The sequence below is a fragment of the Chenopodium quinoa genome, unplaced genomic scaffold (genome assembly GCF_001683475.1).
Source record: "Chenopodium quinoa cultivar QQ74 unplaced genomic scaffold, ASM168347v1, whole genome shotgun sequence".
Lineage (NCBI taxonomy): Eukaryota > Viridiplantae > Streptophyta > Magnoliopsida > Caryophyllales > Amaranthaceae > Chenopodium > Chenopodium quinoa.
This window is the reverse complement of record NW_018743252.1, coordinates 11,301,187-11,373,275: the sequence shown is the minus strand read 5'-3', so window position 1 is coordinate 11,373,275 and position 72,089 is coordinate 11,301,187. Positions and strand designations below refer to the sequence as shown.

At 35.2% G+C, this 72,089-nt stretch overlaps 5 protein-coding genes and 1 long non-coding RNA gene across 8 annotated transcripts; 5 read left to right on the top strand and 1 right to left on the bottom strand.

Moving 5' to 3' along the window:
* Positions 1-16,175: 16,175 nt before the first annotated feature.
* On the top strand, positions 16,176-17,782 carry LOC110734963. The gene is made up of 4 exons (XM_021915080.1): positions 16,176-16,431; positions 16,523-16,578; positions 16,685-16,784; positions 16,875-17,782. Exons 1-4 carry the CDS (start codon positions 16,176-16,178, stop codon positions 17,780-17,782), a joined length of 1,320 nt encoding a protein of 439 aa, XP_021770772.1.
* Positions 17,783-17,968: 186 nt separating this feature from the next.
* On the top strand, positions 17,969-19,124 carry LOC110734962. The gene is made up of 2 exons (XM_021915079.1): positions 17,969-18,183; positions 18,290-19,124. The coding sequence occupies exons 1-2, from the start codon at positions 17,969-17,971 to the stop codon at positions 19,122-19,124; spliced, it is 1,050 nt and encodes a 349-aa protein (XP_021770771.1).
* Positions 19,125-20,263: 1,139 nt separating this feature from the next.
* Positions 20,264-22,690, top strand: LOC110734961 (replication protein A 70 kDa DNA-binding subunit B-like). The gene is made up of 7 exons (XM_021915078.1): positions 20,264-20,381; positions 21,417-21,526; positions 21,670-21,946; positions 22,064-22,157; positions 22,276-22,400; positions 22,499-22,577; positions 22,651-22,690. Exons 1-7 carry the CDS (start codon positions 20,264-20,266, stop codon positions 22,688-22,690), a joined length of 843 nt encoding a protein of 280 aa, XP_021770770.1.
* Positions 22,691-32,656: 9,966 nt separating this feature from the next.
* Positions 32,657-38,375, top strand: LOC110735253 (zinc finger CCCH domain-containing protein 46-like). 3 transcript variants are annotated; one of them, XM_021915440.1, is made up of 10 exons: positions 32,658-33,198; positions 33,509-34,783; positions 34,893-35,069; positions 35,276-35,461; positions 35,550-35,641; positions 35,755-36,012; positions 36,160-36,331; positions 36,662-36,841; positions 37,217-37,297; positions 37,416-38,375. In XM_021915440.1, the coding sequence occupies exons 2-9, from the start codon at positions 33,612-33,614 to the stop codon at positions 37,248-37,250; spliced, it is 2,271 nt and encodes a 756-aa protein (XP_021771132.1). In that variant the 5' UTR covers positions 32,658-33,198; positions 33,509-33,611; the 3' UTR covers positions 37,251-37,297; positions 37,416-38,375. The 3 variants fall into 3 exon arrangements, with proteins under 3 accessions (XP_021771133.1, XP_021771132.1, XP_021771131.1); XM_021915439.1 differs by having other exon boundaries at positions 32,660-33,198; positions 36,620-36,841; XM_021915441.1 differs by lacking the exon at positions 36,662-36,841 and having other exon boundaries at positions 32,657-33,198.
* A 10,407-nt stretch (positions 38,376-48,782) lies between these two features.
* LOC110735250 (ABC transporter B family member 15-like) lies at positions 48,783-55,354 on the bottom strand. The gene is made up of 6 exons (XM_021915438.1): positions 54,659-55,354; positions 53,937-54,115; positions 53,202-53,659; positions 52,090-52,630; positions 50,776-51,687; positions 48,783-50,441 (listed from the first exon to the last, which is right to left on the bottom strand). Exons 3-6 carry the CDS (start codon positions 53,534-53,536, stop codon positions 49,059-49,061), a joined length of 3,171 nt encoding a protein of 1,056 aa, XP_021771130.1. The 5' UTR covers positions 53,537-53,659; positions 53,937-54,115; positions 54,659-55,354; the 3' UTR covers positions 48,783-49,058.
* A 2,059-nt stretch (positions 55,355-57,413) lies between these two features.
* Positions 57,414-62,847, top strand: LOC110735252. Its single transcript, XR_002514035.1, has 2 exons — positions 57,414-59,783; positions 62,532-62,847. It is a non-coding gene; the product is annotated as an uncharacterized LOC110735252 (long non-coding RNA).
* The last annotated feature ends 9,242 nt before the right edge of the window (positions 62,848-72,089 follow it).

Sequence of the window (72,089 nt, the reverse complement as noted above, 5' to 3'; positions counted from 1 at the left end):
ATTAAACCTTTCACGTCTAGGGCGAAGACAACTTCGAATATGGCTAGATGTATCTAGATATAATGAATGCGGAATTTTGTATTTGAAAAGCAAGTTTAGAAAAAGAAAGAGATGGAGAGATGGATTAGCGAATGTGAGAATTGATGATTACGAATGAAAACTGGTTGTAGGTGAATATAATTGAAAACTCATTGTTGATCAAAACGGAATTTTTAATACGTTATTTATAGAGAAATCAGCCAAAAAGATAAAATTATCAAAACAGAGCATTGGCGCACGTGAAACAGAGCTGGCGCCAACGTTGGCTGATTGGCGCCAGGCTTAGCGCCAGGCGCCAATGCTAGCGCTAGGCGCCAATGCCTGGCGTTAGGCGCTAACCCTGTTTTGACGCGTTTTCTAAAATCAGATAAAAATTACCGTACATGAGGATAAAATCGTATTTTCCTCAAAAATGCTCTTTGATTTTAATTAAAAACTCTGAAAAGTCAACAAAAGTCAATTTATCAATGCTAATTGAATTAGGAATGAAAAGAACCTTTTAGAAGAATCTAGAAGACTAAAACCATTCCTAATTGCATTAGGAATGATAAATCATATTAGGCCCTCCCCTAGATCATTGGACCGCATATAAGGCTCAAACCGGGCCCAGTTTGGTAAATTGGCCATAACTTCCTCAATACTCATCGGAATTGGGCTTATAATATATCGTTGGAAAGATCTTGTCAAGCCCCATCCAACTACACTATTATTGGACCTATATCATGGACCAACCAAACTGGATTGGATGTTTTCTTAAAATAAGTTTTCAAAAATAGAGAGAAGAGAAAAGAAATTAAAACTTTCCACAACACTAAACTTTCCACACTTTCGATTCATTCGATTATGATTCCACGTGAAAGGTACTCATCACTGGGTTTGGTTTTGGGGAGACACAAATGGGTGTCTACAGTTGCATTAATAATCAACCAATTTAGCTTAATAATAGCTTAGAGCGAATTGAATCTTTATTTGCATGCCTTTGAGATCGCAGGAATTACTTTTCACTATAAGAATCGAGTAGAGGCCAAACGGGCCAATGTGACTCCATGACTCACTTCGTACCATCATCCCTGATCCTTCTTTCGTGGTTCAGAACCATATGGAGTTAGTAATCTCATGGATTATGAATGGGGTGTAACCCTCACGAGTCAATCGTTGTTGCCTATCGTTGTCCCTTATTCGTGGTTGCCTTTTATGATCTGTGAACGGTTTACAAGTTCCTTAAAAACTTGTTGGCGGCTCCCTACTTTGCTTTGTCCCTAATCGTATTATATCAATTCCCACTTCCTACGAGTGCCAAGCATATTCACACATGCTTTTAACGTAGGTGCACTTTGAGCGACGCCTACACTCCGAAACTGATCATACGTTGCACTAAAAAACACTCCAAAATGCTGAAATAGAAGCGTGAAAAAGTCGCTGGGAAAATGAGCTCGAAACTTGTTGTAAATGGTCGCGGAATAACCACCCCAAAACTGGATCACAGCTGACCAGAAAACCGCTTCAAAACCGAGTAAAAAAACTGCACCCGAATAGAACCTAAACGGACCACCAAACTGAATCCACAACGGATCACTAAACTGCACCCAAACTTATCAAAAAACAGCCCCTAAAATGCACAAAAACTGCCAAATCCAGACCACAAACAGCACCATAAACTAACGTTAAGCGTCCTATTAAAAACCCGATTTTGTTACCTCATAAAGGACGCAGGAAAACCTGATTTAAATCGCCTTACAAATGGCAGAAAAAACCAGAAATCGGACACGAAAAAACGCACGAGAAGCAGCCTGAAATGCACCCCAAACTGCACCAGAATTCCGCCGGAATCCGCCTGTATTTCGCCTGGAAATGAGTCGCCGCCTCTGAATGTCCTTAATCCAACGGTACTTCGCCGTGAAAAACTGATGGAAAATAACGTGGAAGCAACCTACCGTTTATTATTATTATTATTATTATTATTATTGTTGTTGTTGTTGTTGTTGTTGTTGTTGTTGTTGTTGTTGTTGTTGCTGTTGATGTTGCTATTGTTGCTGTTGCTGTTGTTGTTGTTGCAGTTGTTGTTGTTGTTGTTGTTACTCGACAACTGGATTCGTACTTGACCCACTTTCAATTGGACGCATTAGTCACTACCTGTCCAGGAACAAAGTCAGAAAGCCCAGAATGTGTCAATGGAGAAGACCCTTTCAAGTCAACACACACATCGCGACCATGATCCCGGGAATAAAGTAACACATCTGCACGTCTGAGATCCCCGTCGTTCCCTCCAGATAACTCAATGTCCACCTCCTTTATATATGAAATCCCTGACCGATAAACTACTGTAGGGAATATTTCAAGCATTAATTATCCCTAACTTGAACCCCACTGTGATCATACACTAAAGTACGGTGGCATCCAAAGGGAAGGAAGTTAGAGCAAAAGAGTCGCCAACAAGTTTTAGGAACTTGTAAACCGTTCACGAGGTGAAGGTTACACCTCTTAACGATCCAGGAGATCGTCAACTCCAATAGATCTGGAACCATGATTGGTAGTTCGGGGATGAAGGTACAAATCCAACCTAAAAGAGATTGAAACTGCCCTAATAATAGGCCTCTACTTTATTCTGATCGTATTCATGTGCGCTTTCTGACTAACATGTAATCAATAGAATTAACCCTAAACCTGTTTATCTATGTTAGATGAACATTAATGCACAAATAAAACTATTATTGGCGATCACTTGAATTATAATCAAATTAACCCTAAACAAGATTATTAATTATCTTATTAAGCGTGATTACAAGTACAAATTCCCTTTAAACATGCATAAAAGACGTGATCAAGCAATAACAATAAATCATCAAGCAACAATAATTATAATAATAATTATAAGAATTATAATATTCATGTTAAAGCATAATAATAGCAAGATCCTAGGCATGATACTAACAAGATTAATAACAAACCCTAGCATGTCACTAAACGTTAAAGATCAAAGCTTTAACCCTAACATGATACTAACATGAATATTAGGAAAAGAATAGGAAGCATCGCAGAAATCACAATTGTCATATTTGATGTTAGAAATTATAGTTGTTACCCTAAACATGATACTAGGAAAATCAAAACACCCTAACATGATACTAGGAATTAAAATAATAACCTAGACATGATTTCTATATCATAATATCAATAAATCAATTAAAGCACTTACTTGGATGCCTTCTATCTCTTTCTAATAACAAAATACACACATTAGTAACTTCAAGAAAAATATAAAATCAAACAATTAAATTAAATAATTGAAATAGAGATTAGGGACCAAACCCTCAGAAATATCAAACCCTTCACGTCTAGGGCGAAGGCAACTTCGAACTTGGCTAGGTGTTTCTAGATCTTGTGAATGTGGAATTTTGCATGAGAAAAGCTATTTTAGAAAAGAGAAAGAGAAAAAAATCAAGAGATTCTTGAAGAGAGAGAGAATTGAAAATTAATTCTTGTTGATGAGAAGAATTGTTGATGATCGAAAACAGAATTTTAGGAGGCTATTTATAGAGAAAATCAGCCGGATGTGATAAAAAACGAATCAGAGTTTCGAAAAGAATAAAACACTATTAGCGCTAGACGCCAGACATTAGCGTCAGACGCCAAGCATTAGCGCCAGACACTAGACCTAGCGCCAGACGCCAATCCTAGCACCAGGCGCTGGTCTTGTCGTCAGGCGCTAGAAAACAGTTTCCACACGTTTTCTTAATTTGATAAAATTTAGCCATACAGAAGGGCAAAACAGTTTCCACACGCTAGAAAACAGTTGCCTATCGTTGTCCCTTATTCGTGGTTGCCTTTTATGATCTGTGAACGGTTTACAAGTTCCTTAAAAACTTGTTGGCGGCTCCCTACTTTGCTTTGTCCCTAATCGTATTATATCAATTCCCACTTCCTACGAGTGCCAAGCATATTCACACATGCTTTTAACGTATGTGCACTTTGAGCGACGCCTACACTCCGAAACTGATCATACGTTGCACTAAAAAACACTCCAAAATGCTGAGATAGAAGCGTGAAAAAGTCGCTGGGAAAATGAGCTCGAAACTTGTTGTAAATGGTCGCGGAATAACCACCCCAAAACTGGATCACAGCTGACCAGAAAACCGCTTCAAAACCGAGTAAAAAAACTGCACCCGAATAGAACCTAAACGGACCACCATACTGAATCCACAACGGATCACTAAACTGCACCCAAACTTATCAAAAAAACAGCCCCTAAAATGCACAAAAACTGCCAAATCCAGACCACAAACAGCACCATAAACTAACGTTAAGCGTCCTATTAAAAACCCGATTTTGTTACCTCATAAAGGACGCAGGAAAACCTGATTTAAATCGCCTAACAAATGGCAGAAAAAACCAGAAATCGGACACGAAAAAACGCACGAGAAGCAGCCTGAAATGCACCCCAAACTGCACCAGAATTCCGCCGGAATCCGCCTGTATTTCGCCTGGAAATGAGTCGCCGCCTCTGAATGTCCTTAATCCAACGGTACTTCGCCGTGAAAAACTGATGGAAAATAACGTGGAAGCAACCTACCGTTTATTATTATTATTATTATTATTATTGTTGTTGTTGTTGTTGTTGTTGTTGTTGTTGTTGTTGTTGTTGTTGTTGTTGTTGTTGTTGTTGTTGCTGTTGATGTTGCTATTGTTGCTGTTGCTGTTGTTGTTGTTGCAGTTGTTGTTGTTGTTGTTGTTACTCGACAACTGGATTCGTACTTGACCCACTTTCAATTGGACGCATTAGTCACTACCTGTCCAGGAACAAAGTCAGAAAGCCCAGAATGTGTCAATGGAGAAGACCCTTTCAAGTCAACACACACATCGCGACCATGATCCCGGGAATAAAGTAACACATCTGCACGTCTGAGATCCCCGTCGTTCCCTCCAGATAACTCAATGTCCACCTCCTTTATATATGAAATCCCTGACCGATAAACTACTGTAGGGAATATTTCAAGCATTAATTATCCCTAACTTGAACCCCACTGTGATCATACACTAAAGTACGGTGGCATCCAAAGGGAAGGAAGTTAGAGCAAAAGAGTCGCCAACAAGTTTTAGGAACTTGTAAATCGTTCACGAGGTGAAGGTTACACCTCTTAACGATCCAGGAGATCGTCAACTCCAATAGATCTGGAACCATGATTGGTAGTTCGGGGATGAAGGTACAAATCCAACCTAAAAGAGATTGAAACTGCCCTAATAATAGGCCTCTACTTTATTCTGATCGTATTCATGTGCGCTTTCTGACTAACATGTAATCAATAGAATTAACCCTAAACCTGTTTATCTATGTTAGATGAACATTAATGCACAAATAAAACTATTATTGGCGATCACTTGAATTATAATCAAATTAACCCTAAACAAGATTATTAATTATCTTATTAAGCGTGATTACAAGTACAAATTCCCTTTAAACATGCATAAAAGACGTGATCAAGCAATAACAATAAATCATCAAGCAACAATAATTATAATAATAATTATAAGAATTATAATATTCATGTTAAAGCATAATAATAGCAAGATCCTAGGCATGATACTAACAAGATTAATAACAAACCCTAGCATGTCACTAAACGTTAAAGATCAAAGCTTTAACCCTAACATGATACTAACATGAATATTAGGAAAAGAATAGGAAGCATCGCAGAAATCACAATTGTCATATTTGATGTTAGAAATTATAGTTGTTACCCTAAACATGATACTAGGAAAATCAAAACACCCTAACATGATACTAGGAATTAAAATAATAACCTAGACATGATTTCTATATCATAATATCAATAAATCAATTAAAGCACTTACTTGGATGCCTTCTATCTCTTTCTAATAACAAAATACACACATTAGTAACTTCAAGAAAAATATAAAATCAAACAATTAAATTAAATAATTGAAATAGAGATTAGGGACCAAACCCTCAGAAATATCAAACCCTTCACGTCTAGGGCGAAGGCAACTTCGAACTTGGCTAGGTGTTTCTAGATCTTGTGAATGTGGAATTTTGCATGAGAAAAGCTATTTTAGAAAAGAGAAAGAGAAAAAAATCAAGAGATTCTTGAAGAGAGAGAGAATTGAAAATTAATTCTTGTTGATGAGAAGAATTGTTGATGATCGAAAACAGAATTTTAGGAGGCTATTTATAGAGAAAATCAGCCGGATGTGATAAAAAACGAATCAGAGTTTCGAAAAGAATAAAACACTATTAGCGCTAGACGCCAGACATTAGCGTCAGACGCCAAGCATTAGCGCCAGACACTAGACCTAGCGCCAGACGCCAATCCTAGCACCAGGCGCTGGTCTTGTCGTCAGGCGCTAGAAAACAGTTTCCACACGTTTTCTTAATTTGATAAAATTTAGCCATACAGAAGGGCAAAACAGTTTCCACACGCTAGAAAACAGTTGCCTATCGTTGTCCCTTATTCGTGGTTGCCTTTTATGATCTGTGAACGGTTTACAAGTTCCTTAAAAACTTGTTGGCGGCTCCCTACTTTGCTTTGTCCCTAATCGTATTATATCAATTCCCACTTCCTACGAGTGCCAAGCATATTCACACATGCTTTTAACGTAGGTGCACTTTGAGCGACGCCTACACTCCGAAACTGATCATACGTTGCACTAAAAAACACTCCAAAATGCTGAGATAGAAGCGTGAAAAAGTCGCTGGGAAAATGAGCTCGAAACTTGTTGTAAATGGTCGCGGAATAACCACCCCAAAACTGGATCACAGCTGACCAGAAAACCGCTTCAAAACCGAGTAAAAAAACTGCACCCGAATAGAACCTAAACGGACCACCAAACTGAATCCACAACGGATCACTAAACTGCACCCAAACTTATCAAAAAACAGCCCCTAAAATGCACAAAAACTGCCAAATCCAGACCACAAACAGCACCATAAACTAACGTTAAGCGTCCTATTAAAAACCCGATTTTGTTACCTCATAAAGGACGCAGGAAAACCTGATTTAAATCGCCTAACAAATGGCAGAAAAAACCAGAAATCGGACACGAAAAAACGCACGAGAAGCAGCCTGAAATGCACCCCAAACTGCACCAGAATTCCGCCGGAATCCGCCTGTATTTCGCCTGGAAATGAGTCGCCGCCTCTGAATGTCCTTAATCCAACGGTACTTCGCCGTGAAAAACTGATGGAAAATAACGTGGAAGCAACCTACCGTTTATTATTATTATTATTATTATTATTGTTGTTGTTGTTGTTGTTGTTGTTGTTGTTGTTGTTGTTGTTGTTGTTGTTGTTGTTGTTGCTGTTGATGTTGCTATTGTTGCTGTTGCTGTTGTTGTTGTTGCAGTTGTTGTTGTTGTTGTTGTTACTCGACAACTGGATTCGTACTTGACCCACTTTCAATTGGACGCATTAGTCACTACCTGTCCAGGAACAAAGTCAGAAAGCCCAGAATGTGTCAATGGAGAAGACCCTTTCAAGTCAACACACACATCGCGACCATGATCCCGGGAATAAAGTAACACATCTGCACGTCTGAGATCCCCGTCGTTCCCTCCAGATAACTCAATGTCCACCTCCTTTATATATGAAATCCCTGACCGATAAACTACTGTAGGGAATATTTCAAGCATTAATTATCCCTAACTTGAACCCCACTGTGATCATACACTAAAGTACGGTGGCATCCAAAGGGAAGGAAGTTAGAGCAAAAGAGTCGCCAACAAGTTTTAGGAACTTGTAAACCGTTCACGAGGTGAAGGTTACACCTCTTAACGATCCAGGAGATCGTCAACTCCAATAGATCTGGAACCATGATTGGTAGTTCGGGGATGAAGGTACAAATCCAACCTAAAAGAGATTGAAACTGCCCTAATAATAGGCCTCTACTTTATTCTGATCGTATTCATGTGCGCTTTCTGACTAACATGTAATCAATAGAATTAACCCTAAACCTGTTTATCTATGTTAGATGAACATTAATGCACAAATAAAACTATTATTGGCGATCACTTGAATTATAATCAAATTAACCCTAAACAAGATTATTAATTATCTTATTAAGCGTGATTACAAGTACAAATTCCCTTTAAACATGCATAAAAGACGTGATCAAGCAATAACAATAAATCATCAAGCAACAATAATTATAATAATAATTATAAGAATTATAATATTCATGTTAAAGCATAATAATAGCAAGATCCTAGGCATGATACTAACAAGATTAATAACAAACCCTAGCATGTCACTAAACGTTAAAGATCAAAGCTTTAACCCTAACATGATACTAACATGAATATTAGGAAAAGAATAGGAAGCATCGCAGAAATCACAATTGTCATATTTGATGTTAGAAATTATAGTTGTTACCCTAAACATGATACTAGGAAAATCAAAACACCCTAACATGATACTAGGAATTAAAATAATAACCTAGACATGATTTCTATATCATAATATCAATAAATCAATTAAAGCACTTACTTGGATGCCTTCTATCTCTTTCTAATAACAAAATACACACATTAGTAACTTCAAGAAAAATATAAAATCAAACAATTAAATTAAATAATTGAAATAGAGATTAGGGACCAAACCCTCAGAAATATCAAACCCTTCACGTCTAGGGCGAAGGCAACTTCGAACTTGGCTAGGTGTTTCTAGATCTTGTGAATGTGGAATTTTGCATGAGAAAAGCTATTTTAGAAAAGAGAAAGAGAAAAAAATCAAGAGATTCTTGAAGAGAGAGAGAATTGAAAATTAATTCTTGTTGATGAGAAGAATTGTTGATGATCGAAAACAGAATTTTAGGAGGCTATTTATAGAGAAAATCAGCCGGATGTGATAAAAAACGAATCAGAGTTTCGAAAAGAATAAAACACTATTAGCGCTAGACGCCAGACATTAGCGTCAGACGCCAAGCATTAGCGCCAGAAACTAGACCTAGCGCCAGACGCCAATCCTAGCACCAGGCGCTGGTCTTGTCGTCAGGCGCTAGAAAACAGTTTCCACACGTTTTCTTAATTTGATAAAATTTAGCCATACAGAAGGGCAAAATCGTATTTTCCTTACTTCTTTTATTCTGATTAAAACTCTAAAAAGTCAACTAAAGTCAATTTATCAATGCTAATTAAATTAGGAATGAAAAGAACCTTCTAGAAGAATCTAGAAGACTATAATCAATTCTTATTGCATTAGGAATGATAAATCAATATTACGCCCTCCTCTAGATCATTGGAACGCACATAAATATCAAACCGGGCCCAGTTTAGTAATTTGGCCATAACTTCCTCATTATTCATCGGAATTGGGCTTATAATATATCGTTGGAAAGCTCTTTTCGAACCCGACCCAACTACATTATTATTAGACCCTTGCCATGGACCAAACCAAACTGTATTGGATGTTTTCTAAAAACTATCTGCAACACTAGACTTTCCACACTTTTACCTCATTCGATTATGATTCGACGTGAAAGGTACTCATCACTGGGTTTGGTTTTGGGGAGACACAAATGGGTGTCTACAACTACATCGACAAGGGTATCCCGAACAACATTATGCCGATGTTTAATGCTACAATACCAGCACAAGACACCGCGTGATCACCGAAAATATCCCCAGCAAAAACTGTTGATCAAGCAGAGCACGTCATCGAGATAGAGAACAAAGGAACACCCAACTAGTAGCACAGCACACAACGATAATTTTTGGCGTTCATCGTCTGACCCAACCCCGAAATAGGGACCGCCCGAAGCCAAGCAGAGGTGTGATCGCCCTGTTGTGATTTTCATAAGGCAGATTGTCGAGGAGTTAAAGAATAAGCGGATTCTGCAGAAGCGGTAAACTTTGTGAGATATACATCTACCAATTTCTTCATGAGTTTAGGGGCAGCGACATCACTAGGATTACTCAAAATTTCAGACTCCGCCATTCCATTAAACAGACTCAACGTATCCTCAAAAGCACGTCCAATACCAACAATGCCAGCATGTCATAGAAGTTGTATCTGCAGCCCAGCAGACTGCAACCGAGAAGCAAGAAAAGCATAATGACGAACATCACCTGCGGAATAAACACTCATCCCTCCAAACGCAAATGGTAAGGTAAGCCGCCACTGCCAATCGCCAAATCCAGGCCCCGAAGCAGTAACAATACGCTCCAAGGAAAATCGAAGAGCCCCATCAAAAGTGCGCTGAGCCGCCTCAAAAGTACTAGGACATATTATTATTATTATTATTATTATTATTATTATTATTGTTATTATTATTATTATTATTATTATTATTATTATTATTATTATTATATCTCAACAACTGATAAAGTTATACAACCTATAGAAAATTAGTGGGAAGTCTGATAGGCGTGTCGCGTACCTAACAAAAATAAACCTAACTAGACCACTACTATGTAGACGGGCAAGCAAGGGTCGGATCCCAAGAGACTATGGTTCAACTAATTAAATAGACGCAAGCAATTACTAAGCAAGTAAACAATTCAAATAAGTGAGAATCAATAACTAAAGAACTAATTAAAACGATTAAATCTAAGTAATATGACAAATCAATGCTAAAAACATCCAAGATCAAGCATCACCACGAATACAATTAATGCAATAGTCATTCTACCCCTAATACATAACTCAATTGATTAATGAGGAAAAGTAATCCATGAATAATACCAATGGTCTCTCCCGAGTTATCAATGGATTCTCTAATCACAATCAAGCCTACTTCCGTGGAATCATGTAAATTAAAGACTTTGAGCACATAACTCTAACTTCCTAATCATCCATTCAACTATTCCCGTGATGAACTTCAAACCCTTAATTGATTTATTCAAATCCGTCAAAACCCAACTCCCGTTGTGATTAAAACAATGGATTATTAAAAATACTATTATCCCTAATCTAGCATTGGCATGAGCACAATCAATTAAGCATATCAATTGCAATTATCATTAGAGAATTTAAAGAATTAATTCATGCATTAATCATATTCGGCTTCCGCTAGATCTTGGAATAAAGGACTAGTCACACATATTAACGGAAGCAAAAACAATATTCAATGCAGAAAACATGATTAATAAGCAATTAAAAGTAAAAAAAGAATTAAAGATGCATACCAATTGCTTGAATGAAGAAAAGTACCAATTGTTGATGAACAAAGATAAAAACTTGAAAGTGCAAATTAATCTAGATATAGAGATAATATTAGGGTTCTAATGAATGTTAAAAGCTGCTAAAAAGTAATAATTAAGTATATTAAGTCGGGTTTTACAAAGGGTATTTATATCCCTTAGTTAAGAAATCCTGAAAAAAATAGGAAAACAGGGTCTTCGACACTCTGCCTGGTCGGGCGCGACAGACAAACTCGCCTAAATGCTTCTTCACGTAGCCTCCTTGTGTAGTACCTCGTCTGCCCGGGCTGCCCGGGCAATGCTGCCCGATCCGAGCGGATAGATTTCAAACTCTTCATACTTTCTCTCCTGTGGCTTCTCTTCTGTCCTTCTTCGCCCTGGCTTCCAGGGCAATGTTGCCCTCCAGGGCGGACACGGGTAAAATTCTCTCCATATTAATAAGCTCTCATGGCTATCCAAAACAAGTCCAAATCATCCGAAAATCTTCATGTGCCTACAAAATCAATTAAATATACAAGCCACACTAGAGAAGAGAATATTAGCGAGAAGTAGCTCCGTAGAGCTCAAAAACCATACGAAAATAGCTATAAAATGAGGTTAAAACATGGTATAGAACGTGTACATCAAAGTCGATATACAATATGGGCCCCCACTCCTCTAGTTATAGAAAAGTCTATCTTAGTAAAAATATGACCTGCAACACGAGCCGCAATGCCTGAGTTGTCGAGAATTTCTGATCCCGCTTTAGCAACGCAACAGTCTCCTTGTCTAATTCTCCAAGTGAAGAGAAGGAGAAGGGAAGGAATCCACATCCAATCGCTCGAAAACTAGATTCAATTTGACCTGTTTTCGATGAGCTGCATCAGCTATAACCCCTCCAGGAACAAAGTCAGATCGATCAGATTGTGTCAAAGGATAAGACCCTATCAAATCAACACAGAGATCATGACCACAATCCCAAGAATAAAGTGACACATCTATAGGTCTAAGAGCCTGTCGTTCCCTCCAAACAACTCAATGTCAATCTCTTTCTTGCTGAAATCCCTAATCGATAACAAACATCAATAAAAATATCCCGAACAACATTGTGCCGATGTTTAATACCCACCATACTAGCACACGACACCGCGTGATCACCGAATATATCCATGTGAAAACCCTTAAAAGCAGAGCACGACATCAATACAGAGAACAATGGAACACCCAAGCAGTAGCATAACACACATCTTTGCGTTCATCACCTGACCTAACCATAAAATAAAAACCGCCCGAAGCCAAGCGGAGGTGTGATCTCCCTGCTGTAATTTCCACGATGTTGATTGTCGGTGAGATAAAGAGGAGGTGAATTTGTAGAAGTGGTAACCTTTGTGGAGTATATATCTACCAATTTTTTCATGATTTTAAGGGCAGCAACCTCACTAGGATTACTCAAAATGTCAGACTTAACCGTTCCATTAAACAGACTCAATGCATCCGCAAAGGCTCGACCAAAGCCAACAACGCCAGCATGCCATGGAAGCTTTTTCTGCAACCCAACAGACCGTAATCGAGAGGTAAGAAAAGCATAATGACGAAGCAATTAAGCATTACTAATTCAGCTCACTTCCAATTAAGTGGATCAATTCAACTTAAAAGAATGGGATCTCGGTTTTATTGCTCACTAGCTTTGTGTACGAAGTGATATTACGAAGTAATCATCAATCAATCAATCAATAACTATATACTAAAAGACACACCAGCAATGACACGTGTTATCTCCTGATGTGTCCTTAGTGTGTTTTTTTTTATTATAAAATTGTATTAAAGAAATAAATCTTATACAAAATAACTCCAAAATCTTGTACAATATAATTACTTAAAATAAAAAAGATTTAGCATATCTTTAACTCAATTAATAATTAACATACTTTCGATCATTTTCTACTATCATTTTATATCTAACATATCTTTCATAACCTTTTGATTAAAATTTGTCAACTATATTTTTTAGATTTTTTTTTCTTCATAAAAAACTAATCTAATATATAATTCTACAGTAACTTTTCACGAGAGTGCTCCAAATCCCCATTCCTAAACTCCCATTCACTCCCGTTTTTTCCACTTAATCTCTACAAACAGTCTACTCTACTGAGTATTAGATTTGAATTTCAAAAACCAAAAAAAAAAAAAAAAACAAAAAAAAAAACAAAAAAAGAGAGAAAAAAAAGGAAAAACATCGTGGTAGGCAGTTATCTTCACTCCACCACACTACTCCATAACTACACACACTACAACAGATTAATAGAGTATGGATTATATAATACATACTTTGCAATACTCATTTCACTCACACACAAAAAAAAAATATCACTCACACACAAAAAAAAAAAATCAGAAATCTGATTTTTTGGGGTTTCAATCAGGTAACCAACATTTGGCTCACACAATTCCAGCGATCGTTTTCTGCGTCGTCTTTGCCGTTGCCTTCTTCCTTTTCGTGGATTCACTAATTCGTCTCCTTCTTCCCCAATTTCAAGGTAAACACAACTTTTGCTAGAAATTATCACAACTACATAGAGCATATATCAACAATATTGGAACAAATTATAATGAAATACCTCGAAGGAATGTAAAAAAAAGCACCGAATTTCGAGAAAAATCAAGCAAGAAAACCAGAAAAATCAAAGCCATGATTGAAAATAACACCTTGGTGTGAAAATCCACTCAAAATCGAGCACAAAATACCCAAAAATTCGATCACAAACCTGCCCAGATTTTCGACCCCTAAAACTGCAAAAATTCGAACCATAATGTAGTATAATGAACCAAAATTGCAGAATTTTAAGCTTGAAAGCAGAATTTCGAACCCACAACTGCAGAATATCTAATTAAGGGCTCCAATTCGAGCAGACGTTTGAAGGAAATAGCATGACCCAGAAATTCAAGAATCCAGTTTGAGTTTCTGTATCGTATTGAAATGAGTTATATCTAGAGATATTGGCTTTATAAAAGGAAATAGCATAAATAATATTTCTGGGTTATGAAAGAGTATGCCTTTATACGGAGTACTTTATACTGCATTTAATACAGCATTTCTAGAATGTGCCCATAAACATTATTAGTTATTTTTTAATGGATATAAAAAAATATAATATATATATCAAAAAATAAATAATATAAAGGCATATCTTTCATATAAGATAGTTTAATATGCGTTATCACATTAGATTATATCAAATTATATCTTTCATATAATATATGCCTTTAATGTAAGGAAATAGCATATTATCACATTAGTTATTATATTAAAGATGTATATTTCATAACATATTATATTTCCATTATTTTATATATGCCATTATATAACATATTCTAGAATGAGTTACTTCCTCTTTCATAACTTACATATTATATATTTTGAATCCATCTAATATAAAATCCAGAGAAATAATATAAAGTATAAATAAATGGGCAAAAACAAAAAGAGGAGATTGGCGTTGAGAAATTTGTGGCAGAGAGGAATTTTTTTTTTTTTTTTTTGTTTTTTTTGGTTTTTGCAGAAATTTGGATTTATTTACTGAGTAATTATATATTGCTATAGATATTTATATAATTAAAAGCAAAGATAAATATTGTATTTTATTTGCTTGATAAATATTGTATTTTGTTTGCTAGATATCAGTTTTGTTGCCTATGCATATTATTGTATTTTGTAAGCAAAGATAAATATTGTATTTATTATTGGGTTAAATTTTTTCAAATTTTGTTATGCATATTCTAGAGTGTAGTTTCAACATTAAATTCTTAATACTAACAATATTGTCTATCATTCAAAACCCCAACAAAGTGTCTCTGTACTTATAGACTCATAAGGGGTCTACCTTAATAATCTATGTAAGCGGTGATTTCTAATCATTATCGATTAGACATTACATAATGTCTTTTGTTACAATATTGTCTATCCTGATTGAGTGTATTACCCGTCAATCATTTACTGTAAGTTGGAAAGTGAATAAGGAATGTGCCATCATATTATGTAATCGTTTTTTTTTGTTAAAAAAATACAGAATAAATACTGCATAATATTTCTTCCAAAAAAAATCTAATATTATCGCTGCTAATCAATAGTTTTTACATTGAAATCAATTTTTACGTAAATTGCAATTGTTATCTTTTTCAAAAAAATAAAATCATTTCCTTTTTTTGCCACTTAAAATATTTTTGTTAAAAAAAACACACAAAATATATATTGCATTTTAAAAAAAAAAAATCATTTCCTCTTTTTTGCCAACTTAATTTTTTTGTACAAAAAAAACACAAAATAAATATTACTCCGAACTTTACTAATTTTGTACAAACATACTCTAAAAAATCAAACATTACAGACAATTATATGAACAACCTTTTTATACAAGTCTATAACAACATTTATTCTTAATTGAGGATTAGCAATAACAATGTTGATCCCTTGACCACGATTGTACTACTATTTCATTCTGTAAAGTAGAATTCAATAATAGGTTTGAGCATTTTTTAAAATGAAAGTTTGAGCATTTTTTTAAATGAAATGGAAATGAAGTTAATTAGAGTTACACGTGACTCATTATTTTTTGTAATGTACGTAGAAATGGAGTTGGTGTTTGAGATCGTTCATTAATTTAAATTATTGTTCCATTTTTTTACAGTATATAAAACACTCCGTTGACTGCATTTCACCTTTATCTTAAATTTCTACACCCTACGGGTATGAACAATTTATTTTTCTTTAATTTTGATAATGTGAATGAGCATGTATATTTAGGTAATTTCAGGATTTTATCTGCTCATAGAAGGATATGCTATTAATTTGCCACTACACTACAGTACATACATATATTAATTTGCCACTACTAGGATTATAACATTGTAAATTGTTACAACTTACTTCTATTAATTGATGTTGTTCAAACTATAATATCGATTCTTATATATTTATCTCTTGATTATTGTATAACTAAGAGATTAGAATGGACATACATTCAAGTAATTATCGATTCAGAGAGAATTTGCAACACAAATATGCTAGATTAGCTGTTAGGCGAAGGTTACTATTCAAACGCACTACAAACCATGAAGATCCTATTTTCAAGCAACGTCGTTACTTATTGGAGAAAGAAGCACGATCCTTGCGACTATTAATGATGCAATTACGTCGATCAACACATCAATATCACGATGTGACACGTGAAGTGAAGCAATTTCCTAATGAGATCAATATGAATGGTACTTAATTATAAGAACCATTAATATTTACTTTATAATACTAATACCTTGCATACATGATTCTATTAAATTTTTAAAATTTTCATTCCAGAAAGCTCACCTAATGATTGGATGCAATTACGTCGATCTACACATCAATATCACGATGTGACACGTGAAGTGGAGCAATTTCCTAATGAGATCAATATAAATGGTACTTATAAGAACCATTAATATTTACTTTATAGTAGTAATACTAATACCTTGCATTCAGGATTCTATTAAATTTTTAAAAACTTTCATTCCAAAAAGCTCACCTAATGAGGGGATAGACAATGATGCTAGACCTGATGAGCAAATTTTCGGAAGGAGAGGTAACCACTTTGCCAAGCTGCTTAACGACACACATAAGTGATGTCGACAATGTTAATTGATATTCACTAAAATAAATAATTTTCATGCAGAAGTGACTCATCAATGTCGTCGTACCGATGGGTTTGATAGACGTTGGGAGTTTGGACCTAGAACGGTTGTGTGTCCTGATTGCAAGGCCCTTATGTGGATAGAAGAAAGGGTAAAGAGTAGCAATAAAACACACCCAAGGTTCAATCACTGTTGTCAAAGTGGGCAAGTTATATTGCCGCTTTTACCTTTGACACCGCCATTTTTAATGTCACTTTTGCCACATCAGCAATTCCGAAACAATATTAGAGCTTTCAACTCTATGTTAGCTTTCACCTCTATGGGCGGTCGGATTGATAACACTGTTAATGATGGTAGAGGCCCCTATGTCTATCGTATAAGTGGTAGTAATTACCATCGAATTGGAACTTTACTCCCTGAGCCGGGAACAGGTCCAAAGTTTGCACAATTGTACATCTATGATACTGACAATGAAACATCCAACCGACTACATCACATGGGGGGCGCGGAAGCTTCTTCCATAGATCCAGGAATTTTACAAGGACTAAAAATGATGCTTGATGATATAAATCCTTATGTCACAGTATTCAGAAATGTTGGCAATATGTTGCGCGATCAAGGTGAGCATCAAGATTTGAGAATTAAGCTTATTTGCGCAAGAGAAGGCAGACAATATATCCAACCAACCACAAGTGAAGTGGCTGCATTGATGGTAGGTGATGGAACTAAAGACATAGGAAATCGAGATATCATATTGCAAAAAATAGATGGTGGGTTACAAAGGATTGATGAAACTCATCCAAGTTATATGCCTTTACAATACCCACTACTGTTTCCATACGGTACAAGTCGAAGTACAGTGACAATACGACAATTCTACGCATTTAGGATACATGATAGGGAAGAAGAGGGTGACACCTTGATAGATTCCGGGCGCTTATTGCAATAATTTGATGTTGATGCATACGCTGAAATGGAACAATATCGATTATCATGGATGAGGAGAAATCAAGGCAGGCTTCGCTCTGATTTATACAGTGGACTCCAAGATGCAATCAGGGCTGGAGATGTCAATGCTACTGATGTAGGTCGATTATTCATATTACCATCATCCTTCACATGAAGCCCCCGTAATATGGCCCATCATTATCAAGATGCTATGGCAATTGTTCGCATTTTGGGTCCGCTTGATTTATTTATAACTTTCACTTGCAATCCAAACTGGCCTGAGATTGTAAATGAGATATCTACACGTGGAAGTCGTCGCACTGAAGATAGACCAGACATTGTAGCACGTGTTTTCAAGATCAAATTGAAACAAAGGCTTCGCGATTTGAAGGATAACAAGAAGTTTGGAAAAGTCATTGCTGGTGAGTTGTGTTGATTAATTATGTAATCGTACTATATTGTTTTGACATATTTAATTAATTAACATGGGACATGTCTCATGTGTCAGATTTTATGTCATTGAATTTCAAAAGCGCGGACTTCCACATGCGCATATTCTCATAACATTGGAACCAGAAGATAAACCTAAGTGTTCAGAGGATATCGATGTAATTATCTCTGCGGAAATCCCTGACAAGGATATAGATCCTTTGGCATTTGAAACAATTACCAAGAACATGCTCCATGGACCATGTGGGCCATGTTTAGTTGATGGAAAGTGTTCAAAAAATTTCCCGAAGAAATTTTGTACTGAAATCAGCTTTGATGATAATGGCTTTGTGCATTATAGACGTAGACAACATAGAGAGCCCATCATTGTTAATGGAAGGGAGGTAGATAATCGTTGGGTGGTACCATATAATAGAGATCTATGTGTTAAGTACAATGCACACATAAATGTTGAGCGTGTTGCTGTGAGAAGTGTGGTAAAGTATCTATACAAGTATGTTACTAAAGGTCAAGATCGAGCAACGGTTGTCATTGAAAACAATTCAACCACACGACATGGTCAAGAGGTACGAAAAGGAAACAGAGTGGATGAGATAAAACAGTACTTAGATTGTCGATATGTATCGGCCATTGAAGCATGCTGGAGAATATTTGAGTTTGATTTGCAACATCAATATCCTTCAATGGAACTACTTCAGTTTCATCTACCTGGTGAACAATTTGTAGTTTTCAATGATAATGATGATCTGCACAGAGTCCTTGAACGACCGAGATTGCAACAAACCATGTTAACTATGTGGTTTCAAGCTAATAAGGATTTTCCAGAAGCAAATCAATACACTTACCAAAATTTTCCTATGGGATTTACATGGAATCGTTCTACAAAAAGGTAGGCACAACGGCAAGAAAGACCTTGCATTGGTAGATTGCCTTTTGTTCATCCAAATTCTGGGGAACGATATTACTTACGGATGCTTTTAACTAAGGTTTGTGGAGCGGAATGTTTTGAAGATATACGAACTGTTGATGGTGCCATCCACCCTACCTTTAGATCTGCATGTCATGCCTCAGGGTTGCTTGACGACGATAATGAGTGGCATGAAACTCTGTCAGAAGCCTCTAACTGGGCATCGGGTTCACAGTTGAGAAACATGTTTTGCTCCATATTGATGTTTTCAGAAGTAAGTGATCCGAAACAGTTGTGGGAACAACATTGGGGTGAACTTACCGATGACCTCGAGAGAATGATGCAACGCCAAACTAGAAACCCTAACTTACGATTAACTCCCGAAGAGATGCAGAATCAAGGATTACAAGAGATTGAGCATATATTGAATAAACTTGGAAGGTCATTGACAGATTTCCCTGACATGCCACAACCTTCTTCGGAGTTAGCACGCAATGCCTTAAATCGGTTGATAAGAGATGAACTTGAATATGACACACATGATGAAGCCAACAGATTTGATACCTTAGTTAAAGGGTTAAACACGGATCAATATAGAGTATATGCTGCAATACTCGATGCTCATTCTCGAGATGTAGGTGGCTTTTTTTTGTCTACGACAGTGGTGGGACAGGAAAGACATACCTGTGGAACACTATGATTGCGAAATTCAGATCTGAAAGAAAGATCGTGCTCTCTGTGGCTTCATTGGGAATTACTGCTTTATTATTGCCTAGGGGTAAAACCGCACATTCGACTTTCAAGATTCCTTTTGATCCTAATCAACATTCCGTTTGTAACTTCAAAAAAGACTCAACTCGTGCTGATTTGATCCGTGAAGCATCATTAATTGTATGGGATGAGGCTCCAATGACACATCGATTAGAATTTGAGGCGGTAGATCGACATTTCAAGGATATTTATAGTGACTATAGAGTTTTCGGAGGTAAATTGGTTGTTCTTGGTAGAGACTTCAGACATATACTTCCTGTGGTGCCAGATGAAGGACGAGAATCTATTGTTGCAGCTACCTTGCATCGAGCGTCCTTTTGGAGAGACTGCTAAGTTATGTGTCTAATGATAAACATGCGTTTATGGCGAAGTGACGTTCCCTCTGATACCCTTGAACAAATTCGAGAATTTGCTTATTGGATAATTAAAGTTGGAGGAGGAGTTATAGCAGGAGTGCCCATTACAGAGGAAGGTGAACCAAATTGGATTGAAATACCACGTGATTTTTTGATAACTAATGATTAACATGGTTTGCAAAATCTCATTAACTTTGTCTATCCAAACTTGCCTTTAAATTACATGGATTGGGAGTACCTCAAGGATCGCGGAATTCTAGCACCAACAAACAACGATGTAGATGAGTTAAATTCGAAAATTTTATCAATGCTACCAGGAAATGTGCATAGCTACTATAGTTCGGATACTTTGGGTCATACAGGAGATGGTGGGATCCTTGATAACATGGAGCCTATGGAATTATTAAACTCATTAAATTTGTCGGGTCTTCCTAATCATTGCTTAGAGTTGAAAGTTGGTGCCCCGGTAATATTGATGCGAAATATGAACCAAACCATAGGGTTGTGCAATGGAACACGTCTTATAATCAAGAAATTGGGTTACAGAGTGATTGAGGCACAAGTGATCATAGGTCCAAGAGCTAAAGAATCAGTTCTAATTCCGCGAATTGATTTAACACCTTCCAACAAGAAGATAGATCTCCCTCTTAAAAGAAGGCAATTCCCATTAAAATTAGTCTTTGCCATGACAATAAATAAGAGCCAAGGACAGACGTTGAGCAAAGTTGGCATTTTTCTCCATAGGCCCGTGTTTAGTCATGGCCAATTATATGTTGCAATGTCACGAGTTACATCTCCCTCCGAGCTAAAAATCTTAGTACAAAATAAGAAGGATGTTTTACACAATTTGACTAAAAATATTGTGTATAAGGAAGTATTAAACAATGTAAATTAGCTATGTATGTAGTTTTGTTATAACATTTATTTAGTAACTCTTAGCAATGTTTGTTTTATTGTAATTTCAGAGCTATACTATTTTTTTTATGTATTAGATTTTCTTTGTCATGTTAATTCTTCTATTTTACTTTATTAAAGATTTATTTCATTATCGATACTATTTATGTAACCTTTATACATGTGCGAGGTTGGATCAATAATGATATATTATGTAAATTATTTTTTATGCCCACTTCAATGATATTAAAATGCAGGAAATGAACACAAGATACACACCATGTCGTTGTATTACCCTTACAACATTGAATGTGAATATGAGAGTGTGTTTATATTTGGATGGTCAATGAGCAAAGTAGAGCTAGAGGTACAAATTACGTCCATCGTTCGTGGAGCATGGTATTCATTGACTCAGAGGTTTGAACTATATTTTTACTTAGTGATTCCTTTTTTTTCAATATATATTCATTTATTTGACACTTATGTATGTATCAAATTTTCAATTTATAGGGGGACGAAGTTCAAATCACACTATTTAATGCTGACATTGATAAATATAAAGAGATCTTGAAACAAGGAAAGGTTTATTCAATTGCTCAGCTAGATCTTATGCCTCTATATACATCTTACAAATATTCCAATAACCAAATGAGGTTGAAATTTGGCAACAAGACCATGATAACAGAAATTCTTGATGATTGTGATGATATCCCAAGGTACAATTTCATGTTTATTGAATTTTGCCACATTCCACAGTACCTTCACATGCGCAATAGTCCTCTCATCGGTATGTGTCTTTTAGTAATTAAAATAAATAGTACTAATATTTATTGCATTTTTAAAATTATTTTTGAGTTCTGAAGGTTATATCCGATCTTTTTTTCTTGATGATGAATGTACACAGATGTTATTGGATTGGTTATATATGTGTCTGAATCATATAGAGTCTCGGGTGGGAGACAACAATTCAAAAGAGACGTGTTACTCTGCAACACAAAGTAAGAGCATATTACAAAAGTTACAATATGTTTATGTAATTATAACAACTTATGCAATGTTAAGTTTTTTTTTTCTTTTTTAAAAAAAAAAAATCTAATGATATATTTTGATTTACAGCATGGAAACAATGAGGCTAACTTTACGGGAAGGGTTTGCTTATGATCAAGGTCGTTTCTTATTCAATGAGCTTAATCAGGATCATGTGTTGGGTGCATCCATGGTATCAGTTGGCTCTTATTATGGTAAAATAAGTTTTTTAAAATTATATAACCATGGAAAGGTTATGGTGTCATTTTCATTATTATCATTACTTTGAATACTTTTACTAACCTTCCAATAGGTGCATGTTTTTCTACTGTTGGACGTACCAGACTTTTTATTGACCCTGATATTGATGAAACTGATGATCTACATGGCTGGTAAGCCTAAAAACATCATAATATACAATGTAAGTTTATATTGCATACTTATGTACTTATATAACTCATGTAGGTATGCGGATGATGGATATGTCCAAAAACAAATCAGCTAGAGTCAGATATTAGCCAATAGTATCTCTGAAATGGAAATGGTGTTTAATGCAAAAAGGATCAAGTTAAATCAGTTTTCAGCGGCTCATAATGTATGTATATCAATAATTATTGATTTCATTTTCTTATACATGAGGTATTTAATATTTGATGTGTGTTTCCAGGTAAAATACTTTCGAGTACTAGCAAAGGTGTTATCTATTGATTCTTCTATGCCTATTTGGTATGAATCATGTGCTCGACACTTAAGGAGAGCTGATATGTGCGTGGAGTGTGACCCTTCTTTTAGTAGGCCAAGGTATTTTCACTTTTTTTATTTTATTTAAAAATTATAATTATAACCTGCTTTACATATCACTATACCTAATTATATCATATCAATAATAACAGATATAGAATCAATGTAAAAATTGGTGACGCTACAAATACAATGTCTGTTAACACTGTTTGGCCAATATGCTGAGATGATTATAGGTTGTCCAATATCAAGTATTCAAGCGATGACAAATAATGTAAGTATATCCTTTAATCATATATATTAAGGAATTACTCACAGACATAATGGCTACATTTGTTATTTATGAACAGGAATTTGGAGACTACTTTCTAGAGGAGTATCTGAGTGAACGATTGATGAATATATTCACTTTCATACTACATGTTCCTGAGATAGGAAATAATGATATCATAGTTGCATTTGTTTTACAAGTAAGATGGGAGGAAGAATTCTATTATCTGAAACGAGAGATGCATGGACAATCTAATTGAAGACTTAGATTAATTTAGCATAATATTTCAAGACTTTAAATTTTTTTTTTTTATATGAATTCAACACTTGGTTTTTTTTTTATTATTTTTTTTATTTTATAATTTGTAATCAATTTTCATTTTTTTGGTTTTTGTTGTTATTATATTTGGTTTTATTAAATACCATTTGCATCTATATACTTTGTATTTTTTTAAATCCTATCCTTAATTATAACCCGTGCATTAGCACGGGCACATTCTAGTCTAATATATAATTGCAGAGTTTTTTTTTTCCAACTTTCATTCACAGCCCTCTAAATTCTCATCCTTGTAATTCTAGCCCTTCTATTTTTTTTTTTAAAAAAAAAACCAATATCCACCATTTTTACTCATAACTACCCATATTACTTAATTAAAATCTAGCCCTCTATTAAAAAATAATAATAATAATAATAATAATAATAATAACCACCCTTTAATAACTATCACTTCTACCATTTTTTTTCTCTTAAATATATATACTACATATATCCCGTGCATGAGCACAGGTACACTCTAGTTATAATAATAGTAAAAATTATTGAAAATTACTATGCATAGCACGGAAACTAACCTAGTGCAATTGTTTTTTTGGAGACCATCTTGCTAATGTAGGATCACTTAGGAATTTCATTTATGGCAAATACGGAGTAATTTTTTTTTTCCCCATTATTTATTTTTGGTGCCTTTTTTTTCCAATAATTAGATAGACAATACATCAAATCATCAATTGATATAATTTGCCTTTGGTGAACTGTCCATTTGATACTTGTATTTTATTGTACTCCGTTTATATAGTGCTTTGATTGAAATATATAAATTCATAATTTAATAATAATAATAATATAAAAATGACATCACTTCAATCTCTGATAATACGTGTATATATATATTATATACTTCGTACTTTGTATATGAGAGTAGTCCAAACTATGGAGTAAAGTAACTTGCTTTTTCCAATCGTTTATCATATTTTGTGCTAATTAGGTTCAATTGCCTCTAAATAGTGGTCCTACAAATCTTTTTATTTTTTTTTTAATTTATTTCTGCTTTTCAACTACTACCAATGTCAATTAATTAATTATTATAGCTAATTTATGATCAAATTCAATTGCATGATATCAAGTCATTTCAAATTTAAATTGATCCAACTTAATGATTTAGATAGTGAAACATGATTAGAAAACAAGATATTATTCCCTCAAAAAAAAAAAAAAAAACAAGATATTATTCAATTACCTTTCAACCTTTCAATACTCTTTGACTAGAAATATTTATTACCATTTCATTGTTTCAACAATTTTTGCTAAACTCTTTAAAAGAATTTCAATCACTATCTTATCCACTAAAAAATTCAACTTCTATTATAAAATAATAAAATTAACTATTAGACAAAATTATCCGTTTCAATTACTAATTTCATAATAGTTTCAATTTTATGAAATTACCCTTTATGAATAATTTTTTGGGTAATAGTGTATGTATCCCTTAGAGCACTATCACCAAACAAAAAAATGAATTCCATCCCCTCTCTCTCTCTCTCTCTCTCTCTCTCTCTCTCTCTCTCTCTCTCTCTCTCTCTCTCTCTCTCTCTCTCTCTCTCTCTCCTCCACATCAAATTTTTTAAAAAAGATTTTTTTTATCCCACTAAAAATAAACCCAAAATTTCCCTCACCACTCTCTTTTTACATTTTACCATACAAAATAATAAAAAACACAAAAACAATTAGAAACCATCAACTTAGGCCATGTGTGTAGAAGGAAATTGAGAAAAAAAACTCTCCAAAGAGATTGTTTCACAAAATCTCTAGAATTTTTTTGGGGAATTTCTTTGGTGGAGTATTATTTATGCAAAATAAAAAATTCTAGAAAAGATTTTCTTCTTTGTTGTAAGCGCTCTCAGAATATACATAATAGACTTCGTAAAATGGAATTAAATTGAGAATTCATGACAAAATTACGCGCAAATACGTGAAATAACCACGCTCAAGTGGTTAATTCACAATACTCAATATTTTCTTTTTTAATTTCTTATATATAGCCTTTAAGGGCTATGTTTATACATTTATAAACAATTTTGACATGTTTGATACTAATTAAAGAGACAATAATAACTTTTTAAAAAATCAGTCTAATGTATTACTCTGTACATCGAAAATAAACCATCTTGCTTATTTTTCCCATGCAGGCTAAAAGCCTATTCTCTTTAGCTTAATTTCGATTCAGTTCTCAGTTCAACTCCAATCTGTTTCAGTTTAATTCAGTTCTTAATTTCCTTCTCTCATAAACAATTCATTTAAACTCTATTCATTTAAGCAATTCATTTTTATCTATTTATTTATTTATTGTTTTGCAACCACAAGGATGGATGATGAGAATCGATCCCAAGATCTCTTGGAATCGACAAAAAAAAAAAAATTTAACCACTTGAGCTACACCTCACTCTTTTAAAGTTACAGGTATATATTAAAAATAAAGGAAATTTTCTTAACCCTTAATTTTTGCAAAGTTTCATTCAACTAAAAAAAGAGAAATAAGTAAATAACTTTATATCTATACTGTATATTAAAAGGCGTTTCTTAAGAAGTTTAGGTGCCACGAAGCACTCTCCTTAAGAACTTTAGGTGTCACGTCGTGGTGCTCTCTTTATCTAATCCGATTTTCACTCCATGTCTAAAAATATGGTTCATACAAGATTTGGACCTACAACCTAAAGTTTAAATTTAATGTGTTAGCCACTAAGCTATTACCATTATTACATGTCATTCAATAAAAATTAAATATTAATAAAAAAAATTATCATGAAAATAATGCAGTAACTCGAGACATTGCCCGTGTTCAACACTAGTTGTTTTTAAAACGACATTAATAATGATTTTCAATGATAAATATATTTTTTTAAAAAAATATCCATCCTAAATTTTTTAAAACAATTATGTTATTGCAATCGACTACAGATAGAACAAATATTGTGAACCGGACATGATTTATATCAATCTTCTACGGTATTTTTGGTGATCAGAGATAGCAAACATTTGTCCAATTGTTTATCACTTTTGGTAGAAATTTGATTTAAATATGTGTTCCAATTTAACGATGATGAGATGAATTAAAAACTATGATCCTGATTAAGAAGCAAATCAAGCAAAGACTACGAGCCTGTTTACATTTACTGAATTGAGCTGAACTGAACTGATTAGAACTTAATTGAATTGAAATGAACTGCATTGAACTGAACTAAAATGAATATTTTATAAGAAAAGGAAATTAGGAGCTGAAGTAACAAATTACTTTAAGTCATTGTTATTGCCTTAAATTTTATCTAAGGTGCTTGCTGAACAAGGTTAATCAATTAAAGTGTTATATATTTTTAGCAATGGGTTTTCTTTCAACATGTGAAATGTGTTACTCCTACCGTCCCTATTTTTTTTTACCCCAGCACGTGTAATAAAACATCTATATCTTTATGTTTATATACATAAAATTGTATAAACATAATATTAATAAAATATACGATGAAACAAATCTAACAAAATCACTCATAAGTCATAATTCTATTATCTTTTACAGATTTACGGTAATTTATGGTCAAAGTTTTTAAAATTTGACTTTAAAAATGACAATGGGGCAAAAAAAAAGAAATAGAGGCAGTAGAATTTAGCCTCTTTTTAATGAAATAACTAGTTTATTGACCCGGGCAATGCCCAGGATTTTTACATAAAATTGATCATTAATGTATGTTGTAATTTATGATTATATTTTCTTGTAATTAAATTTGTTGTTATTAGAGATATTCTAGATACTCTATGATATTATTGTGATATAATTTAGGAAATATATCTTATGAAAAGATATAGTAGAATATTGTAGGGCTTAGGGGTTTGTTACCCCTAGTGTTATATATATTTGTATTGGCCGTGAATATTAATGAGAAGAATACAGAGAATATTTACATAATTTCCCTCTGATTTAACATGGTATCAAGAGCCTTGTAAAGGTCTAATTTTTTCTTTTGTGTTCAATTTTCATAATTGGTACACGATTTTTTTTCCTTCAGAATTTGTGAGTCTGCTTCTTTGACAGTTTATTTTCCTACTTTCATTGAGTTGTGAGTGATGGCCGAAGGTGCAAGCGGTGGTGACGGCTCAGGTGGTGATGGAGGAAAAGTCAAGGTGGACATGACTTATCACCTAGGTTCAAGTGTTGAACCCGGGAACATAATAACTCCGCTACAACGAACTTCGGGGTGAGAATTATGATGAGTGGGCAAGGTCTATTCAAACCTCGTTGAAGGCGAAGCGCAAATATGGCTTCATTGATGGATCCGTCAAGAAACCGACGGATGATGACAAATTGGATGATTGGGTGGCTGTTCATGCGATGTTGGTTGCTTGGATTAAAAACACCTTGGACTCATCGGTACGAGCTACCATTGGAGAGTATGGTGACGCTGAACTTTTGTGGTCAAACCTTAAAAGTCGTTTTTTTTTATTAGTGGTACACGCATATGTCAACTATAACTGGCTTTGGGTGAGTGCAAGCAATCTGCATCAGAGAGTGTTGCGGCATACTTTGGCAGAATTTTAAAGATCTTTGATGAATTAAATACATACATTACCGTACCCACTTGTTCTTGTGGTGCGTGTAAATGTAATATAGTGGCTCAGGTGGAACGATTGCGCTAAGAAGATTTTGTTCATCACTTCTTGATCGGTCTCGATGATGCATATACTTCTCTAAGGGGTCAATTGCTAGCCCAAACCCTCTGCTTTCGGTGGATAAGTCGTACCAACAGTTAATTCAGGCAGTGGCTCGTGATGCTCCTATGGCCTTCAAGTTACAACATGAATCACCCTCCAAACCGCAGCGAACAAGTGACAATTTCGATAAATTTTGCAATCATTGCAATCGTGTTGGGCACGATGAATCAGGTTGTTTTCAAATTCATGGTTACCCTTCATGGTGAGGTAACCGTGGGCGTGGAGGTCGAGGCCGGGGTCGTGGTGATTCCGGAGGAAATAATGGAGGAGGACGCGGGGGTGGGCGTGGTAATGCGCCTCCTGCCCCTGTGCGTGCTAACAAAGCAGCCACGCAAACTGCTTCCCACAACACGCAGCAAGGTAGTGCTACGACAGCTGATGGAGTAGGCCTTGCGGGGGTCACACCGACCCAATTACAGCAGCTTTTAGATCATCTTTCTTCTATGAAACCTAAGCTTCATGGTAAGGATCAAATAGGTTGGATTGTTGACACCGGCGCATCCAATCATGTGACTTGCGACTTATCCCTTTTGACGAATGTTTGTGATGTACAACATTGTCCGGTAGGATTACCGGATGGGAAAAGTGCTAATGCCTCTAAAATCGGTTCCGTGACTTTGCAAGGGGGCTTGAAGATTAATAATGTTCTATATGTGCCTCAATTAAATTGCAATTTAATTTCTGCAACACAATTGTGTGATGAATCTAATTGTGCTCTGCAATTTACTAACAAACTTTGTGTTATACAGGACCTAACGACGAGGAAGGTGATTGGAGCGGGTGAACGAGTGGATGGACTATATTATTTCTGAGGTGTTCCAACGGTGAAGGCTTTGAAGCTAGATAATGGTCGATCGACAGAGTTGTGGCATCAACGTTTGGGGCATCCTTCGGGAAAGGTTTTACAACATCTTACTTTTATGAGTAGTTCTAGTAAGAGTCTTAAGAATAAAACATGTGATGTATGTCTTAGGGCAAAATATCATAGAAGTAGTTTCCTTGTTAGCACAAATAAAGCAAGTCGTTCTTTTGAACTTGTTCATGTTGAGTTATGGGGGCCATACAAGACTCCATCATCTTGTGGCTCACTTATTTTTTAACAATTGTTGATGATTTTTCAAGAGTGTGGACGTATTTATTACGTAAAAAAACTGAGGTTGAATTGATGTTTCTTAACTTTGTTGCTTTAATTAGACGTCAATTTGAACATGTGATTAAAATAGTTCGTAGTGATAATGGAACGAAATTTAATTCCTTGCGACCTTATTTCAATGCTAATGGGATAATATTTGAAACTTCTTGTGTGGGGATGCCTCAACAAAATGGTCGTGTTGAGCATAAACATCAACATATTCTTAATGTGGCTCGGGCTTTGAGATTTCAAGCAAATTTGCCTATTCGATTTTGGGGGGAGTGTGTGCAAGCGACTTGTCATTTGATAAACCGTACTCCATCTAGATTGCTTGATTTTAAGACTCCATATGAGACTTTATTTGATAAGAAACCATCATATGAGTATATTAAAGTTTTTGGGTGCTTGTGTTATGCCCATAATCAACGAAGCAAAGGAGACAAGTTTGCTAGTAGGAGTCGCAAATGTGTGTTCTTGGGGTACCCTTTTTGGTAAAAAGTGGTGGAGATTGTTTGAATTGGAGACAAAAGAAATTTTTATTTCCCGGGATGTACAATTTTTGGAGCATGAATTTCCTTTTCTTATGTCTTCTGCTGATGAAATTAAATCTGCCCCAAGTGTGAACTTTGATGATATGTGTGCAAGTGATGATGAACTTTGTAGTGTTGGTGATGAGGGAGTTGGGGGCCGTGAAAATATAGAGGAGAGAGCTGAAATTTATGATGCAGGGGCTGGAATTTGCACCTAGGCAGAATACACCGCGGGCTGCCCGCGGCATACTCCTCTCAGCCACGATCTGCCCGCGGCAGAGGCTGCCAGCAGCACTGAAGTACACGCTGGGTTGCCAGCGTCTGCTGGTATGGGGGGGGCATCCCGACAGTAGCTTAGTAGCTTCCCACTTCGAGCAGCAGCACCAAGCACAACCTCACATTGATAATCTTGAGCAAGGTGAAATTCCTTCGGAAATGGGTAAAGGCAAACGAGTGAAGATTCCTTCGGTCAAGTTCAAGGATTTTGTGACTCATACCATTCGGAATAATAGTCCACTCACATCAAATCGTTCATCTGCGACATCTTCCTCAGGTACCGTTTATCCAATAACACATTTTGTTGATTTTCATCGTTTTTCTGCAAAACATCGAACCTATATTGCAGCAATTACATGTGGAAGTGAGCCGAAAAATTTCAAAGAAGCTATGCGGCATAAGGGATGGCGAAAGGCCATTACCGATGAGATTAAAGTTCTAGAGGAACAAGGCACATGGGAGCTAGTAGACTTACCTCGAGGTAAGAAGGCTCTTGGGAGCAAATGGGTTTACAAAGAAAAGTATGATGAGCACGGCTAGACTAGTAATATTCGGCAATCATCAAGTTGAAGGTCTAGACTATAATGAGACATTTGCTCCGGTGGCAAAGATGGTGATGGTTCGTACTTTTCTTGCAGTTGCGGCAGTAAAGAATTGGGAAGTACATCAGATGGACGTTCACAACGCCTTCTTACATGGTGACTTGGAGGAAGAGGTTTACATGAAAATTCCCCCTGGCTTTGACAAAAATAATTCTGGTAAAGTGTGCAGGATGAAGAAGTCATTGTATGGCTTGAAGCAGGCTCCTCGTTGTTGGTTTGCAAAATTAACAACGGCTTTGAAAAATTATGGCTTTAAACAGTCATATTATGATTATTCCCTTTTTACTCTGACAAGAGAAAAAATGTAGCTGAATGTGCTTGTGTATGTTGATGATTTAATAGTTGCAGGAAATGATAAGTCTGCATTGTTGCAATTTAAAACATATTTAGGGAATTGTTTTAAAATGAAGGACTTGGGAGTTCTGAAATATTTTTTTAGGGCTAGAGATAGCCCGAAGCAAATAGGGAATTTTCATGTGTCAGAGAAAGTATGCAATGGACATCATTACAGAAGCAGGATTACTTGATGTGAAACCTGCAGATTTTCCCATGGAGCAAAACCACAGGCTAGCTCTGGCAGTTGGGGAATTATTTGGTGATATAGAGCGGTATAGACGTCTTATAGGGCGTTTGATTTATTTAGCTGTCACTAGGCCTGACATGGCTTATTCTGTGCATATTTTATCTCAGTTTATACAGAGCCCAAGGGTAGAGCACTCGAATGCTGCCCTGCGAGTTGTGAGATATCTGAAGAAGAGTCCAGGTCAGGTTATTATGCTGAGGTCTGATAGTGCTCTACAGTTGGAAGGTTGGTGTGATTCGGATTGGGCTAGTTGTCCATTGTCTAGGCGTTCGTTGACCGGTTGGTTTGTGTTTCTTGGTTTGTCTCCCGTGTCTTGGAAAACCAGGCCAAGAAACAACCTACGGTAGCTATGAGCTCTGTCGAAGCAGAGTACAGGTCTATGTCCGCTTGCACTCGTGAGTTGAAGTGGCTAAAGCGGATTCTGAGAGATTTAGGTGTGCGACATGAGAGTGGCATGCACCTCTATTGTGACAGTCATTCGGCATTATACATTGCGAAGAATCCGGTGTTTCATGAGCGAACGAAACATATTGAAGCGGATTGTCATTTTGTACGGGATGCAATTACAGAAGGTCTCATAACACCGTCCTATGTTCCTACTACGCTTCAGTTGGCTGACATTTTCACAAAGGCCTTAGGAAAGGTCAAGTTTGATTTTCTATTCCGCAAGTTGGGCATCTATAATCCGTATGCTCCAACTTGAGGAGGGGCTATTAGAGATATTCTAGATACTCTATGATATTATTGTGATATAATTTAGGAAATATATCTTATGAAAAGATATAGTAGAATATTGTAGGGCTTAGGGGTTTGTTACTCTTAGTGTTATATATATTTGTATTGGCCGTGAATATTAATGAGAAGAATATAGAGAATATTTACATAATTTCCCTCTGATTTAACAATTGTTCATATTGTCCTTTGCTACATATTAATATTTTTTATTCAAAAGATTACATAAAAATTCACATAGCTCGATGGCAAGACTCTTATTCTTAGAATTAGAGGTTGTAAGTTCAAACCTTGTGATGAGAGCCACGTGTATTAGTATAGAAGATATAATGAGATTCATGACACCATTGTCTAAACATCTTTGATATAAATTGAGATAAGATGACAAAAAACACTCCCTTGCATGAATTTTATAGTTTATCTTAATTAACACTATGAATTAATTATGAAGTTTATATAGTCACATAAATAAATACTTAAGAATTAATTAATGAATCAATAAAACAAAATAAGAATAAATTAATATGAACGTTAGGAGAGCAAATAGGCCGAAAAGAAGAAGATAAAAAGGGGGTTTAGAGAGAGAAAATAACGAAGAAAAGAGGAGAGAGAGAACGTGCTGTTTATATGAACCAGATCTGAATCCGCTGTCTTCTTCTCACTCTCCCTTCAATTATAACCCCAACTCTCACTTCTCAACTTGACTACTTCTTTCTTTTACATTTTACATTTTTTTAGAGAGAGAAAAACACTTTACTTTCCTTTGTTTTAGAGAGAGAAAAAACACTCAACTAAAAACAATCATCTCTTAATAGAAGTTGAGAGTGAGAGCTCTCCTCAAACACTAGTAACAAAAATAAACAAACTCTCTCTCTAAAATCAGAAATTAAAAAAAAAAAAAAAAACCAGAAATTATTGAGTGTTTATTTTGATGGGTTTTGAAGCTGGCATAATGTTCGAATCGAATCAACTACAGCAACAACAAGGCGATGTTTCCGCAACGCTTGTATAGATGTTATGTTGGTGGTATATATTAGAATCAAAGATTATTGATTTGTATGAATTATATGACTAATTATTGTTCAAACTTCATGGAGTTATTATAACTGGTAAGGTTTCACTTCTTATTATGTTTTTCATTTATGAATTAACAAATTACATAAAATTAGATAAAAAGTAGCAGCAAATGCATGGGAGCTGTTCTGCAATAACTTTTTTCAGTCACTATTATATGCTTTTGTAAAAAAATAAAAATAATAATAATAATAAAATTCTCTCTCTCTTCTTTTTATTCAACTCCCACGAGAATACACTTTTTTTTTTTTTTTTTTTTTTGAATACTTTGGGCTTGACTTTCCATTATCTCACTCACACTCTTTTTTTTTCCTCCTTTTTAAAATTTTTTATTTTATTTTGCAGGAACAAAAAAGTTAATTGCTCCAATAATTAAGGTTTGGTGATTTATCTTCTTTTGTGGAAGAATTTGGAAACTTAGAGAAGAGAAAGAAAGAAAAGATAAGAAATGGATCCATATGAAGCAACAAAGGTAGTGTTTTCAAGAGTACAAAGTTTGGATCCGGAAAATGCTTCTAAGATTATGGGTCTTTTACTAATTCAAGATCATGGTGAGAAGGAAATGATACGATTAGCGTTTGGACCGGAGAATCTACTTCACTCCGTAGTAGTTAAGGCTAGGCAAGAATTGGGTATTTCTTCTCCAAATACGCCCTCTACTACTCCGTCTTCTAATGCAAACAACAATATTAATAATAATGGCAGTAGTAATAACTTTTCTAGTAGGCAGAATTCCACAAATTCCTCATCTTCTTCTAGATTTCTGCCTAATGGTATTAAGGTTCCTAGTTCTATTACCTTACCTACACTGAGTAGTCCTTCTTCTGCTTCTTTGCCTTCGTGGGGTGGTTCTGTTTTTGCTGATTATAGTCGTAACCAAGATGAGTTGATTAGCCCTATGTCAAATTCTGGGAATAGCTTTGCTTGTATGAGTTCTAGCAGCGCTAATACTACGTCGAACCCGTCTACCTTGAACCCTTCTACCCCGCCTTTTTATGTTAGTCGGAGTAGTGGGGGTGGTGTTGGGAGGGGTGGTGGTGAGTTGATGGATGAGTTTCAGCTCCAGGAGCAGTTGTCGTTTTTGAATGATAATTCTCCTACTCTCCGGTCTAAGAGCACCGACCTGTATTTCTCACAGGCCGAGCTCGAGATGGGTGGCGGAGTTGGCGACTTCGGTCATCACGGAGTCGCCAACTCCGCATCCTCCGCCTGGGGTGGAGGTAGTGGAGGACTCCCCCACAGGCGGAGTTGCTCAGTTAGTGATATTAACTTGGCATCATTGATGGATGACCCGGCTTCCGGGTTAGGGTGGAAGCCTTGTCTCTACTATGCTAGAGGCTTCTGCAAGAATGGCTCTAGCTGTAGATTTGTTCATGGTGGTGGGATGATGAGTGACTCGGATGCAGCCGCGGCTTTGGTGGGTTCGCCGAGTAAGCTAGAAATGATGGAACATTGCCATGAGCTGCTCAGATCCAAGTCCATGTCCATGCAACAGCAGAAGCTCATTGCTGCTGCCATTGCTTCAGCTTCATCTCCAAATTCTGCATCAGCTTCTTTTCCTTACTCAATGAGCAAGGGATTAAGCTTATTTGCTCAACAACAGCAAAATGATTCTCCAAGGTAAAATTTCTATAAATGGTACTAATAATCATTAGTAACAGCTTTTTTTTAGATTAGATTGGTGAAGTTAGTTTAATGTACTGACTATTTGATTGTCTTTTGATTGTAGAGCTGCTGCTGCAGCTGCGGCGGCCTTGATGATGGGGGATGATCTACACAAGTTTAGCCGGTCCCCTAGAGGGCTAGATAGCGGCCGGGGTGATTCGAGCCCGGCTTCGAGGCAGATCTACTTGACTTTTCCAGCTGATAGCACATTTAGGGAAGAGGATGTTTCCAGCTATTTCAGGTATTTGTTGTTACCATTGACTATAATTGATTATGATGATGATGATAGTGATGATGTCTTATAAATTATTATTAAATTATCATGCAATTTGATGATTATGTTGTTTAATTTCCTTGTTTGCTGCCTTGTATTTACAAATTAATGATTTACCCAAAAAGAGTAAAAAAAATCATTTTGATTTTAATTGATTGGCATGATTCTTGTAGCATTTATGGGCCAGTTCAAGATGTGAGAATACCATATCAGCAGAAGCGTATGTTTGGATTTGTGACCTTTGTTTATCCTGAGACTGTTAAGATCATACTGGCTAAGGGCAATCCTCATTTCGTTTGCGATGCTCGAGTTTTAGTCAAACCATACAAGGAGAAGGGCAAAGTGCCTGATAAGTTCAGGTAATTTTCGTCGAATTTTGACTAAAACTTTTATCTTTTGATAATTTCGCGAATATAGTTTGCTTAGATTTACTGGTATTTCTTCCAGGAAGCAACAACAGCAGATGGAAAGGGGAGAGTTCTCATCTTGTAATTCTCCCACTGCCCTTGATTCTAGGGACCCTTTTGATCTTCCACTTGGTAAGAAAGATTCCCAAAAGAAAAAATAAAGATAATCTTTTTATTCTGTTCATGTTGGAACTTGTATTATTGCACTTATTTTTAACATTATTTAACTTCAAATTGAATTTTAGGTGCAAAAATGATGTATGATACACAACAATACATATTGTGGAGGAGGAAGCTAGAGGAGCAAGCTGATTTACAGCAAGCTTTGGAGCTGCAAAGCCGTAGATTGATGGGTTTGCAGCTCCTTGATGTTAAGCGTAACCATCACCACCATTCGCTCTCCACTGGTGCTCCACCGATCCATTCTCCGACTCAGTCTCCTAACAGCATATTCAATCAGTCTCTCCTCAGCTCCGACCGCAGCAGTCCAGATGCTTCAGATGGTATACACTAGCTCCCTTCATTAATCTTTTAACATTAGATTCAGTCCAGGAAATTCAGTGCCAAATTGCTCAGTTGTTGAACAGCAGCATTTATTGTAGTAAATTTGTTAAGTTGTATTGAACGGATTGCATTTTTTTCTGCCCCAGAAAACTGTGGTAGCCCCCCACTTAATGACGCCAAACAAGCATTGCAACAGGCTATAAATGAGGTAACTGACAGAGAAAAGGAAGGTTCTGTTGGTGGGGAGGAAAATAGCAACAACTGCAATGGCAATGACAATCCATGTCATGAAGATAACATCATCCATTTACCCGAAAGGTGACTATTTTTACCTCCTTTTTCATAACCGATTCATTATTGGTTCGGAAGTTACCCATCTTAGAAATTATGTCACACACTTGAGAACCATAAGATTATGAAATTTCTAGGCAATGCATTTGTGATATAGTACGATTATGAAGATTACCCAATCTAAATTAGTTGTAAGCTAGGAGACTAAACATGTTGCAAACTTTTGGGACCAAAGTTTGCTTTAGTATAGATCAATTTTCAAACAAGAAAAATGCTTATGCCTTTTTGTTCCTTTTTTTGTGTTCATAAATGTAGCTTGGAGCATAATCTCCCTGATAGTCCTTTCGCTTCCCCTAGGAAAGGAGCGAGCCAGTACTTGAATACCTTTGTGGGTAACAATGTTGGTAGCGGGAGCGAGGTGGAGATGTTATCTAACCTAGGTACAGCTTCTGCTAACGGTAACGCCAAGGCTTCCTCCTTCCATCCTGCCACAACCGCATTGGATTTCAAGTCATCATGCTACTTCCAATTGCCTAGGTATACTTGATGCAAAGTGTTTTTTCTTCCATTTGAAAACAATTATTCTTTGTGAGCTATGCTACTGATATAATGAGGGGATGGACCTTGATATAAAGTTATTCTCCATGGAGAAAATCATTGGACACATAATTTTTTTTAAAATTTTTTGAAAAATAACTTGGGCTTTTTTATTAATCATGGGGGAAGGGCTCCACCAATTTTGAAAGCAGGTAGCATTAGAGTGGAAAAAGGCCTAAAATTATGCTAAATCTATCAACCCAAAATAATTTGAATGCTTTTGATACTCTCCAAGACTAAATTGGTACATGCATCTATTACTAGTTTTACTACTCCTTGATTACTAGCAAACTTAGTGTTGGGCTTTTGGTGCAGGTTTTCCCCTGGTCATGGCGCTATTGGTATGTAGGTAGCGGCTAAAAGGCGAGGTTTTGGCGTTATTAATCATTATTCAAGGTACGTCGTTATCACTAAATCTAATAGAATTATTTCCTTGTTACATCACTACAGCACGAAAAATTTGTTTATGTTTTGTTCTTTTGGTGTTTTTTTTTTTGCTTTTGTTATTTTACAGGAACGATTGAGAAAGAAGTGTGTTACAATCCATTCTGTATACCAGTCATCCAAGGTGTTCTTGTTTGAGGAACATAACATAAAAATAAAACTGAAAATAAAAAAAAGCTTCGCCACTGCCATCGCCACCACCATCATCACATTCGAAAACTTCCACCATCATCATCACCACCAAATAGTGTACCAAAGTTCCTAGTAGTTGTGTTAGTAGAAGTGGTAGTACCATAATTACCATACAATACATAAGATAAAAGGCAGTTAGAAAGAGAGAAAGAAAAGAAAGAAGTGGGGTCAGTTTATTTATGCCCTGTTTGTTTGTTGTACTACTATTTCTCCCCCAAAAAATCTCTGATTCTGTAGTTGGAAGTTTTGGAGTGTGGGGTCCACAGTAATACAACCCAAAGGTAAAAAAAAGAAAGTGAATGATTAGTGTGTAGTACTAATAATAGTAATAATAATTGGTCGCAGTAACTCAGCACTGTAATTTTCAACCTTCCCCTTCCTTTTTTAACCCTTCCTTTTATTCTCTATTTATGGGCTATTTTTTTGGGTAAAACAAAAAGAGAGACAAACAAGCCCTTAAAAAAATATAGGTTTTTTTAGTCTTTTTTTTAAAAAAATATAAATTACTAGGAAAAAAAAGGTCCTTATTTTGTACAGCCAAGCAGCACAAAGTCAGAACAAATAGCAATTTAACAACAGAAGAATTGGAGGAAATTGGAAGGTTGTATCAATGGGAAGGTGTGAAGCAAAATCTAAAGTTTGAAGAACTCAGATTATCAAGTATAAAAATAGAAGTTTGTAATTTTTTTTAGGGTTTTATTTAATTAGTTAAATTGATGTTATTATTGTATACTTCTGTAGACTTTCTCTTAAAAAAATGATGAAAGAAATAGAAAAAGGGAATTTATAATGGGAACAAGTCTCTATTTAAGTGCAATCCAGCTATGAATTAATGCTTTATATATACAAAATATATGTATATTTATTTATTTATATAATTTGTTGCCTCTTGAAATAGGACAATTTGTCTCCTTGTTGCAGCTTCATTTCCTCAATTACACAAATCCAAATTTGTCTTTTTTCCCCTATTACTCCCCCACCACTCTCTCATAACTCACTTTCATTTTAGATTAGTATCTTAGCCTATTTATTGCTTGGACAAATGACCTATATTATAGTTTGAGGTATACACTTCTAACCACTTTCTCCGTCCCTCTAAAATTGTCTTTTCCATGTACAAGCACACCGACAAAGAAATTACTTAGATTATCCTATTAGTCTACTCTCTAATCTTTCACAAGATAACTCGTTTAGAAGCCTAGACACTTGAAAGAGTGGAAGAGAGGGATTTTCAACCTCAAATTGCTCCTAGTGGGATCAAACCTTAAGATTGAAAGATTTTTTTTCTTGTTATTACTAGGTAACACTTTTTGTTAGATTCATTCAATATTGTGATAAAGATCCATTTAACAAAAATGTATTTCAACTTAATTGAAATAGGGAGAATAAAACGTTGGCTAATCACAAACAGTGTTTTATCTTTTGTGTTTAGAGAGCCGCAAAGAGTGAGTAATGAAAATCAATCTTAGGATCACCTGAATCGAGAAATGAGCTCTAATCATCTGAGTTATGACACGCTGGTCTAATCACAAACAATGTAGCATATGGAGATGACAATGAAAGTATATACACACAAATCATTATAAATGGAAAATAATGTGGTGAGAAAGAGAGGGTAGGGGCCAAAGCCAAGGCCAAGAAGGAGAGTTTCACAACAGAGAAGAGTCACATGGGGGAGCTGACAGTACATGTGGGGTCAATCTTATTTATATTCAATTTAATTTCTTTTTATAATTTTTATAATTTTTTTTTTAAATAAAGGGACCCGTCTCTTGTGGGTTTGATGGTGAGACCCATCCACCAACGCCTCCCACCCCCCATGTGAGTGATGCCACCCTCCATTATAACCCAAACAAATTCATTTGTGGGCCCCACCTTTCTCTCTCTATAAAACAACATACTTTCTCTTTCTTACTTTCATGGCAGTCAGTATTTGACAGGAAAAGACATTTTTTATGGATTTTTCAAAAATTAATTTTAATAAATTAAAAAAGCAAAAAAAATGAAAAAAAAATGAAAAAAGGGGTTGGTTTTAGATTAGATGGGATGCCACACGTATGACAAAGTGCACGATTGCAGGAATCTTTAGGGCTCTGTGTATTGTGCCCTGTGTCACTGTTTATGTATGAGATTTTTTTTATTATTATTTTTATTTTTAATTTCCCTTTAATTTTTCTATAAATTAAAATAAATTTAATATATTTTATTGGGTTTTGAATTAGCGTAATCTTGTTTATAATTAGATTGTTAATTGCATTTTACTTGGGAGTTTGTAAAATAATGTTATATTTGGAAGGTTGAACACTTGAACAGGCTGGCAAAGGAAGATAAGTACAAGAAATAGGAGTATCCTATTCCTTTGTTGAGGAGTTTGTAAGTTAAATTTTTTAAAATGTTTTGCTTTTGTTTTGGACTTTTGGCTCTTTTGGTTTGAATGACTTAATTAAGTAGAATTCTTTCCTAATCTATCTATTGTTTAATTAGATTTGGCTGTATTATCATAACTTCATTAACTGAACTAAGGGACTAATAATCAAACGGTTGGATGCTATGATTTGCATTCAAATATTTTTATCTAGAAGTTGAAAATGAAAAAATCAAGAATAACTAAGGCCCTGTTTGATTCACCTTAATTTTGTTGAACTGAAATTATTTTCACTGAACTGAACTTATTTTTACTGAACTGAACTTAATTTTACTGAACTGAAATTATTTTTACTGAACTGAAATTATTTTTACTGAACTTAAATTATTTTTACTGAACTGAAATTATTTTTACTGATTTTCTATTATAATTCTTCTTTAAGAAAACTGAATTTTACTGAACTGAACTTATTTTTACTGAACTGAAATTATTTTTACTGAATTGAAATTAATTTTACTGAACTGAAATTATTTTTACTTAATATTATTTTTTAAGGTGAATCAAACAGGGTCTAAGAGTCTGTTCTCATTTACTGAATTGAACTGAGCTGAGTTGAACTGAACTGTTTATAAGAGAAGGAAATTAGGAATTGAACTGAAGTGAACTAAAATTAAGCCGAAGAGAACAGACCCTAAGCAACAAGTGCACCAGTCCAACAAGAGTTGGCTCAAGTGGTAAGCAGCTTGCTGACGCTTAAGGGAGCTGAGGTAGTATAGCCAGGTGTGCAACTCGGGTCGGATCTAAATATAATCGGAGCTAAACTTCAGTAAAGCGAGTGGGGTAAACTCAAAGCCAGTGCACCAGTCTATGTGTATTTTTGTCATAAATTCTCACTTTACCTCATTTTATTAATGTATTTGATGCGTATATATGTTAATACCATCACCCTAACTAAATTTATTTGTAAAAAAAATACATCTTTTATTTAGTACCAGTATTATATGAATAGTAAATGACCTAATAAGCTCTAGCTAGCTTTGTGTGGTAGAAATATAGAAATGATGAGAAATCTTAAAATCTAATGCTTTTGCTTAAATATTCTTTTATTTGGATCATTAAAGAAAATCTTAAGATTGGATTTGTTTAGAAATGATGACTTAAATTATAGTTAGCTTATGATGATATATACTTTTTCCCGCGATTTAAATATCACAATGTTTACACTTTTGACGTCGGTTAAAATCTTCTATTTAACTACATATGGTGAATAATTATACGTAAGAAAGAATATAGTTATGTCTCTCGTGAGATCTTGTTATTAGAGTCTTAGAATTCATTGTCTTGATGTATACATTCACAATCCTGAACTTTTATTATTTTTACCATTATATAATATAGACAATTAGAGCATACTTGGTAAGAGATTTTGTTGGGTTGGAAACAGATTTAATTTAACTATTACCTTTACCAAGTGTTTGGTTACAGGGTTTGGGTAACAATTAGCATTACCTAGGAGTAATGGTTCCCGCCTGTTTATTACCTCTCTAAAAAAACCTAAGGTAACAACACTTATCCTCTTCAAACATAAATAATGGGAGTTAGGTTTAAGTGATTCCATTCCATACATATTAAACCAAACAAATAAAAAGATAAGAGTTAAATAATTCCTTTTCTTCCTCTTATTTATTTCCTTTTCACTCTACTTTCAATATATATATAAAACAACTCCTTAAAGTTTAAATTGTGCTTTATGAAGTCCAACCCATTTCAATCAAGTTACAATATCAAAAGAATGGAGAAAGCATTATATCTTGGTTACTTCCACCCCCTTCCCCCCTCCTTTTCTATGACTAATGAGTAATGTCTTTTCCTTTCCCTCTTTTCACCAATTCATATTGTCCCCTTAAACTTTTACACCGGTAATAAGGAGTCATCTTAAACTTTCACAATATCCCTATCATTTTTATGGCCATCTTAAATAATTTCATACATTCTTTGTGATTGATTAAAGTTTGAACATAGGTCATTTAATTTGAATGGAGTTAAATTCAAACTAATTTGGTCAAATGGGATTGATTTGATTCCACACTAATTTTAATTAGCATTTATATAAATATAAATAGATCAATTTTAATAAAATTTATTTTCAATCTAGGTTGGTTCGAGTTCAATAAATTAATTTTGTATTAGATCAATATTTATAATTGGATGTAGGGTACATTTGGGTTTAAGTCATGCAATTCAAAATGGAAATAATTTGTAAAGTCCAGCGATATATGTACATGGTGGAAATTATTAGATATTGGTTGTGTAATGTAAGACGTATTACATTTGATGGTTTTACAATGTTTCACAATGTGAGGTACATCTCAAAGGAGGCAACATTAGGCTAGAAGGAGGATATTGGTTGTGATAGAGTGGTGGTTTTGATGGAGTGGCGGCTAGTATCGTGGTTAATAATTATTGTATAGAGCTAGCTAAGGCAACAACGTGGTTGAGGACTTGAGGGTGGTGTAAAACACGCACATTTTAATTGAAAACCATCCACTTAATCTCTAATTTATTCAAAACCTACTTTATCTCCTCTTTCATTGCATAGCCACCGCCACATCAGACCTTTTCTTTCTCCTCTTCTCCCTTCACTGCCTTATCATCCCTAACCTAGATCTCCTCTCCTTGTTACATATCGTTCCTCCTTTCCTTATTTTGGGTCGAAGCTTTAATTTGAGCCAAAAAAAGTTGCACCCAAAGCCGCTATTTTGGGCAAAAAATAGTGGGCTTTTCGAACCAGGCTGAAATTTATAATAAAAAAGGGTTTTTCTAAGCTTTGCCCCTCAAGTGTTGGGTTTTTCAGATTGTACCCACGCCTTTTAACTGAAAATTCTATGTTGTTCCCCAAAACTGCTAATTTTTAATCAGTTATACCCCACCACTAATCCTAAAGTTAACACCGTTAACTTTTGTTAATATTACAAAAATAAAAATAAAACCCTTTCTCCTGCAAATCCACCCACCATCAACCCTTCCCTCCTCAAAACCCACCCACCTACCAAGCGAACCCCACTCCAGCCACGGGACTTTACCCAAGCCATCGCACTCACCCTACAAACCGCACCCAGCAAACCACCAGACCTAGTCCCTTAATGTGCCACCACCGCCGCCGTTCCTTGGATAAATTACGACCAAAATTAAATGAATATTCGTTCAAATTTTAATTGGAAAAAACAATCAAAACAAGTTTTGTGTATTTAATCTCAAACTAATTGAACCAAAATTGATGAATTAACAATGAAAATTTAATTGGGGTAAACAAAAATTAGGGTTTTCTATTGTTTGGAACCAAACTATTTGATTTTAAAAACGATAACATCAATTAACAACTTAATTTTGCAATTTGAATCTAATGAAACTAAAGCCCTAAACTAATTTGTTAAAAATTTCAGCAAATTTTCGAACAAAATTCCTCCATTCATTCGAACACTTTCTTTGGTGTGGGTGAGGCGATATCGATGTTAGGGTTGTTGGTGTGTGGCAGTTGTTGGTGTGTGGCGGTTGCTAGGTGTGGTGGGTGCTGGGTGTGGTGGTGGTTGGGTGTGTTAATTAGGGTGGTGTGGGCTGGGTCATGAGTGCTGGGTTTTGGTGGTGAGGGTTGGGCCGTGAGTGCTAGGTTTTGGTGGTGAGGAAATATAAAATTTTACGCCAATAGCTAACGACAACTTAATAGTGGGGTTACATCGTACGCACTAAATTAAAGGTACCTTGGGATTACAGCGTGGAATTTTGAAAATGGGTGAGTACAGCTTGGAAAAGTGAATACCTTAGAGGTACTGTGTAGAAAAACCCAAAAAAAAAAATTTGTTTTTTGATTGCTTAAATTCTGAAAAAAAAATTTAAATATAAAAGTTTGGGCCTAAATTTCTGCCGAAACCCTGCCCTTTTTTGGATAGGGCTAACTTTGACCACCTCTACCTTCTCTTTATGTATGTGTGCTACGTCACAATGCCACGTCATCATCCAAAGTATATGTGCCACGTAAGCTAGCCACTTCATTTAACAAAATAAAATATGCTTTTGAACAAGATTTGAACCCATAACCTCCAATAAATATAAGTAATACATTCACCATCTCAACCAACTATTATTAATGTTTCAAGCTGCACATAATATTTTAAACTCCTTTCATTTATTAAGTAAAATAAAGGAAATATAATTTATTTATTTTTCACAAGATTAGAATATAAACACATATGATGTAAAAAAAAAAAGTGACATCCGAGGCAACGCTCGAACCACTCACACACTTACTATACAAATAGTCGAACATAATTGCTAAATTAAAGCAAGAAATACACAAACTAGCAACTCGGGGCATCGCTCGGGGTACACACTAGTTAAAATTATAAATCGAGCTGCTTATAATTTGTAAATATTATTACATACATAGTATTCAAAGCCATTATTTGTTGATAGATATCATTAAATTAATACAAAATTATGACAGACTTATAATTTATTATTTAATTTAACGAAAAAATATATTTTTTGAGTAATTAATGAAAAAATAACCCAAAATAACAAGTAAAAACCGATGCAAAGAAAATAAATAAATAAAAAAAATATAAAAAAAAAACTCGACAGCTCGTCGTTGACAAGGGTGGTGCCTTTGCCATGGTAAGGGTTAATAAAAATTCACTTGTTCAGTTGTTCTACTATGTAGGACACTAGTCACTAGGGCACATGGCTTGATCAAAAAGTGAGATTAGATGAGCTAGTTATTCCTCCCACATCTATCAATATAACAAACAGAGAAATATTCACCAAGCTTGTAAATCAATTTCATAAGTCATTCCTCTTTATTCAACGTGAGGCATATCATGCATCATTGACATGAGTTTTAACTAAACTAAGGGCATGTTTTCATACGTTTATTTTTAGTTCGGTTCAGTTCAGCTCTTAATTTCCTTCTCTTATAAAATATTCATTTCAATTTAGTTCAGCTGAGTTCAGTCAATGAGAACATGCCCTAAAATGTGTCTCGAGTACAACATTGTGCTATAGTTAAGAGGTGGTAATGAAATATGCAATTCAAGTGATGTATGTTGAGGTAAATTTGATGTAAATTAGATATGGATCATTTAGCATCTAACTCATTTGGATCAGTCAACTTTATTTGGAATCAGGGCACGCATGTTCTGTTCAGCTTAATTTCGTTTCAATTTAGCTCCAACAATTCAATTGAGTTCCTAATTTCCTTCTCTCATAAACAATTCATTCAGCTCTATTCAGTTCAGTTTAGCTCCAATCTGTTTAGTTTAGTTGTTTTCAGTAAATCGAAACATGCCCTCATTCATGTTCAATTTAGCAAATATAATATTATAATAACTTAATCAATATAAATTCTATTATTTATTGAATTAGTTATGATAAATCTTGGTTATGATCAAAAACAGAAACAGATCAATAAATTCAAAAACAAACTAGTCGAATCAGTTACGACTGTACGAATCAATTTAGTGAGGTCTAGCTACATTCAATCAAGCTAACATTTGGCTTTTAGAATGGGTATAGGCAATTCTTCCCAAATAAAGTAGAAAAATGGTCCCATAAAAATAGTCACAATTAAATCCAGAAAAAGTCAAAAGAGATTCACAAGTGTTCTGTAACCTAGTCAGCCTGTTGAAAGATTGCAAAATAGATTGGTCATTGGATTATTATTATTGGAATGCATGTTCATAAACTTCAAATACCCCAGCATTGCAACTCATGATACTCAATTCATTATAATAATTTGCTAGCTATTATGTTACTAGTACCCCACCATATATTATTTATGTTAATGTCTATAACAATAATTTCATCAATTGTTAAGCAATTCATGTAGGTGTCTTGTAGCATTTGGCATGATATCATTCAAACTCAGCAACTTAACTTTACATTTTGTAGTGTATCTACCTTTTTCATTTTAATGTTCTCTTTTCATTTTTTAGGGTAATTTTGGTTTTGCAAGTACAGACATATTCATTTCCAATAACATTGAACATGTTGCATGCAACATGTTAGGTAACTACTATCAATAAGTAATTCATCAAAAAACATACTAAAAATAGTTAAAGTAAAGCCTAATTAATGTGGTACACACTTACTTTGCTTCAAGGGAAATTGAAAAAAAAAAAAAACTATTGTAGTTTCAATTAAAGGTTGATGTCGTGATACTACCACGAAGACCATGACCAGACCTCAAGCTTCACAGTTTTTTTTAAACTAATGTTTGCTTGTCAGATACTTGCTATATACGTATAGAAGCACAGTCACATTATGTTTCCATCATTATCACATCGTCGATCATGACGATCAACATAAATATTTTAGTAACCTAAAATATTGCTAAGTCTTGATTGTTGTATAATTGTATATACTAGTATATATAAGCACAATCTCTCCAAACATTAAAAATCTAAATGGGGACATCAACCTCAATTTATTATTAGAGGGAGTGGAAGAAAGAAAATTTAAAAGGGTTTCAGGTAGGTTTTAATGAATTTAAATTATAACACAATTAGAATGAGACTAATACAGTGAAAACTTTAAAGTAAAATAATGCTACTACAATTAACCTAAGCCAAACAAGGTGTCCACTTTTAGACATATAAACCTGTTTATACCAATTCTTTAAGGAATTTGTCACCATCTTTTTTGCCCCTTTTGATTGACTCTAAGGTCATTAGGAAGATAAAAGAAATTGCAAAATTAAGGATTGAATACGTACGAATTTCCGCAGCTAATATTGTTTAATTTATAATTAATCACCATTTTTAGGCTTAATCCAATCCACCTAATTTCCCTGATTATAGGTTGAATTTGACAGCATATTTTAAGATACTACAAGTGACTGTCACTTTCTCTCGTTTTGAAGAGATTGTTTTGTGTGATTTTCATGAGGGTAGTATGGGAATTTGCTATAATTGAATCTATGTTTTTTTTGAAAGGCATAATTGAATCCATTTAGGACTTGTTCACTTCACCTAAAACAAGTAGATATGGTCTGAATTTTTTAAGGTCTGATCTGATTTTTTCTGATCTGGTCTGGTTTTATCCGATTTAATAATTTGACTAAACTTTGACCGCATTGTATTACTAATCTTTAAATAAAAACATTATCAAAATGGATCTGGTTAGATTCGTCTCATCATGAACTTTTTAAATATGTAATTTTATTATTTTTTTTATACACAATTAATGATATTTAGCGATAAGTAAATGATAATCAAAAGTTCTGATCTGGTCTGATTTGAATCTTTCTGATCTAGTCTGATATAATCAGAATTTATTTAAGAATAAGTAATAAGTATCTGAAATAAGTTGAAGAGAACAAGTCATTAGGATAGATAAAATAATGTTTAGTTCATTTTATTTAGACATTTTTTTCCCATTATTACATTCTTTATAACTGCTTTTACCTTGTAATGTAAAGCTATTTTTTATTTTTGTTTTTTTTAAATGCACCCTTTTCATTATTAGAGGATCAACTCAACTAAAAGTTCCGTTCAAAAAAAAAAAAAAAAAAAAAAACTGAAAGTAAAAGAATTTCAAATTGATGGTCGATGTCTTGGAATATGCTTTATATTTTATTACGCCCTAGTTGGTTTTGAAGTATGGATGCAACATGGACCCTTTTCATACTGAACGCTTAATATTTCACTTTAAAAGGAGGGGTGGATGAGATTCGAATATGTGAACTTTGTGTCTCATTGATTCTGATATCATTAGGAGTGAGCATGGGGCGGATACCCGTACCATTAGTTCTAACGGTTCGGGTACCCGATAACCAATATCACTAAAGTGATATCCATAAACCGAACCGATAAGTTTGGGTACCCAAATTTTCGGAACGGTTATTGGGTACCAATAAAGTATCCAATAGTGATAATTAAACTTAATAAATTATTTATTATGATAAATTTTAACACTAATTAACAACAATACAATATGATCTTGACCAAATTATTAATTATATTACTAATCATTAATATTGTATAGTGATTATGAAGTAAAGTAAGAGTTTAGATTTTGGAAAAAATAGATTTAAGTAGGATAAAAAACAAAAAATTGCTTATCGGTTCGGAACGGGTAACCGTTAATTTTAAAATGATACCCAATAACCATACCCGATAACAAATTATCAAAACGGGTACCCAAACCGTTATGATTATCGGATCGATACCCTAATTTTCGGAACGGTAACGGAACGGATTTTCGAGTTTTCGGTTTTTCGGGTAGTTTTGCTCAGCCCTAGATATCATAATAGAGGACCAACTCAAGTACTCAACAAAACGTTTAAGCTAATGCTTGAAGCCTACTCAAATTTAGGGCTGCTCACTAGTATGATAATAAGGATTAAGGAGTAATAAACTGACTCAAAAAACGAACATTTGAAAAATCATGGCTCGAAGATTGGACTAATCATGCTAAAACCAACACTAACCCTTAACAATACTCAAAATTTAGCTTGGACCTTTTTAGACATACTTCTATGATTTTAAAATAAAAAGTGAATGTCTTTTAATTTTTTTTTTTAGTGTCACATAGGCGAGTGATGAAAATCCATCCCAAGATCCCCTAGAATCGTGAGAGAAGCTGTCATATGAGTTACTTCTTACTCTCATTAAGATCTTGATATACTTCTTCCGTTTTTTTTATTTATTTATTTTTAAAATTATATCACAACATTAAAAGTTTTACTCTATTTACACACGCACATTTCTTTGACCGTCTTTTGTAATTTATACGTAAGAAAAAAGCATTTTTGTTAAATAAGTATTTCGGTATAATATAGAGATTAATTTTTTCATTATTATTTACAAAAGTAATTAAATAAATTACTGGTGTTCCGAACAAAATGTTTATTGGCAATTTTGTAAACCCCAACGTTATACTAGTAATAATAAATGAACAAAATAAGTACAAATCCTTCTAGCATAGCATAAACAATTAATTATTTTAGAGGTTTAAAGAAAACAGAATTGATTCAATTGACGCTCCTCATTGGACCTCATATATCTGGGCTCTAAAGTCTAAATGAACAAGCAAATACATGTCAATACAATACTTCGCCTTTCTCCAAATTTATATAGTACTACATTGCACATTTCTAATTATCTACTCCAAATTTGAAGGATGTGGTGTGCCATGAAGGTTCACCAAAGAATAATAGGCTCCGTTAGGTCCATTAGCCAAAAGAGAGGAATGTGTACCTTTCTCTACAACCACCCCTTTCTCTAACACCGCGATAAGATCACACTTTTGTATGGTGCTCAACCTATGTGCCACTACAACACTTGTTCTACCAAACATTACTCGTTCGAGTGCCTCTTGCACAGTACTTTCAGACTGGCTATCAAGTGCACTTGTTGCCTCATCTAACAATAGTATTGCTGGGTTTCTTAGAATAGCTCTTGCTATTGCTATTCTTTGCTTTTGTCCTCCTGATAATTGAACCCCTCTATCTCCACACCACGTATCATACCCGTCTTTTAGTCCGGATATGAAGCCATGAGCGTTAGCTGCCTTTGCAGCTTCTATAATCTCTGATTCATCAACCTCATCACTAGCTCCATAGGCTATATTCCCCCGTATGGTATTGGCAAATAATGAAGGCTCTTGGCTCACTAGAGCTATATGCTTCCTAAGGGACCTAAGGTTATACGTCTGCACATCACGTCCATCAATTTTCACAGACCCCTTGAGAGGAACATAGAACCTTTCGATCAATCCAATAATAGTTGACTTACCTGACCCACTTTGGCCCACTAGCGCGGATGATTTACCAGCCTCAATATTTATTGAGAAGCCTTTGAAAATCACAACATCGGGCCTAGTAGGGTATGAAAATTGTACATCTTGGATTTCTATGTGACCACTTATTTTCTCAGGATGGTATCCGTCAGAACTGTCGGGATCAATCTTGGTAATACGGTCTAGGACTGCAAACACTGATCCAACAACATCCACACCCTTGGCAAGGTCTGAGGTCATGCTCCCGGCCTCAGCAATGACACGCCCGGTGGTCACTAAGATTATGATGTTCTGGAACAATGCCTTAGAAGTTAGAAGACCATGAGCCATTAGCCTACCACCATACCAAAAATCAGCGGCCCAAACAAAAATGTACATGCCCTGAGAGGCTCCCAGCCCAAAACCTGCATACCATGACTGTCGAATACTTTCCTTTCGAGGGCCTTCTTGTGCCTTCTCAAGCATTGCTAGGATTCGGTCCTGGGACGAGAAAGCAGTGACTATGCGAAGGTTGGATACAGCTTCAGCAGCCAACTTGCTACTGTCATTTTGTGCCTTGCTTGCCTTCTTAGACATGTTTTTAAGTAAAACCGCCCTCGCGTAGTAACTAATTATAATTAGGGGTTGGGTTGCTATCATGAAAATGGCTAGCTTCCATGAAATGATTAAGCCCATGGTAACTGCAGTTACAACAGCGGAAATTGATTGGACTATGAGTGACATCCGATCTCCAACCAACGATCTTACCTGCAAATAGTCAATAAATGAGTTTACAAGTCACAAAAAAGAGAAAAAATTACTTCCTCCATCACTTTTGATACGTATTCTTCTTTGGGAGTCTCGATTTTATGGTCACATTTAAGGAGGTTAATCGAGTAATGTTTAGGGGTGCTTTAGAGTTAATGAAATGACACATTCAAGGCATTTTTCCCATATAAGGTAGCCGTGAAAATAATAAGGTAGACTACACTATTTCGCTAACAAAGAAAAAGGCACTAAATATGTAGTCCTAAAGATATAACAGAATACAACTAGCACATCGAAATGGAACTATTTAGTAGCAAGGTGATAGATAACTTACAACATTGGCATCTATAGCAAGCCTTGAGCAAATAGCACCAGTACTATTTTCATCCTGATCGAACCACCCAACCTCAAAAGCAAGCATTTTAGCTAGCATCCTTTCTCGTACTCTCTTAGTTAAGAACTCCCCCATATATGCGAAGTTGTAATGTTGAACAATATTCACTATAAATGAGAGCACAGCCAATCCAAAAAAACACCAAGCATAAATCATAGTCTTCCTCTTGATCTCTTCTTTATCTTCCAAGAAATATACGGATATCAAAGACCCCATAGTGAATGCATAAAGTGGTTGGACTGCTCCAAATAATATAGCACCCAAACAACCCAAAATGGCTTGTTTCCACTCGGGTAAGTTCAAAGACAACAATCTACCAAGTGATGGGACAGGCAATATTTCATCTCCCTTAGGCTTGGTATCAAGTTCATTGGCAAAGTCATGCACCGATTTGACTGAACTTGAGCGACTCCCTAATGAGAGTGTACGGCTACTCATGCTATGTCTTGTATCCACATTGTAAGACATAGGTAAGTTTGAGGTGGAAGGGTGAGACAAAGTCCTTTGATTATCATTAGATTTTTCCATCTGCTGTAGCCGGACTAATGAAGTGTACATCCCTTCCTTGAGTTGGATCAACTCATCATGGGAACCGATCTCCATCACCTGGCCATTTTGGATAACGGCAATAGTGTCAGCATTACGAATCGTGGAGAGTCTGTGGGCAATAACTATTGTGGTTCGTCCCAAAGCAGCCTTGTCAAGTGCTTCTTGGACAACTCGTTCTGACTCGGAGTCTAATGCACTAGTTGCCTCATCTAGGAGCAGGACACGCGGTTTCTTGACTATTGCTCTAGCTATTGCTATTCTTTGCTTTTGTCCACCTGACATTTGGACTCCTCTTTCTCCAACCTGCAGACATGGTGCATAAAAAATGAGCAACATTTACTTCACCCACATCAAATATGTTGTACTTTATACATCAACACCAACATTATCTCAAAACCCCTTCGCGATTCCAAGGATGTCAGTGGAATAAGAGAAGGGAAAGTGAAGACGTATACAACCTTACCCTCACTAAAACAGAGAAATTATTTTATACTTGCATATAAATTCACTATTCCAATATGAATCACATTGTCACATATTAATATTGAACTATAGTATTCATTGTATGTCTCTAAGAGATTGTACTATAATAATCTTTAACAGTAATTAGACATTACTTGTTCTTTAGATAATATTCCAAGAAGAATTCAGCAATGCTCAACACTAAGAATGACTGGATACATGTGCAAATTATGATGCATATACCTGTGTATCATAGCCCTGAGGCAATTGACTGATGAAATTGTGAGCATTCGATGCTTTTGCAGCTTCAATGACCTCATCCATCGAAGCATCTTCTTTGCCAAAAAGTATGTTCTCTTTAATTGTAGTCGCGAAAAGTGCAGGTTCCTGGCTGACTAACCCCATTTGTGATCTCAACCACTTAAGTTGAAGTTTATCAATTGACACCCCGTCTAAAAGTATTTCCCCACCGAGGGGGTTATAAAACCTTTGAAGCAAAGCTACTGCAGTAGATTTCCCTGAACCACTCCCTCCAACTAATGCGACTGTTTTCCCTGCAGGAACTTGCAGTGAGAAGTCGCGGAAAATTATTGAATCTGGTCTTGAAGGGTAAGTAAAACTGACATTCTTAAAGTCAACTTCCCCAGATATATTATCTAAGGTCAGCCCATCCATTTTTTCCGAGTCAATATCCGGCACCCGGTTTATCACTTCCATCATCTTCTCTCCTGCTATAGCAGCTTCTGAGAAGTATTTAATGTTCGGTAAACTGGAACCCAGAGCTCTGTCGATAACATCAAAAGATAAAGAAATGAAGTAAGCAACAATAGAAGTCAAGAAGAAATTTTTTTATTGCATGTTCATGCAAGCAGCTTATCCTACTTTCATACTGTAAACACCAAGTTTATTTGATTATTGGTGTCACCATGTCATATTTATCTAAAAAGGGACAATATTACTAGTTAATTTAATGATATTTTAATGATTTTGGGATCATCTTTAGGGTCTCAACAGGTATAAAAGCAAGTCATAAAAGAGAGAGAAATCGAGCGTGTTACGATTTGTAACCCCTAAATTATCAGTTGAAATAATGTTTCTGTTTATTTCTTTCCTCTTTACATTAATATTGTAGGTTGGTTTTTATGGTTTACGCACATGCACCACAATTCTAAACTTCACAAATCACAACACAGAGATTTAAGTCTTTCGTAAATTAGATTGTTCCCTAATCGATTTCTTATTTTCTAACATTAAATTAGAGGGAGAGCAACAACAATATGTTTCAAAGGAAGCTAGCTAGAATAAAACAATAAATTCAAAAAATTATATAAGGGAAAATGAGCAAAAGAACTTACAGTCCTCCCACACAAAGGGCAGCACCAACCATATAAATGGTACCACCTTTAGCAGTGTGGTTTAAAACAAGTTTGGTACCATACCAAGTACAGAAAGCCCAAACAGCAAAAATTACGCCGTTGCTACCAATAGCGACACCCTTAGCCAAACCTTGTCGGAGTCCCAACTTCACTGATCCTTCCAAAGCAGTTGAGAAGTTAGATAATGTTTTCTGTTCTCCTACAAAGGCATAGACTGTTCTTATGGAGGATATTGCTTGTTCTGCTATGCCTGCAGCCTTATTGTACTCAAGAGTCAGCTTCCTAGATAGTCCCATCAATATCCTTCCGTACATCAAGCCCGGTATAATAAGGAAAACTACGAAGGGAAACCCGACTATTGCTAACCTCCATAGCAATGAAAATGCTACCACATAGCTTGAGACAAATAGGGATGCGTTCCTCACAAAATTTGGTACCTAATTCATCAGCAGAGGCAGCATTGGATTGCAAAACTCATGTTAGCTATATACAATTCTACGGAGTACAATTTATCATGGATAACAGAGATGGACTCACAGTCTCACATTATCAAGGATGATGTGATTAATGACAAAAAATTTCTTCATGAGCTTACACACAGTTTCATAACCATTCCTACAATTTATGACTGCTTGCTAAATGCTACTTACAATTTCATGCAATAGCCAAGAGGGCAAGAAGGAAAATAAAAGGCATCATAACAAGAAAGTATACCTTTTCACTTATTACACCTTGGATGAGAAGGCTATCATTGGTAACACTGATGATTACTTCAGAAGTACTACTAACATTTAAATCAAAGTAACCCACATCTTGCCTCAACACTGCTTTCAAGTATTTATATCGCAGTCTCGAGGCTTGTCTTTCAGCTGTTCTCGTCCAACAATATCCCTCTGAAAATGGCAAAACCAAACAAATAAAGCAATTACATAAATAAACCAGATTGTAAATATAGCACTATAGGATAAGCATCAGCCTAGTCACAAGTTTCGGGTCAGCTACTAAACTCTACTCTCTAAGCACTCCATCCGTCCATTCTAGTAGCATTAAGACTCATAAGTCATTTTAGTCACTTCATATAAACATTTGTTACAAGAATTTTCCATGTTATATGTATAGGTTTTTACTCACTATTGCGGATGATTTCACAAGGATGACTTAGGTTGTTAGTTTTATTTTGAATCCCATTCAGAATATCATAACTTATCTCTAGTTATTAGGATGTCTTAGGATGATAAGCTGTTAGTGTTAAGAGCCCAAATGAACCTAATGAGGTCAAGGTAAGCCAAGGAGACATATTAATGTGCTTTGATACTTCGAAAAGGACATTAAACATCACAAGATTCACAATGACACTCCTCAACAAAAAAAATAAAACTCTATAATTTCAGCTTAAGTTGCATGTCAAAGAACTGCAGAGAGTGTGGAGCTATAACCTTATGCCGGAACCCGAGCGTTGACCATGTTTTCCGGCATTGACAGCCTCCCTGTATTTTTCCTCTTTCTCCCTCACCAACACCACCCCACCACCACCACTACCTCATTGCCACCCTCACTAACGCCATCTCACAAAAAAAAAAGAAGGTGAAGAACATATTTTTTTTTGAAGAAAGAAGGTGAAGAACATTAACTGGGTCAATTGCTGGTTAATTTTCTGTAAAAACCCTGATACACCTCTCCAATTAACTGGGTTGGTCTCACATCTAAGAAATATGAGAGCAATCGCCCTTGCATTAGGGTGCTCGCTCACTGCGGCATTTCATCGAACAGGTGGTGTGCCTCTGAAAACGAGCAACAAATTAAACCTATTGCCATTATGTACTCAAATAATCAGTGAGCAATCTGAATTGGGTTTGAAGAATTCGAGCTCTAATGGCGAAGAAGCACCCAAGATGTTGTCTTTTAGAATAGAGAGGCTTCCAAGAGGGGAATCAATTGGGTATTTAGTTCAGAAATGGATGGCTGAAGGTTTTCTTGTTCATAGGATAGGACTATAGGAGTGTTCTCTTTCCCTCTATTGGGTTTATTTTTGTTTTCATAAGAATAGACTTACTTGGTGATGGTGATGGTGTTGGTGAGGGTGGCATTGTGGCAATGAGCTGATGAGGTGGTGTTGGTGAGGGCGAGGTGGTTTTATGATATATATATATATATATATATATATATATATATATATATATATATTCTTCCTCCGTTCTGTTAATATTGCAACAATGGACTTTTTGCACTATTCATTACTCTTGTTTGACCATATAATATGATTTATACGTTATGCAAAATATAGTTATGTGAGATCTTATTGGATTCGTCTCATAAAATACTTTCACAGTATCAAATTTTTATAATTTTTACGCTTACACAATTATAGATATCTAGCATATAAAATGTGCATTGGGATGCATAATTTCCTCCTTGTTGCAATATTAATCGAACGGAGAAAGTATATAGTATAAAACCACCTCGCCTTTTCTCTCACCAACACCACCTCTTTTCTCATAAAACCACCTCTTTTCTCATAAAAAGGCGAGGTGGCATTGTGTTGTTTATATATATACGATACCCGGGTTGTTTATGAACTTTTAAGATAAAATTATATTATAATTCAATTTAATTAAAAATAGAATTCTAAATTAATTAATTTTTTTTTTGCTACAAAGTCTATCTATATTGATCCAACGTGGTACGACATTTGGTGAAAAATTAAAACGCTAAATGATGTTGTCTTATGGCCTAATTATAAGTTTATTATTTGGTATTTTATCAAAAGTAAAAGGGAAATTCTCATTGGTAGCCTCGTACTTTTGCGTATTTTCATTGGTAGCCACTTTTTATATGAATTATATTTGGTAGCCGCCAACTCTTAAGAAAATACTTCCATAACCTTATTGAGCTAAAACCGTTAGTTGATTGTTAAATTTAACCAAGGTTAGTTTTATAATAATTTAAAAATACTTAACTAAGGTTAGTTATATCATAATTTAATTAATCTTACAAAAAATAAAAATAACAACCCTTCCCCTAACCAGCCAGCCACCCCCTGCCATCTCCACCTCCATTGACGGCGCCGTCGCCCAAGCTTCCCCTCCCACCGGCGCCCACTTCCCGACACCCCGACCCCAATTCCCGACAACCCGACTCCAATTCCCGACACCCCCAGCCCTAATTCCCGAAAACCCCAGCCCCAATTCTCAAACACCCAAGCCCCTGCTCCCTCGCGCTCCAAATCGGGAAACCTCGCAGCACCCTCTAGCAAACGACCAAGGTTTTGATCTTTTGATGATAATGCTGACTGATGGAGATGGTTGATGTGGAATAATGAAGATGGTTAAATGGGGGTAGATCGTGAGTAGCCAATGAAAGGAAAGAAGAACATGGTTGGTTTGAGGGTTTTCATATAAAGAGGGAAAGAGAAAAGAGGTGATTTCGTGGTGGATTAGAGGGGACGGGGAGGATGACTGAAGGTGGGGGACGACAGCGGAAGCAGGAGCGGCTAGAAATGGAGCAGCAGCGCCGGCAGAAGGGGAGAGGGGACTAGGTGAGGGAGGTGGCTGGGCTAGTGCGTGGGGGAGGGGTGTTTTAATTTTTTTTTTTTAAAAATTAATTAAATTAAAATTAATACAGTTAAATTTTAACACCCACTTAATGGTTTATGTTAAATATGGTTACAGAAGTGAAAACGTTAACAGTTTGAGGCTATCAAAGATGATTCATATAAAAAGTGGCTACTAATGGAAATACCCAAAAGTACAAGGCTACCAATGAGAATTTCTCAAAATAAAACTCTAAACTAATCTTATTCTAAACAAATTTTTTTTATCTTATGAACTCTATCCAAATCTATCCAAGTTGGTGTGACACTTGGCGATTTTTATCTATAAAGTCTATTCAAATCTATCTAAGGTGGCGCGACACTTGGCGAAAAATTAGAATGTCAAGTGTTGCTATTTCGTGATCTGGCTAAAAATTTAGCTTTATATGATACGATATATACATATCATATGATATGAATTCTTATATATATATATATATATATATATATATATATATATATATATATATATATTATCTCCGTTAATTGTTTTGTGCAACTTTTGTCATTTCGGGATGATCGGAGTTATGTGCAACTTTCCAATTTCTTACTATTTTTAGTAAAAAAGGTGGAAATTACTGATTTACCCTTACTTAACCCTTTTAAATTTTTTAATTGTTACCCTTACTCTAACCTAGTTACACTAACCTTACACTTACTCTAATCTAATCAGATTCCCTAATCTAATGACTCCCTCCATTTATTACCCCAATTCCCACCAACCTCTTCATTCACTCACATCCCCAACCACCTAAAATTTATTACGATGCTTTGCCTCCTCTATTTCTTCTAGATATTTCTCCAGATGAACCCTAGTTCATCAATTGGGGTTTTCTCTCTCCTCTTCTTCTTCGGTTTCCCACTTCCTCTCTCCAGATCTAAACTTCTCTCCTTCTCTCTTTCTCACACTACTAGAAAAGAGCGTTTTCCGACGGAAATTTTTCGTCGAAAACACCCTGTTTTCCGTCGGAAAACATGTTTCCGACGGAAGCTGTCGTTGGAAAAGCAGTTGTAGGAAAAACGACATTTTCCGACGGAAATTCCGTCGGAAACACTTTTCCGACGGAATTTTCAACGGATTTTTTCCTCGAAAAATGTTTTCCGGCACCGTCAAAATCCGTCGGAAACTTCCGAAGGGAACAAAATCCATCGGAATTTTTCGACGGAAATTCCGTCGGAAACCGCTGCCAAAAAAAATAATAAGAAAAAGGCACCCCACCACCCACAACTGCTATCATCCCCCAACCACCAATTTTGCCACCAAACGCCACCACCACCACCACAACACCAATATCATCCCACACCACTTCCTTAACCCACCAGCCCCCTAACCCGTATCAACAGTCCCGAACCACCCCACCACCCACAACCACCAGAACCTCTACCCACCTAACCAAAACCCACACAAACGCCACCACCACCACATCGCTATCATCCCCCACCACTTCCTTAACCCACCAGCCTAGATCTACCACAAAACCCACACAAACCACCCCACGAGCCACCTTAAACCACCACCGCCATCGCCGAAAACAACCATCACAACCCAAAAATTAACAAAAAAAAATAAATTAAAATCCCAACACCCAAAACCCGAACTCCAACAGCTACCATAACCACATATATTCGATCTAGTTAACTTGACACCCAAAAAATAAAAAAACAGAACAAAAAAAGTTGAAATTCAGAACAAAAAACATACCACAACGATTCAACCATGGTTAGTCTTGAAATTGGTCTGAAAATTGGTTTTATAAGGCCAAATTCGACCATGAAAACGCTAGATCTAGCATTTCCATGGTCGAACTTGCTCTTAAAACCATAACACGCCAGGAATGTGGTCGGGAATATGGCCAGAAAAGCTTCGTGGGCTAGCTTAATCAACAGCAAATTAAAGGAGATCGAGAGAGGAGAAATAAAGAGTAGAGAAGGAGTAGCAAAGGAGATCGAGAGAGGAGAGATAAAGAGAGAGGAGAGATAAAGAATGAAGAGAGAGAGGGAGCGCAGTGCGGCGCGGCATGAGGGAAAGAGGAGAGTGAGGGAGAAAGGGGAACTGAAATGGGGGGTTGGTTTTAGGGTTAGCTATTTATACGAAATTTTTTACCTTTTAAAATAATTGTGGTCATATGCTTTTCCGACGGAAAATTCCGTCGGAAATTTCCGACGGATTTAAGTCCGTCAGAAATTATTTTATTTATGACGGATTTTTCAGTCGGAACATACTTTCCTACGAAATTTCCGCCGGAACTGTTTGAAATCCGTCGGAAAGTTCCGACGGAATAAAATTCTGTCGAAAATTTCCGACAGAATTTTTTTCCGTCGGAAATTTTGTGATTTGCGATGGATTTTCGTGTCCGTCGAAATTCGGCCTATTTCTAGTAGTGTCAAACACACGTCCCCTCTCAACCATGATTAACCTTGATCCCTTGAAAGAAGCTTACATGGCCACCGACGACAAAGGTGAGGAGAACTTGATCCAGCATCTTATCCACTGCTTTGAGACTAGTTCACCCTTCCCTCGTGCTTTCTATGAGTCCAGCGAAACGGGTCCCTATTGTACGTTATACAACTACAGGGCTCTGGGTCAAGTGCTCAAAAGTGTTGATGAGGAAGAAAAACAAAAGAGGGAGGAGGGACAGGGTGAGTCCCGTAGGAAGTCCCGATTTTTTTGAGGTTCCTATAGAAATGGTGTCGGAAACTGGAGAGGGGAGTGCGACTCCTCCAGAAAAACCTAGATCTAAGAGGGAAAGGCCACCCTTTAAGGTGCGTGCTACTCGGAAGGCGGCGCGTGTAGCTTTGAGAAGGATGCGTGGGCTTCCTGATGAGGAACTCATCGTCCTTTCATCTGATGAGGAGGCTGATGAGGCACCTCCTTCCTTGGAACCGGAATCTGACTCTAGTTTTGTCCCTGTTGTGCACTTCTCTGTGAGGCGAATGAACCCTAGGGTTCAACCCTCCGATTAACTGCTCTCGTAACGATTCCTAACCCTAATTTCTTTATTTGAAATTTTTGAGTCCCTCTTACTTGATTTTATGATATATTGGTTATGATGTTGTGATTATGTGCTGGTTAATTGGTTTGAACATGATTAATTGTTGTTGTTGGTTAATTGTTGTTGTTGGTTAATTGAACATGATTCTGTTGTGATTATGTGCTGGTTAAATGGTTTTTTGGATGACCATTTTAAATTGTTCCTGTTGATGGATGGAGTATGCAGAGAATGGTGGGTTATTGCTTGTGTTACTGGTTATGTTGCCTTATTTGGGGGTTGGTGTTATGTATTGGTTTCTCTTCTCTACTCTTGTATTGGAAATTTGTTTACCCTGGTTATGTTGTTGGACTATACTGTGTTGTTGGTAAGTTGATTACCTTGCTGTTGTTGCTGGTCTATACTGCTGTGTTGCCTATTTGGTGAACAAGTTTTCAATTGTGGTTGGAGTATGCATATTTTGGGTTATTGATGATGTTGGTGGATTGTTTGGACTGGTGCTGTTGTTGGTTTATTTGGCATGAATTACTTATGGCTTGAAAAGGGAATTTGATTGATGAATGATGATGCTACTTACTTACTGCTTTTTTGTGGTAAACTTCTGATTTTTATGTGTTGTTCTCAATGATCAATTGTGTAGAGAACAGTGGTACATGTTTGAGTCCCCTATTGTTGCTTGTGTACTACTCAGTAGGGAGCCCACTTTTGTCTGAGTACCTTATTTTATTTGAAGTCCATATGATGAAGGGACTCCATTGAATTACAAATTGAACAAGTCATTTGCTCCAACTATCACAATAATGGGATGGTTGTTGAGGTAAACTTGTTTTATTTGCTGTATTCAAGATTTAATAATTCTTCTAATGGATTCATTTTCATACCTCATAATGCATTCAAATTCTTTCATTCCATTCAAAATGTGGCTACAAAAAGCCTATTATAGAAGAACTAACATATCACTGCCTTAGTGGTCTATCACATGATAACAAACAAAATACACCTAACCACCTAGTCATAAACAAGACTAATAAAATAAAATGACCAAAAAAGGAACTACACACTGTAGATGGTTATGTGTCGCAGTACATGTTGATGTTCTGAGTCTGTTTCTTTCCTTGACTTAGTCTGCATCCACCTCCATATCCTCCTCTGCATCATGATTACCTTGAGGTGTTGGCCTAAACATTGTGTTTAGATACTCCACAGCCTCAATTACTACTTCCTTCTCAACCTGCACAACATTTGGCAGGGTTCCCAGATTTTCTAGTTTTTTCTTGTTCATGTGTGGGATTTTGTACTTGTTACCCCCTTGTGCTTTCAGTATCTTGATCATGCATCTCTGTAAAGTGACCCAAATATACTTGTTCACTTCTGGTTTGAAAGTGTTATATGACTCAATAAATTTCTCAACAAGTTCATCTAGATTTTTGGGAAAGGACTGATACTGTAATGATTGAATAGACCTAAAAAATCCTAAATCCAACACATTTAAATCTGGTGATTGTGTTGGCTGGAAGAAAAAATGTATGTTGAATCCATTTACTGTTGTTGCTGCAATAAACTCATCATCTGTTGGTAATTAATGTGGTCTTGCATTATCCCACTGAGTGATTACATTTTTAGGCAGACTTTCAGGCCAATTAGAAATTACAGCTGGTATAACTTTGTTGAGCAACATTTCTCTAATTACTTCTCTGTTTACATTTTGGAGTGCCTTTGTGACCATTGTTCCTGCTGCTCTGTTCTTACTTGATTTCTTAGCCCTCTCTTGAACTGTAAAAGGGAATATCCCATATTTCCCATCATGAATGAGTTCCCCATTAGGCCCATACAGTGGCTTCCCAATTAGTGCCATGAACATGGCCTTTAACTTAAACCTTCTTGATTGTTGTGCCATGTATGGATCTTCTTTACTTGGAAGGAGATAAAATCTCCTCTTGTCTGGGTTCAAGTAGAACCATTTTTCATCAATGTGTATTACTCTGTCCATATCTTCAAATGTGGGGTCCTCATTTCCTAAAAAAGGATTAATATGAGATAGAACCCACTTCATTCTTGCTACTTTATGGTTAGATGACAGTGCTGTCTTGTTACTTGCAGTATGTGTTCTCAGCCTACCCTTTTTATTCAAATAATGAAGAGTGACATGAGATATCTTCAGTGCTGATGCATAAGACCTTTCAGTCTGCCTTAAATGAAGGGGCACTGACTGTAAAAATTCATCTGTGAATTCCCTAGGTTTTGGACCTGTTCTGCCTATTTTTATAGACTTGACATCAATCAAATTTCCCTGAGCCATTTGTTTTTTAATGTCAGTGAATATCCTTGTGATTGTTGATTTGTGAACATGGAATTGAACTGAAAGTTGCACTTTATAACCTCTTGGTAAATTACCATCTTGCATTTTGAACAACATTGCATCAACAATCTGTCTTCTTTGTTGCATGGTTAGTTGTTTTCTGTTAATGCTCTGAGTGCCTTGTTGTTCTTCTTGCATGCCCTGAACATCTGCTTCTGTTTCTGATACATGAGTGCCATTTTCTGTATCATCCTCTTGCTGCATATTTTCATTTTCAGAGTCGTAATACTCTATGTCTTCATCTTGCATCTCCTCCTCTACATCGAAGTATAATTCTGCCAACTCTTCCTCTGTCAATAAGTGATCAACATCATAAAACATAGATTCATCAAACTCTGCCATGGCTGTTTTTTTTTCCTGTGTGTTTGCAGATTTCTGTTGCTGTTGAAGGACTAGTTGATGATGGTTTTTGAGGAGATGAAGCAGCCCTTCCTTTTGTGTAGATGAAGCAATGATGTTGACGGGTTTATGTGAAGATTTTGTGCAGCACTAATTAAATTTTTTGACTAATTATGGGCTAATTTAGGGTGCTTAGTGCTAACTTTTGTCAAACAGTTTCATGATTTGGAAAATTGATTGTTTGTAATTAATGGGTGAACATTTAATGGCTTTTGGTTGTTGGGGGCTAGTATTTATAAGCCTCTCAAACAATGAATGGAATGTGGGAATGATCTCATAAATTTTAAATGAGGAGCAGTTTTTTTTTTTTTTAAACTGTTGGAGGGAATTGAAATCCCACCCAAAATTCAAACCTTTTGAATTTTGGCTGAAAATTTCGGTGGGAATGTCATTCCCTCTAAAAGGGTATGATTTCCCCACCAACACACATGGGGGTAGCCTACCATTATCTCTCCTCCCAACTTTAATTACTTTATCAAATCAACCCTTAATCTATACCCCTGAAATTTTGCATTGGTAACCGAAAACCCCCTCAAAGTTGCACAAACCAATTAATGGAGGTAGTATATATATATATATATATATATATATATATATATATATATATATATATATATATATATATATATATATATATATATTATAAGGAGGTTTTTGGCAAACTATTCATTTTTTATGGTATGTTTTATGTGTGGTCGGCTGATACACACCAAAACACTGACTGGTTTAATCCTTGACCGAGTAACCCTCGATCGTCCGAGTAACCTCTTATTGATTGAGTAACCCCTAGACAAGTAACTCCGGTCACATAATGTGATTAGCTACAGGTAAAACTTAACTTTGTGTTTTTTTTTTTTTTTAATGTAACATGCTACGATTTATTTGTATATAAAAAAAAATGTTATGACTTAACTTCCATGTTCAATGTTCTTTTTACAATTCAATATACTTCGTACAATGTTATCTTTTGATCGAGTACATACAGTTTTAGACTTTTAGTAGGTGTTACTCCATAGTTTTATTCTAAGTACCACGTAAATTAGTGAGCTTCATGCCTTCATCTCTTTGTAAATTGATATTTTGTTAGCTACTTTATACAATTATATCCTTAGTATAGAAATAAAATACGGAGTAAGTACTGTATATAATAGCAAAACGAAATAAAGAAGTCAAAAACAGAAAAATAAAAATGAAAGATTGTGTAGACGCACCAAGGAAACCAAAAACCAATGCTCCTGCTCCCATAATGCATAAAACTAATACGTTCTGTAGAGAAATTACATGAACAATCTTAGATGAAAATGTGAAAATAGCTATTACTCAACAATTTATTACCTTACCATACTAATAATTGTGGTAACAACTAACAAGTTAGTACTAATGGATAATTAAAGGTTGTAATAATATTGTTTACCATAAAATATGCACATCCCATTGTTAGATTTAATAAAACAACAAAAGAAAAAACAGTAATGGGCAAGCCTAGCCATATAAGTTAGATAATGCATTATGCCTTGGGCTACCATGACACAAGCTAAGCACACAACACTATCATGGGCTAGCATAGCCATAAGTTAGCACAACCATTGCCATAATTTTCTTTTATGATTATTATTGAAATATAATTAAAGATATTTCATATCAAATTAGTGGATCCTGAAAAATGTGCATGGCAAAAAAAAAAAAAAAAAATCAATAATTGTGTAATGGAGTACATAATAATAAGCATCTTATGTGATCACCAAAAACTTTGTAACCAATCTAATTGAAGTTTTTTTTTCAAGGGAATTTTTCCTCCTAAACTCTATATTTTTTAAAAGCATTATTATTATTATTATTATTTTATTTTTTTTGACACATTATTATTATTATTATTATTATTATTATTATTATTATTATTATTATTATTATTAAATAACAAAAACCTACAAAGTCAAAAGATTTACAAGAAATTAGTGGGGAGCCGAGATACAATCTGGGCCCCCACCCCTCTAGCTATAGCGAACCCAATCCTGTTAAAGATGTGAGCAGCCGCACGAGCTCCAATATCCTGAGTCCTAGCGAACGCCTAAACCCGCTTCAGCAACGCAACGGCATCCTTCTCTAATTCCCCCAATGAAGAAAAGGAGAAAGGAAGAAAACCATAGCCAATAGCCCTGCAACGCGCCCCATACTTGTCTCGCTTCCGCTGAGCCGCAGCCGACATAACACGACCAGGAACGAAGTCAGACAACCCAGATTGAGTCAATGGAGAAGACCCCGTCAAGTCAACACATACATCTAGGCCTCTATCCCAGGAGTTAAGCAACACATCTGCTGGCCGAAGAGCCTCGTCGTTCCCTCCAGTTAACCCAACGTTGATCTCCTTCCTTGCAGAAATCCCAGAGCGGAAACAAATATCAACAAGGGTATCACGAACAACGTTATGCCGATGTTTAATACCCACCATCCCAGCACAAGACACTGCATGATCCCCATAAATATCCCCATCAAAAACTCTTGAGCAAGCAGAACAAGGTGCCGATACGGAGAACAAGGGAACACCCAACCGGTAGCAAAGAACACAACGGTAAGTCTTACCATTCATAGTCTGACCCAGACCTGATATCGGGACCGCTCGCAACCAGGCAGAAGAGTAATCCCCCTGCTGGGACTTCCATAAGGCAAACTGACGCGGAGACAAGGAGAAAGTGGATTCTGCAGATGCAGTGACCTTCGTGAAATATATATCTGCCAATTTCTTCATGAGTTTGGGGGCAGCGATCTCACCAGGGTAACGCAAAAGGTCAGTCTCCACAGTCCTATTAAAAAGACTAAGAGCGTCGTCGAAGGCCGGACCTGGACCAACAATACCAGAATTGCGAAGAAGCGAAGCCTGTAGACCAGAAGACTACAAACGCGACGCAAGGAAAGCATAGTGTCGAACATCACCCGCTGAATAGACACCCAGTCCTCCATAAGAAAAAGGTAAGGTGGCAAGGCGCCATTGCCAATCACCAAAACCTGGCCCCGAAGCAGTTACAATGCGCTCCACAGAACCTCGAAGGGCCACATCAAAAGAAATCTGGGCCGCTTCAAAAAGACGAGGAGGACAAGTGCGCATAGAAAAGTAGAGTTTTGAAACTTCTATATATCAATTATCAATAATTTACAAAAATCGAACATGGCTCGGAAATTATCTAGTAATCGGAAATTATCTAGTAATTACTTCTTTGGGATGAATGATTTTTTTTTTTCCTTTGGCCGGTCCAGAGGGATGTTTTGTGGTACTCCTCATGTCCTTAATTTTTTGCCTCACTGCAAAAATTAAAAAGTCAAACTTTAAAATCTTTAATCATTTTTCCTGATCTGATCTGGTCTAGTCTGATCTAAATGTTAAATTTGATCAAATTTTAACCTTAAATATACGATAATCTATACGGAAAAAATATATCAAATGGGGTCTTGTTAAATTCGTAATAATGTGTATTTTATTAATATGTGATTTTCATAATTTTTTTCATTACGAAATTAAAGATATTTAGCGATAAAAAACTGCACATAAAACGATGGTTTGATCTTAATTTATTTTATTCTGATCTTATCTAAACTTATTTTTTCAGCCCTAATCTATATAATATATTTATGTGGGATCTTCTTACATTTGTCTCATTATATATATATATATTTTTTATTAATTTTTAGTTTTTATAATTTTTACATGTATACATATGGAGATAAAATGTGCTTTGGAGACAGAAAAAAGTCATGTACTAAATTTGGTACCAATTAATTTATTAACCATTTTATCACCTTTTCATGTATATATATAATGATGGCTTTATGGAAAAAAAAAATTGTAATATCACATTACAAAGTCTTTTTTATTACATAAACATATACTCCCTTTGTTACTTTTCTATGAATTACGTCTTCTATTTTGGATGTACCAATTTTATGGCTAAATTTCTAATCTTTTATAAAACATAATTTAAGACCCCGTTCACTTCATCTTATTTTTGCTGAACAGAAATTATTTTTACTGAAATGAAATTATTTTTGCTGAACTTAAATTATTTTTACTGAACTGAAATTAATTTTACTGAACTAAAATTATTTTGCTGAGTTGAAATTATTTTTACTGATTTTCTATTATATTTTTTCTGTAAGTTTACTGATTTTTACTGAACTGAAATTATTTTTACTAAATATTATTTTTAAGGTGAAGTGAACAAGGCCTAATTTTACCCATTTAACCCCATATTTTCACACTTCTAATACACTATCCTCATATCATCTACTTCGAATGCAACTACTTTCATTTACCAAAATATTTACTTATCTATTAACTATTACTAAAACAAAAGTTGCTGACATCACCATTACCCACGTGTCGTTTTCTCAATAAAAAAATTCCCGCCTAAATGCAATGATGATGTCATCTTTTTTTTTTTTTTTGGAAAGCTATCATATTTAACATTTTTGAAATTTAAATATTGAGAGTTTCTACATTACAACTAAAATCTATCAATTTATCATAGGAATTGAAACAATTTTAAATAGCACACTAATAAATAACCTCCTACATTGAATTATGAATTAGAAAACGTTGAACGAATACTACATCATAATTTTGATTAAAATAAATAATTTTAAAATTATAAAATATACGTAATTCTTATTAATATTCATGTATAATAGCGATTTATTTTCAAAATGTACAAATTAAAAATAGGTTTTATATAAACCGTGGATTGCACTAGTTCTTACCTAGTTTATTAAAATATTTATCTAATCACAAAGCAAATATTATCATTTACCAAAATATTTACCTACTCACCAAACAAACACTTTCATTTAATAAATATCTACCTACCTCAAACAAATATTCTCATTTTACATATCCCAATTTTTTTTTATCGTAAATGCCCATGTTAAAAACTAAACATAACCATATAAAAGTGATAGAGGGAGAATTTATTTGTGTCTTTCTCTATACTTAATTGTGATTAAAATACTCCATCCGTCCCTAAATTACATTCCTCTTTGGAAATTTACACGGAAATTAAGGAGGAAAGAATAAGACAAATAACAATAATTAGATAATGCAATGGAAAGTACCAATCACATTGCTCATGACAAAGATAGATTAATGATTACTCATGACATATCATCAATCCTTCGCAAAAAAAAAAAAGACCAATCACATGCTCTTAATTGAAAATTTTTAACCAATCATATTCATTGTAACTTAGCACAAGGATTCTAAAAAATTAAAGGCTGAAAAAGTAAATTAGCCAACCAAACATTTAAAGTGGAATGTAAATACATTAATTATACATTAAAAGTACAACTGAAAAAGAGAATGTATTTGGGATATTTAGAAAAAAAAAAACTTACTAAAAATAGAAAATTGAAATGTAATATTGGAATACCCAAAATAGAAAGGAGGAATGTAATTTAGGGACGGAGGGAGTATTTTAAAAGAAATGACAACAAAAACTAGCCTAAGACAATATTGGTAAGGTCTAAGGGGCTACTATTAATTATCCTACCCCGAGCATATTAAATGTTAGATTTTCCTGGTTAATTATTCAAGCCTTAGGCCCTGTTCACTTCACCTTAAAAAATAATATTATGTTGTCGTCCAAAAATAAATAAAGTAAAAATAATTTCAATTCAGTAAAAATAAGTTCAGTTCAGTAAAAATAATTTCAGCTCAGTAAAAATAATTTCAATTAAGTAAAATTCAGTTTTCTTAAAGAAGAATTATAATAGAAAATCAGTAAAATAATAATTTCAGTTCAGCAAAAATAATTTATGTTCAGTAAAATTAATTTAAGTTCAGTAAAAATAATTTATGTTCAACAAATATAATTTTATTTCTGTAAAAAAAATTTCAGTTCAGCAAAAATAAGGTGAAGTGAACGAAACCTTAATAGATCGTCCTGAATTGAATAGTTTTATCTAGACATCTAGTCTCTATTACTCATATATTTTTTGTAAACGATAAGATAGGAGGTGTCCTATATCACAAGAGGGGTGGGGTGAGGATCGAACCTAAGTCGCTCCTGGGAAGATGTCTCGATTACTCATATAATCATATCGTCCTAAATTGAATAGTTCTATCTGGACATCTAGTCTCTATTACTCGTATATTTTTGTAAATGATAGGATAGGGGATGTCCCATATCACAGGAGGGGTGGGGTGAGGATCGAACCCAGGTCGCTCCTGGGAAGATGTCTCGAATCTCGATTACTCATTTACTCACGATATGAAAAAAAAAAAAAAACAGATTAAAATAAAAGTTAGGGCATGCATAATATAATACTATATGAACCTGAATAAGATGTTGCATCTTCATAAGCCCCATACATTGGGATCCAAAGTCGGCCGTTCAACCTACATTGTTTACTCCAGTTTTTCATCTTATGCATCTTTTTTCTATGCATCTAATTCCAAGACATTAGATGCTAATTTTTTTTTATTTATTTTTATTTTTTATTTATTTTTTGATGTATATGCTAAAGTGTTAATTGTGAAAGCTTTGACGTGCTTAGCTTGGCTATGGTCAATTTTCTTCACCTTATTCAAATACGGAGTAATATTTAGTACGGAGTAGTTTAGTATAGTAATAAGTAAGAAAAATTTTAGTTTAGCAAAAACAAGTAAAGTTCAGCAAAGTTAAATTAGTATAAATAAGTTTTAATCAATAAAATCAGTAACTTAAATTCGGTAAATAAATTCACATTAACTCAAAAAAAAAAAATGTTCGTCATGTGTGCGGTTGGTGACATTACGTGGCCGCTGGTAAAAGAATAAAATTTCCCTTGTAACACTGGTCAAATAACCCCTGTAAAACTGATCAAGTAATCCCTATATTACTGACGAAATAGCCCTTGTAACACTGACTGTTTAACCTCCTTAACACTGACCGAATAACCACTATAACACTTACGAAGTAACTCCAATTATAGCTAGCCACACATGTGGCCAACTGCATATAAGAATTTGCAAATAAAAAACAAAATAGAGAAATGGAAAAGAATTGTTGAAAATGCAATAATAAACAAACCTTGTTGACAATTTTGGTAAATGCTTGAGGAGAATTGAAATTAAAATTACTGCCAAAATTGTTTATCAACTTATTAGTGAAAACAAAAGTCATCGGCAATGTGCAACCATCACCAACGGCTCCGATAAAACCAAGGGCCATCAAAATTAAATCCACACCGTCTGCATGCATGAAGATGCTCCATAAAGACCCTTTTTTCTCCATTAACAAAAACAAGAAGAGAAGATCGAGTGTATAAAAAGTTGTTTATGGACTTTAAGTTGAACTATTTTTTTTTTTTGGTTTTTTGACAGAAACTTCAAGTAGGACTTTATAACATAGAGATGTGGGAAATGGCCAAATTGGAATCAACTCCTTAAAATGTGAGTATGTGACTTACTTCCTTATTTTATTTTTTTTAAAAAAAACATAATAATACTTTCATTTAATACAATCCCTCTATTCTTAATTATTATAAATAATATCTTCAATAAAATCCAATGAGATCTTGGCTAGTGGTTACATTAGTGTCTCATATATATTGACGGTATAAAAAAGTCAAAACTGAATTGTTTATAAGGTAAATAAGTAATGACATATGTAGCGGTGTAACTGGAATATAGTTGATGTTTCATGACACAATCACACACAAATCGATGTAGTTAATGTTTATTTATCTTTTTTTTTTAATTGTTGGTAAATATTTATCCTTATTGGCTTCATGCCTTCTTATAAATTTAAATTAATTTTATGTTTATAATTTTCCTTATTTAAATTAGATGGGTCTGTTCTGATTGATTGAACTGAACTGAACTAAATATTTTATGAGAGAAGGAAATTAATAACTGAACTGAATTGAACTTATTGGAACTGGAAATAATCTGAAGAGAACAGGCCCGAAGCTACCTTCACTTTTTGCTTTAAAACAAAATTTTCAATTTGGTACATTTGTCAATATGAAATTTTGACCAATAAAATCTTTAGTTAATTATCAATAAATATACGTACACGTAATTTATACAAAGTTAATATTATTTAAAAGGCAAAAACTAACGAATGCCCCAGAGACGTTGAATAAGATAACTAAAAGTAGAAATATTATATTAAAATGACCATTAATTATACCGATTGACACGTGATTTTGACATACACTCCCAAATCAATACCACTTTAGGAAGTATTTAACTGCTTATCTAACACCTTGGTAGCGTTCGTTAACAATATCCTATTTCAAAATGATACATCAAAACAATTTTAACAAGTACCACATGCAATATTAGGGCAAGTTCTGATTTACTGAATTGAACTGAACTGAACTGAATTGATTGGAGCTAAACTGAATATTTTAAGAGTGAAAAAAAATTAGGAAGAGAACTGAACTGTATTGAACTGATTGAAGCTGAATTAAATTGAACTGAAAATAAGCTGAATAGAATAGACCCTTACTCCCTCCGTCCCTAATTTACATGTTTGTTTCTAACATTTATTACTCACAAAATTAAATAAAGAAAAATAGACATTTAAATAAGGGTTGGAGTGAGTATGTATTAACTACAAAAATTAATCAATGTGAATAGTACAATGATAGCTAAAGAGGGAAATTTATTTTGAATAGGAATTCATTACTCATTTCGTCATAATTAAGGACATGTTCACATTTACTTAATTTAGTTCAATTCAGCTCCTAATTTCCATCTCTCATAAAATATTTATTTCAGCTCAGTTCAGTTCAGTTTAGCTCCAATCAGTTCAACTCAGTTCAGCTCCAATCAATTCAGTTCAGTTCAGTTCACTTCAGCTTAATTCAGTAAATGTGAATAGACCCTAACTCAATACACATGTCCCATTCCTTTGTGAAGAAATTTGTTTTCCTTTGGGGTATGTAGTAAATTTTTTAGGGCTAATACTATGTATAGCCTTTAACATTATAATAAAGCATTAAATTAAGGAAATTTTAGATTTTAACACCTCACAAAAACGCAAAAATTGATTTTAACACCTCCATAAAAAAATGGATTTTAACACCAGATAAATTTCTACAAATTTGGTATTACCACCACTTAACTGATTTTGTTTAGGAATCCGTTAAGTGGGTCTATAAGCCACGTGTCATGTTATTATTGGCCAAAAAAAGAAAAAAAAAACCTAAAACTACCCAGCCACCACCACAGCACCACCCCCGCCTTCCCCCCAACTCACCACAGCCCTCCCCGAAACCACCACCCATGTCGCACCACCACCCCAACCCACCTGAACCCTCCCCCTCCCCCTCCCTTTCCCGCAACCGTAACCGTAACGCCCCCAAAACCACCAAACCCAAAACCCTAGTCCCCCCTAAACGGCCACGAATCCGGCCTTAAAAGGCCGAAATCGGCCGGTTAAGGCCACTAATCCCCAAAACCGGCCGATTTCGACCTTTTAAGGCCGGATTCGTGGCCGTTTAGGGGGGACGAGGGTTTTGGGTTTGGTGGTTTTGGGGGCGTTACGGTTGCGGGA

Coding starts and splice junctions, on each gene's coding strand:
- LOC110734963 (XM_021915080.1), top strand. CDS start 16,176: ATGGACATACATTCAAGTAATTATCGATTCAGAGAGAATTTGCAACAC. Junction 16,432..16,522: donor TAATGAGATCAATATGAATG/GTACTTAATTAT, acceptor TTTTCATTCCAG/AAAGCTCACCTAATGATTGG. Junction 16,785..16,874: donor GCAAATTTTCGGAAGGAGAG/GTAACCACTTTG, acceptor ATTTTCATGCAG/AAGTGACTCATCAATGTCGT.
- LOC110734962 (XM_021915079.1), top strand. CDS start 17,969: ATGGCCCATCATTATCAAGATGCTATGGCAATTGTTCGCATTTTGGGT. Junction 18,184..18,289: donor GATTTGAAGGATAACAAGAA/GTTTGGAAAAGT, acceptor CTCATGTGTCAG/ATTTTATGTCATTGAATTTC.
- LOC110734961 (XM_021915078.1), top strand. CDS start 20,264: ATGCGTTTATGGCGAAGTGACGTTCCCTCTGATACCCTTGAACAAATT. Junction 22,401..22,498: donor ATCAGTTGGCTCTTATTATG/GTAAAATAAGTT, acceptor ACCTTCCAATAG/GTGCATGTTTTTCTACTGTT. Junction 22,578..22,650: donor ACTGATGATCTACATGGCTG/GTAAGCCTAAAA, acceptor TAACTCATGTAG/GTATGCGGATGATGGATATG.
- LOC110735253 (XM_021915439.1), top strand. CDS start 33,612: ATGGATCCATATGAAGCAACAAAGGTAGTGTTTTCAAGAGTACAAAGT. Junction 35,070..35,275: donor GATGTTTCCAGCTATTTCAG/GTATTTGTTGTT, acceptor TGATTCTTGTAG/CATTTATGGGCCAGTTCAAG. Junction 36,332..36,619: donor ATCATCCATTTACCCGAAAG/GTGACTATTTTT, acceptor TCATAAATGTAG/CTTGGAGCATAATCTCCCTG.
- LOC110735250 (XM_021915438.1), bottom strand. CDS start 53,536: ATGTACGGAAGGATATTGATGGGACTATCTAGGAAGCTGACTCTTGAG. Junction 51,688..52,089: donor CTCAGGGCTATGATACACAG/GTATATGCATCA, acceptor CCATGTCTGCAG/GTTGGAGAAAGAGGAGTCCA. Junction 50,442..50,775: donor TTGCTATAGATGCCAATGTT/GTAAGTTATCTA, acceptor GACTATTTGCAG/GTAAGATCGTTGGTTGGAGA.